General features: G+C 32.0%; 5 protein-coding genes across 6 annotated transcripts; 1 reads left to right on the forward strand and 4 right to left on the reverse strand.

The window, feature by feature from the left end:
• Positions 1-14,596: 14,596 nt before the first annotated feature.
• On the reverse strand, positions 14,597-15,719 carry LOC133297341 (uncharacterized). Its single transcript, XM_061496464.1, has 2 exons — positions 15,714-15,719; positions 14,597-15,004 (listed from the first exon to the last, which is right to left on the reverse strand). Exons 1-2 carry the CDS (start codon positions 15,717-15,719, stop codon positions 14,597-14,599), a joined length of 414 nt encoding a protein of 137 aa, XP_061352448.1.
• LOC133297353 (uncharacterized) lies at positions 15,644-18,071 on the reverse strand. Of its 2 annotated transcripts, none has more exons than XM_061496477.1 (2): positions 17,648-18,071; positions 15,644-15,746 (listed from the first exon to the last, which is right to left on the reverse strand). In XM_061496477.1, exons 1-2 carry the CDS (start codon positions 18,000-18,002, stop codon positions 15,742-15,744), a joined length of 360 nt encoding a protein of 119 aa, XP_061352461.1. In that variant the 5' UTR covers positions 18,003-18,071; the 3' UTR covers positions 15,644-15,741. The 2 variants fall into 2 exon arrangements, with proteins under 2 accessions (XP_061352461.1, XP_061352460.1); XM_061496476.1 differs by lacking the exon at positions 15,644-15,746 and adding an exon at positions 16,519-16,600.
• Positions 18,072-19,915: 1,844 nt separating this feature from the next.
• On the reverse strand, positions 19,916-23,057 carry LOC133297351 (alkaline ceramidase TOD1-like). The gene is made up of 4 exons (XM_061496474.1): positions 22,805-23,057; positions 22,494-22,697; positions 21,668-22,228; positions 19,916-20,618 (listed from the first exon to the last, which is right to left on the reverse strand). Exons 1-4 carry the CDS (start codon positions 23,055-23,057, stop codon positions 20,263-20,265), a joined length of 1,374 nt encoding a protein of 457 aa, XP_061352458.1. The 3' UTR covers positions 19,916-20,262.
• An 8,876-nt stretch (positions 23,058-31,933) lies between these two features.
• Positions 31,934-34,111, reverse strand: LOC133297342 (uncharacterized). The gene is made up of 4 exons (XM_061496465.1): positions 33,722-34,111; positions 33,285-33,431; positions 33,012-33,089; positions 31,934-32,131 (listed from the first exon to the last, which is right to left on the reverse strand). The coding sequence occupies exons 1-4, from the start codon at positions 34,109-34,111 to the stop codon at positions 31,934-31,936; spliced, it is 813 nt and encodes a 270-aa protein (XP_061352449.1).
• Positions 34,112-65,095: 30,984 nt separating this feature from the next.
• On the forward strand, positions 65,096-66,908 carry LOC133297346 (gibberellin 2-beta-dioxygenase-like). Its single transcript, XM_061496469.1, has 3 exons — positions 65,096-65,619; positions 65,703-66,051; positions 66,467-66,908. The coding sequence occupies exons 1-3, from the start codon at positions 65,219-65,221 to the stop codon at positions 66,713-66,715; spliced, it is 999 nt and encodes a 332-aa protein (XP_061352453.1). The 5' UTR covers positions 65,096-65,218; the 3' UTR covers positions 66,716-66,908.
• Positions 66,909-72,089: the final 5,181 nt, after the last annotated feature.

The raw sequence follows: 72,089 nt of genomic DNA on the forward strand, positions 1-72,089 counted from the left end.
AAACAGAATTAAAATGATTCTTATAACATCAATTCATAGAGAATATACAGCGGATCAAATTTGAAGAGAAAATAAGAGAATTTCAATGTTTATGCTCACATTTTTCAAGAATTCATGCAAGAACGAATTAAAACATAAAAGTGTAAACACTAACATTTGTCCCCTTTTTTTTATATTTCCAATTTAACTTCTTCTTTTTTTATTCAAAAAAAGCAAAAAAAAGCTGCAAGCAACATCACATAAAAGCAGAGAAGGATAACGACAAGTCCTTTCTGTTGGGTAAGAGATCAGACCAAAAGTTTTGAGAGAAGAAAACCAGAACTAAAAACAAAAGGAAGAGCGGAAGAGACCTACCCATTCTTTCCATCCTCAACTACCATTAACCACACAGTCTCCTTCACCAACAAAAAAAAAAATGAAAAAATAGAGTTGGAGGGGAAGAGGGAATATATGGACCGAAAGAAGGAAGGACTCGTGGCACCTTCTACACCCCACCATCATTTTGTCTTCATAGTGATACCTTCACACAGTCTCCAACCACCGACATCATCAGAGACAACTACCAAAGGTTCATAACCTCCATCGCACCTCCGCTGCAGGTCTCACCATCACCGCAAATAAGGAGGGCCATTATAAGCAATCATCACTGAAACCCTTTGTCACTGTCCGCCACTGTCTAGGCTTCACTGCCGCCGCACGCCATTATTCGAAGATCGTTTGTCATTTTGCTTCTTCGCTCATAAACTCACAGACCACCTTGTAGTTTCCATCGTGCTGTCTTCACGTACTTGAGGACTTGTAAGTATTGTTACTGCCTGTGCATATAGTGATGGATGAATATTGTGTTTTCTTTTTTTGTGGCTGTAAGCTTATATTTGGAGTTTAGTTTAAATCTTCAAGAAACTAGTTTTACCGCATTAATAATACTGTATCATTTCTTGACCTAAATCGTATGTATTATGGGTGCATGTTTCATTTTTATCTTTTCTAATTACTGCAATATGTGATTTGAAGATGGTATGTTGATATCGATACATGAGTTTTGTCTTGTGTTTTCTTATTGTTTTCATAATATCGTATTGAATCAATTTGTATGCTATCGAAAAATACTGAGGGCATGATTAAAATGATGAAGTTAGAAAATATCACATCACATGCAAGGTGCACTTTTGGATGATGCATATCTCGTCTAGATGTAGTCATGTTATTTATTATGAAATCTGCACATCCACTATGCAAATGTTGCCATATTTCAATGTATAATAATTTAATAATTCAATATTGCAAATGTTAGCAAACTTACGTTTATGGTCTAGGTGTTCACGATGCAACATTGTCATACTTCAATATTTTAATATTTTAAGATTACAATGCTGCCATCCTTTTTTTTTCTTATGGATAGGAATAATTTAATATAATATATTGGCAAGCATTATGTCATTTGGTTTTTGTCTCTGTGTACTCACGTGGCAACGTAGCCATTTCCTCAATTCATTTCTTTTTACGTTATAATAATAATAATAAATAAAAAAGAATTTTATCTTTTAAAAGGATTAGCTGAGTTGAGACAGCTTGTTAATCTTGTAATCTTTTGAATTATTTTAACCGTGACGACTTGGTGATTCAAAATTTATTATAAAATTTATAAATAAAAAATAATAATGTCAAATATATTTTTAAAAGGATTAGCTGAGTTGAGACAGCTTGTTAATCCAATACTCTTTTGAATCATTTTAGCCGTGACGGCTTGGTGATTATTCAAAATTTATTGTAAAATTTATACTGATAAAAATAAAAATTATTGAAATCAATACAAATTTTCAAAGCCTAAACTTTCCAATGATTTTCTTTAAAATTACTTTTAAAAATAAAATCAATCAACACACAAATATTTTCTATAGAACGACGTAGCTTTGAGTTCCCTATTGTACCGAGGGATACGTCGGAGTGGGACCCATCCCGTCAAGCACAAAAATAAATTTTTCAAAAATTAGTTTTCTTTTCTTTAATCAATTTTGTTTGATTCTTTGGGGTGAAATAAATATTTAAAATTTTATCAATAATTTGCACAATTAATATGAGGTAATCGTTTTTTAAACGAACGGTGTAGGGTGCTAACACCTTCCCTACTCGTAATCGACTCCCGAATCCATTTTCTATTCCAAAGACCAGTTTCCAAACAAAAAGGATTTTTCCAATGTTTTTCCAAATAAATCTTGGTGGCGATTCCATTGTTTTTAAACATTCATATTTTCTTTTGCCGTCACGTCGCGATCTGGTTGCGACAAAAAGTAATGATTATAATCCTTAAAACAGATTCAATATAACATATATCAGGAATCAAAATGAAATTCAATTGATAGAAATCAAAAGAGATAGAGTAAGGAAGAACCACACCGGAATTTATCTGGGTTCACTCTCTAAACCACTTGAGAGCTACGTCCAGACTGAGGTTGATCGTTTTCACTATCATCAAGCTTCCAACAGGTGCTTGAAGAAACCTTTTTGCAATTGGAATTTTACAAGTCTATGGTCACACTTAACCTAAGCCTTTAAGGTCACTCCAATTGTCTTTCCAACAATTACAACAATTCATTCTTGCTCATCAGATGTAGAGTTATCTCTACGTTCAAACAAAAAAGAAAGAACTGAAAAAGATTCAGATATGAGAGAGTAATTGAGATTTTTCTCAAGGATGTGCAAAAGCAAGCCAATATGTGTTCAATTCTGAGATTTCTTGATTCTGAGTGTTTCAATGTTAATTCTTGTGTTCAGAACTCTAAAGATGTGTATTTATAGGTGCCCAATGAGTTATTAGTCGTTTATAGCTGTTGGGCGTCAAAAAATTTGAATTTCTTCGAGTTTAAGTCACTAATAACAGAAAGTATTCGATTACTTTTCGGGGAGTATTCAAATACTTCTTCAAACCCAGAAAGTATCCGGATACTGTTCATCAAGTATTCAATTACGTTTCTGCCCAGAAAAATATTCAATTACTTTGCAAAAAGTATTCGATTACTTTTATGCATAAATCAATTTTCAACTGGTTTTTTGAAATTTAATGCATCTTTATGATTTCCAGTGACTTCTAAATGATTCTAAATGACTTCTAATATATGTATGATCATGTTTCACACTTGCATAACAACTCTTGAGGTGTGTGAACATTGTATGCTTGATCAAAGTGAATATGTGTCACCTATATAAGTTTTTGGTTTATTTTTGCTCTTTCAAGTTAAAAACTCAATAAACTCAATCATAACAAAATCTAAGACTCTTAATGTACTATATAACCAGTAAGTGCTTGAGTCTCCATTGATCTTCATAGTTTGAGTCTTCTAGTACTCCTTTTAGCTTTAAATCTTTAACTTGAGCTTTGACTTTGCATATTTGAGTCTTCTCTTCATGTTTTGCACTTTCTTATAGGCTTCTTGTAACATTTAGAACTTGTTGTCATGCCTTTCATTAAGAGCTTTCATGTTGAGCTATGTTGGTACTTATTGTTGCTTTGTTATCATCAAAACTTCACAAACATAGTCTTCTTGACCTATGGTTTAACAGAACCCAATGCCTTAAGGTTTTGGGTTGAGATATGGTGTCGGATCCACATAGTATGATGTCTAGCCTTAGCCTATTGGTGGTGCTTCCTCGCCACGGGCTCCTCCTGGACCCGCCTGACAGATACAACTCCCCCTACAAAAGTAATAAAGTATCATAGCGTAGAATTTTTTTAGTCAGTGTCACCGCCTAAACTAGGTTCACATCCGTGTATGCTTCGAACTCGAGTTTTCCTTTCCCAACACAAAGCGAGCTAATATTCTTTTCCAAGGTTTGCCTAAAACGAGCTTCCAAGACCAGAGACAAAGGCAATGTCGAGCCTAGTGCAGATCATTACATGCATGAGGCTGCGAACCACAAATGAACATGACACTTGTAACATGACACTATGCTAGTATGGGACGATACAGTTGGGGATAACGTAAGAATTAATTGGTACTACTTATACTAACAAGATGCATATATTTTTCGGTAGCCTGGAACAGAAGAATTTCATAGTTAAGCATGCTTAACTTGGAGCAATTCTAGGATGGGTAGCCTCCTAAGAAGTTTTTCTAGGAAGTATGCAAGTGAGAACAAAACACGTTGAAAAGTATCGTGTTTGTTTGTGGGGACAGTAATTGATGCTTGCAAGTTGTCAAGCATTACAATAATATTATTTATTCTTCAATTTCTCTTCCTCACTTGTTGAACCTTTTCAATTTCTCTTCATCACTTGTTGAACTTTGCTTTTTAATAATTTAAAATGTCCCTCAAGTTAAGTGTTTATTAGTTTAGCCTTGTGCATATTAAACTTCTTGAGAAATTTTTTTTATATTTTTTTTAAGGGATAGCTATAGCAACTTCTTAGAGAAATCTCAAAAAAAATTCATCCTTATTATCTACTTTATCGAGTCTAGATCTTTCATAGCGGAAGAATTGCTCAATGCTCTCTTAAGAGCAACATTTTTCTTTAAATCTTTCCTGATTATTATCATATCTTTAACATATAGAAAAAAATATGATGAAATCATCACTACCATACCCCTTGATGAACACACAATGATCACCTTAAGAGTATGTTTAGTGCTTTTTTTAAGCAAAAGTTAAAAAGAAAGGGCTTAAAAAAATAAAGCTACAAATTGTTTGGTGATTATTTAAAAATTTTAACTTGAAAGTTACATTAAAGGTCAAATTAAAAATAAGTTATTTTGCGAAAGAAAAATTTCATAAGCTCTGTTTCTAATTAAAATTATCATAAATGATATTAAAAAACCTATATTATTTAGTAAACACAAATATAATAAGAAACAAATGTCAAATATTTTAAAGATAAAGATTTCAAATGAAAAAATAGATCCAAGAATGAATATTATTTTTTTATTAAAAGTGAGTTTCATCTAAAAAGACATACTCAAAAATATTTGAACGCATCAAATCACATTAACACACATGATTACTCTTTTTCAGTGACATTTTTTTGGAGGGTAGGAGAATGAATATTTTGTTATTAGGATAAAGGATAAAATTTGTAAATATAAATTCAGAATAAGGTCATAATTGAAAAATAAATATGAGGACTCCAAAATAAGTTAAATACATCTACTCTTGTAAAAAAAAAGTTAAATACATCTTTAAAAGAGCTCTTTCTAAGAGCTTCTAACTGTGTATATGTTATGGACCCATTCTATAAGCCTATATCTCAACAATATAATAGCAACTGAGAGACTAAAGAGATAAGGAAAATCTCATTATCCTATCACCAAAGGATAAACTACTTATCATATACGCCAAAATTCACACTCCTATCAGAATTCTACACTTACAGATAGGTAACCCATTAATAAACAAAGGGTTAAGCCTCTCATGTACATACTCTGAATCCCATGCTCTTGCCTATCATTTTGTACACACCTCACGCTTTCGGTTATATATGCATGTATTATTGTGCACAATGATCCATTATCCCTTGCGGTGTCGCTTCTATAAACTCTCACTTGGTACTAATCCAAGATACAAAATACCAACCTTATGTTGGACATTCCGATTCTTTGGGATCAAACATTGCTACCATTTATGGGAATGATAAACTTTGATTCCCATCCAATCATGGTGAGCGCAAGTAGCTCAAGAAGCCACTAAACTAACGAACGCATATAACTCTCGTCCCAAGATACGCACGGTGTGAAGGAGTCAATTTAAAAAATGAAGGAGCAAGTTCAATCACAGTGTTCTGCAGGTGAACGATAAGCCCCACAGCTTCTATTAGAAGGTAAAAGAGAGAAAATGTAAAATGTTGATTTCATTGATTAGGTAATTTATTTGTACAATATGTGAGCTCTTATATAGAAGAGCATAACAGAAAAGAGAGAGATCTAGAATATCATTGAAATACTAAACTACCCTTATATCTAATATCTAATACTCCCCCTCAAGATGGAGAGTGAACAAAGAGAACTTCTATCTTGAACAAGAAAAATCAAGAAAACATAATAACCAAATAACATGATCATCAGCTAGTAAAGAAACAGTGCTGGAATGGACATCAGCTATAACGTGCTGGAATGGACACCAACAAAGGAAGGAAGGGCTGGGATGGACATCAGCAACCTAATATGAACTTCCAGGATGAACATCAGCAAAATCAACTGTTCTGAAATGAACTGCAGCAACATGATCAATGCTCACCCTGAATAGGAAGCCAAAACAATGGCAGAAATAAACCAAATACAAGCCAAATCAGACTTGAATAACACTACAAATATATGTGGGAATAAAATCTAAGTGGCCAAATACAAGCTAGAAATATAAAAGTAAAACCAAATAAACCAAGTAAAACCAAATAAAAAAACAAACAAACCAGAATCGAGAAACAGTAGTTGAATGACCAAAATAAAAAAATAAAATAAAATGACGAAGGTATGCCCAAACAGTCGTTGAATGACGAGAAGCCCGAGACACACCAGACACGAACTCTTAAAAAAAATGGAGAGGAAGGAGAGCGTAGATCGGGTTGAGACTGATAATACTCAAATCTGGAAGAAAAACATGTCCAAACCAAAAAAGACAGATCTGGACGAAAACTCGACATACCTGAAAAATACTATGACAGATCTGGAAAGGTCACCAGAGAAGATGATCGGAACAGTGACATAAAGAAAATTAGTTAAGAAAAACAGTGAAAGAAAAATGAAAAACACACAATGACAGCAGCGGAACAGAAAATCTGATGATAGACATAAACTCCTAAAAAAAAGAGTGAAGGAGTCAAGGAGAGGAAGGAGAACACAAATAGCGATTCAATCTGGAAAAAGAAAAACTGATGATACTTCAGAATGCAGATCTGGAACTAAAACATGCCTGAAAACGGAGAGGAAGATCGATGAAGAAAAAAAATAAAATGGACATAGAAAAATAAAGGAGAAAGAGTAGCTCTGATGATAAAAATAAAATTCCCAGATCGGGATCAGATCCGAAAGAAAGGAAACAAAGAGAGAAAAAAATAGTAATTGCAGCGGAATCTCCATTCATATAGGATAAAAATGCTCTGATACCATATTAGAAAGTAAAAGAGAGAAAATGTAAAATGTTGATTTCATTGATTGGGTAATTCATTTGTACAATATGTGAGCTCTTATATAGAAGAGCCTAACAGAAAAGAGAGAGATCTAGAATATCGTTGAAATACTAAACTACCTTTATACCTAATATCTAATAGCTTCCGAACCTACCTACGATAGGCGTTCGTCGACCAATCCATCACTTCTCCTTTGCGTACGGCTGCAACTGAATCCTCAATCGGGTTAACTTCCCCGATTCTGATAAGCACTGGAGTGTCATTGAAGGGTTTAATAATCGGCAGAAGCAACTCAATTTGGAAAAGGCCGACCCACACCTTCGTCGCCTTCCACTTATAATTTCCCAAGAAGGCAAGAAAGAGAACCTACCAAATTCACAGTGCTTAAGAAAGTAGGAGGACAGTGAAATGTTACGAACTTCAGTCTTATTGTCCTAATCTTCAAGGAATGAGTTCAAAGTCGCAGCGCATAAGCTTAATGAGATCAGAATGGTGATTATATGAGCCTAGTTTTGTTGACTAGCTCCGGCTCACATGGTGTTTTGGCATTATTAAGCCCGCGTCCTTGAGAACATTGCTCAAGAGCGGCATCGAATCATCACACCAACCAAGAACGTGAAGTGGTTACCTTGGCTTATATGAACAAATTCAAACATCGAAAGAAACAGGGTACTTGCACAAATCATATGATATGGACAAATCTCAAGTGCCAACATTGATGTAGCTGGCTTCAACAGCTAGACAGTCTTATTTATCTAGCCTTATCATGTTAAATGTCCATGGTCTGACATGCCAGCAACTGCCACAATATGCATGCCTTACCAAGGTTGTGGGACTCAGGTTCAATATCGAAGGGGTATGATCCATGTCATCTTACTGGCTTATTACAACCATGAAATCCCAAGCATCCCCGACGGTATCTTGTTAGGAGTTTATGCTACAATCACTACCAAAAATACGGCGCCTAACCACATTGGTTTAACCACATTTAATGAGATGATGGTAAAATTACAAAAATACCCCAAATTTGCTACATTGTTTGCAAAAGTTGCAACCCGCCTCAATATCTCGGTAGAACAAATTTGCATTTCTGCATTCGTTTTAGGAACAAGGCTCAATATAACGCACCAAAGCTTACAAGCCCTTGACTCTCTTCTACTCTCACCTTCTTCCTCTTCGGATTAACTATCTCTCTCACCTTACCAGTGGTGAGATCGTTTAGAGCGAGAATGAAGTGGTGATTTTGTTGAGGTAGCTCTTACAGTTAAGCCATTGTTGTTCTCGATAAGAACTTTCCTCACAATCTTTTTCAGGTTCGTGATTATGCATCAAACCTAATTTAATTTAAAATCTCCTACGCCACAAACCCTAACTTGATTCTGTCACTTTATTCTTTGATTTTGCATTGAACCTTGTTATTGTTTGAAATTCTCTCTGCATTGATGATGATGAAGGTAGTAAGTTGTTCTTTTCACTTCTGATTTTGTGCTCTTCAACCTAAGTAGTGGTTCTTTCCCTAATTCTCAATTCAAATATGTTTCCTTAAATTCCAATTACTTTGATTTGCATCTGCTTCACACTATAGTCGTATTGTAAAACGTCACTGTTCTTTACGAAAGAATATGGGTGAGTTTCAATTTAAAAAGGCACAATTTTGTATTCAGCTACCTAAAACAAGGGAAGATTACATAGTCAAAATATTAAGCAAGGGAAGCGATAAATATAATGATCATTCCCCAGTCCTTAGGTTGTTGGCATATATTGTTTAATGATGTGAAATTAAATGTTTCTAGCACAATATGCTTTTGATATGTCCTGTCTATAATCTATTATACATACATAGGCTTGGATATTAAATAATTTGTGATGTAATAGTCTCTTTCAACTTTCCCGATTTTCCTGTCTATCACACAACTTTTGACTCCTATAACTGGATGACAAAGTATGGAGATCCATTCTTTCTGCACCATGTTGCTGGTTAGATTTCTCGTTTACTCACTTAGTGTGCTTTTAAAATGGTTTTCTTTGAGTAAATTGTTAATCCATGTGTGCAGTCATAAGATGTATCTTTTCTGTTCTTTGTTGTATTAGTTACTGGAGTTTGGGGGCTTCTTGCCCTTCACCTGGCTGATGATTCCATTCTTCCTTTCAATTACGTTTCTTATGCAAATGAGTTGCAGGTGTGCATTTATATTAATCTTTTATTTCAATTGCCATCTTGCTAACTATCGTCTTTTGATATGAGGAGGGTTATGCAGTAAAACAAATTAGGGAATTTTATTTTAAATTTAATTACAAATTAAATTAATTGCTATAAATTGGTAACATGTATGATTTATAATGGTTGGAAGTTTCCTGAATAGTGGATGGGTAATGACGAAACATATGCTTAAGTCACTTTATTAGTTTCAATGTGACGAAATGAAAATTAGGTAAAAGAATTTAAATACAAAAGAATATGGGCCACATAGATTGGGTATGGTTGGAGTTGATTCCAACAATTTATCATGGGTCTAGACATTTTCTGTGTTTTTGTTGCTTCAGATGCACTTTTTATTACCACATTATTACTAAAGGGAAATTCTTCTGACAATAAAAAAAATATAAAAAATTCTAATAGATTTCTGGACAAGGCAACTATCATTGATGCCTCAAGAAAAATCAGAGATCCTTGGAGGCTATGTACAATGATGCAAGTTGAAGAAGCAAAGCTATAATCCCAATATGGCTAAGCTGTTTGATGTTCACTGTTGTCCAAGCTCAAGTACACACATATTTCACTAAGCAAGGTAGAACATTGATCCGTTCCATAGGACCACACTTTCGAATCCCTCCAGTATCACTTCAAGGCCTTGTTGGAATCACAATTCTTTTCGCTGTTCCAATCTATGACCGAGTTTTTGTGCCACTAGCTAGAAGATTCACAGGGCACCACACTGGTATAACAGTGTTGCAGTTGTTTTCCTTCATAATAAAATACAAATTTAAAGAATAATTGCATCCATTACTTGAGATTCCTATTGCATCTTCTCTGCTTCACTCCTCTGTTATTATGTATTGCACTTCTATATGATTTAATTGATTATATTCTTGGATTTTCTTTCTGTCCTTGGTTTCTATTTTTCTTCTTTTTGTTTCAGGCTTATGCTTCGCGAGGGTATATAGCAATTCCGTTGATTCTTGTTACCATGGTGAACGTGCCAACAACACAACCACCTATCATGATGTAAGTGATTGTCCTACTTTGCTTTAATTAGGTGTAGTCCTTATTTTAATAAATTTATTATGCTATTAAAACCTGTTTTATTTATTACTTGATTCCAATATTTTTTTTTCTTAATGTATTTCATTGGCCTTATAGTAATATACACTACAATACGTATGAAGACAAGCTTCAGCATCCTCACTATTAGTAAAGGTAGGGAAAAAGAGGACCTCTTACCCATAATAAGTGAGTTACCGTATAGATAGGCAGTAATTATTGTAGAAGTAACAATAAGATTTCTATCACGTTATCAAAGTTTTGATCGATTCCTTTAATAAATTGTGAAGGTTTTGGGCCTCTCATTCCCATGATGCGCAACTAAGCGGTGACAAAATTTGATGGTATCTATGCAGAGTGGAGGGCTAGTTTGCTGCAGATTCTGAAGCCATATCACTGAAAGGATGGGATCAGGTAATTTGAAGAAACCAACTTCAACATGTATACGACGAGCCACGAAGAAGCAAGGGTAGTCGTTGGTAAATTGTTTGAGTACTGTTTTGTCATATCTCTTCACTCTGTTCATTTAATTTAATTCTCATTTCATTGTTTTTTTTTTTATTAAATATTTTATTCCCCTCCTTTCTTCTCTTCTCTTATGTTCTCCTTACTATGGACGAATCAGATGATATCTACTCATTGAGTTCATTTGTTTTTCGTTTATTTCTTCTTTATACTTCGTTTCCAAGGCATTTTTTCCTTCCCCCTTTTGTATTCTATTATTCTATTAGGTGGTTCTTGCTCTGAAAATAAATAAAATAAAGAAAAAAACAGGTGGATCTTCTAATTTCTTCTTGTACAGATTTTAAGATGAACCGTGATCTAAGCTTATAGAGTATGAATATTCAGATAAAGCTGCTCTCTTGAATTGCGTGGGAATGAAGAAACAATTATTGTGCTTTTTGATGAACCCATTAATTGATATCACATAACATAAAAAATGAAACTTGATTTATTTGTTTTATGGCTAGTGTCTGCCTGAGTTCTTGGTTGATTATTGGACATGAATGACCTTGATTGTGTTCACTAGCTAAGCGTAGAGACTGACCTTAGGATTTTGTACCTTGGTGTTTTGAGGTTGGTTATCATAATAGCTCATTAATAGTATATTAACATAATATGGAATTGATTTGTGCAGGTGTGATCTGGTAGATGCAATTTCAAAGGACTAGGATGGCATACAAGAACAAGTCATAAATGAATAATAAGGAAAATTTGTACTACCATATTTTTTTATGGAATTGAAAAGATATTTTTTTGTATAGATGTCCCTTAAGTAAACATTTTATTAGTTTTATTTGGCGATTTTTTTCCACTATGATATTGGTAGAAAGCTTGATTAGCTTATATAAATTGGAAACATGATGACTTTGTATTCTTCAATGATAATGGAATATAATATTTAGTGTTTGGTTCATATTTTAATGTGTTCACTAAATCGTGTTTGAGCTATTTTCAACATTATTTTCTTTATTATTGTAATATTTATCGAATTCATAATAATTTTAATTTAAAAAAAAAATCGTACATTAAGCCATGGACATGAATGTGGCTAAAGAAAGTTTTAGGCACAATTAGCCACATTTTTCTACTGTGGCAAACAAAATAGTTTAACCACATTTATAAAGTGGCTAAATTAACAATAAATGTGGCCAAAAAAAGGCTACCACACTCAGTTAAAATGTGGCAAAGTGAATAAAATAATGTGGCTAAATTATTGCAACACCACTTCTAGCCACATTTAATCAAAATGTGGTAAATTATGTTAGCCACATTTTTTATCAATGGTTGCCACATTTTTAAATGTGGCTAATCAGCATTTTGTTTGTAGTGAATATCACGTTTTAGTGCTATCTTCATCCAATGGGGGCTTCCTAGGTTACTCATCTTGTTTCAAAGGCTTTTGAAGCACTCCTATCATTATTTTTATCTCTTTACAAGATCTGCAGAAAAGTTTAGTCAAAGAATGTATTGCCTTCCATCATCAACAAGATAAATTAGACAGAGGGAAACTTCAACGTATATTGTTTCATAACATCATCGATGGTGGAGCCCACCCATTCCATTTGGCAACGAAAATAAAAGTCTTGGCTATTAAACTCGTTGCGCACATAGGTAAGCGAGCATTCAATTCTGCTACAACAAGTTAACATCATCGATTGATTGACAACTTGGCCAAGCTAGTTGCCTAACAACACATGTGCTGCACAATCATCTTGATTGTTAGCCGAGTTAAGTGATCTTTGTATCCCAACTACATCATGGTTACTTAACAATGATAAGATATCACACTGAGAAATATGGAATTGAGTTAATAAATTTTTGTGGATAGACTGTTGGGTTTATGCTTTTTTACTAAAGCTCAAATGGACTAATAATATGAAAAGAGTCCAAGAAGCCTAGAGCCCAATGAGCTTAGAGCTAGAGTTTCTTGGAACACATATAAAAACCACCACTTAAGTCATCAGCCTCCTAGGTCATTTGAGATTGAGAGGTAAGCTCAGATCTGAATAGTGCTCACACACTTTCCTTCCCCCCTCGAGAGATAGTTTGGAAGGTCTGCCAGAACAATAGATATCTGTTCGAGCTGTCACGCAAAGGATTCAAGAAGTGTGGAGCATCATTTCATATTTGCTTTAACAAGAGGTAATAATAAACTATGATGATCCTATACATCCAAATCACAATGGTCTTAATGCTTCCGCAGATGCAATTGCTCTTACAATTGGTATCAGAGCCGGATTGTGTTTTTGGATGTGGATCTAGTTTTATTTTACGATGTTATTCATGTAATTTGTTTTGCTTCGTGAAATATGGCACCTAGGGTTCTATATTTGTTATTAAACATTTGCATGAATATCGTTATAATTCTTTTCATTAAATATATATTCTTTATATGATTTTGGCTTTAATCCATGGTAGAAATTTCTTTGTATTTTCTTGGGTTGTAACAAGGAGGCTAATCTCATATGATTAGGTTTCCTTCTTGATTTTTTATTTTAATTTTTGTATTTTTTTTATTTGTATTACCAAATTGTAATAAAAGAAGATCAAGAAGATGCACAAAGAAGTGTGTTTGTCACTGTTTTGACATGTTCGTGACCTTCTGGTGGCCGATCTCAGAAACCAACCACATGATGTGAAAGGGGACAGAAGCACGAGCATAACAGTGTCTGATGTCGTGAAATTCTTGCAAATGGTTAGGTTATGGAACCCACCCCCCCACCCGATCTTTAAGGGCGTTTGTTACATGGATTTTTTTTTGTATTCCCGGGAAACTAGTATTGAAAATTCTATTTATTCATATTTGGTAGAAGGTTTTTAAATTTTTTTTAGGAATTTGATTTTTTTTGGGATTATGATTTGTGAACAAATTGTATAACAAAATGATTTCCAAAAATATCACGAGCAGGTGGTATTCTTAGAATCCCGAATGTTAGGAATTGAAATTTTTAATAATATTTAACAATCAACTAAATATGAAATTAATAAACTTGAGCCAATATTCCTAGTAATATTTCTTGGTAATAATAATTCTTGGCAAAAAAAACTTTTTCCTGTACAAAAAATACAAAGCAGTTAAGTAACAAACAATTCATGTTAGCAGTACAGTGTCCACAATAATCGGAAAGAAAGTTATTTCAACAAGCTCAGAAGAACAAGTAGCTCTTTGAACATGAATAACCGTATCACTTGTTAACTATCCATAACTTTTTAATCTAACACACAGCAATATTATTAGTCACTTTTAAAAGTCATTCTTAGAAAGTAATTTTCACCTAGCAATTAGAGTATAGACAACTAATTGTCCACAAAAATCTGTTGAGTTGAGCGGGAGAGGGATTGGAGGGACAACATGACCCTGTTAAAGTCATTGAACATTTGTTTTAGATTACATTCATACTTCAAAAGAAAAAGAAGTCACCCTTCATTCTTTTTATTCTTCATGTGTGAAAAAAACTTAGAAAGTTCTATAAACCTCAATTTTGAATTTCTGGACCCATCTCACAAGATTTTCTAAATACAATTAAGAACAACTTAAGAGAGAAAAGGATTGGATCCATTGTATAGATATATAATAATAATCCGGTTACATCAATCAAACTGGCAACTTCTGGACCACAGGCAGATAACTCAAACTAACCTAAGAAGGAAATAAATTATATAAAAAAAAAAAAAACTAACAAGAACAATATTTCTTTCAGTTCACCTTTTTGTTGCTATTGCAAGTGCAAGTGCATGTTGTTATTGTTGTTGTTGTTATGGTGTTCCTCTTGTAGATCGAAGGCTAAGAGAGGAAAGGACCTAGAAATTCCAGTGGAGTTGGCGAAGGATATCTTACTTGAAGAAGGATCGTCGACGAAGATTTCAAAGATGGTGACCCATATGAATAGCTCCTTCGTCTTCACACCGGTCACGCTTCGCATTCGGTGCTCGTCAACGAACGTCGTCACAACCGTCTCGTACGACACGGTGCGGCCAATGGCGTCGAACCGGTGCACCTTCTTATTGTGCCTCTGTTTCAGCCACACGAAGCCGGTGGTTCGGTTGTAACCCATTTCGATGATGTCTTCCAATGGGAGCAACCCTCTCGGAAGGAGAATCTCGTCCAAGAGGAGCAGCGTCTTCTGCTTGCACACTTTTTTGTTTACAAACTACACTATATTCTCCCGGGAGAACATTAATTTCACTGTGTTCTTCTGGGAGAAAATAGTGTAATTTGTAAAAATTTGTCAAAAAAGTTTGTTAACGGATTATTTCCCTATATCATATGCATATTTTCATTGAATATTCTAAGAAAATTTCGAATTTGAAATTTTGGGTTTAATTACATGAAAGTTTAGAAAATTTCTCAAAAAATTTTCAATCGATACATTGAAACCTTAAATTGCTTTGGGGCTTTTGAGAAACAAGTTTTTAGTTATATATTGACACAAAAATTGTTTGAAATCATTTCATATAGTGAAGGAATTTCGTTTATGAATGTATTGTTACAAAATATAGGGTTCATATTATGAAAGTTTCAATCTTTCTTTAAATTGATATTCTTTCGTTGATGTAAATTGAAAATTGATTTGAGGGTTTTAGTTCCCCTATCATTTTTTCACTGTTTTATATTATTTTTAATACAAAAATCACACGTTTTTGTGCCAAGAAAAATCGCGACCCATAGCTTGAAAAATAACTTCTTAAACTTCCAAAATTTCTCAAAAATGGCTCAAAAATATGTTATTTTTGAGATAGATTATATTAAAATCTCGTTGGTTTGTTCTTTCTAGGTTGTTTTGTGATGAAAATCGCTCAAAAATATGCCCTTTTTTTTAGTTTTGATGAAGCTCCCATGGCGGAACCCGATTTCGAGTAGTCAACCTGCAAAGAAAGAAGAAAACACTGCAATAGAAGAATCTCAAGAAATCCTAGGGGTTAGGGTGAGATTGTGAGAGAGGCATCCTATTTATATTTTTCACTAAAAAGTCTCACAAAATTCACACCAATAGAAAATCCATTAAAATCGTCGAATTTTTGAATACCACGATATTGTGATTCCATTGTTTAAAACCCTGATTGAATACCAACGGATTCAGACGGATTCTAAAATAATCTTTTAAAATCCTAATCGAATATCATGTGACTTTTTTCAATCCATTAAAATCCTAATCGAATACCAACGAATTTTTTTGTCCAAAAATAATCCATTAAAATCCTTTGAAATCTGAATCCAATACACCCCTTTCTCTTTTCAATTTTGTGGTTAGCCCAAGTATGTTACTTGATCATATTCAATTTGAGTATTAATTTTTTTTTCATTTTTTAATCTGGTTAAACTTAATTAAATCAACTTAATTACTTTAATTTTATATTCTAAAATATTTTAACATAAAAAAATATTTAACTATCTTACATTTTTTAAAATAAAACACGTTTAATTGACAAGTTGCAATATTTGGATCACAATCAAGACATTTATCAAGCCCCAATGAACAACAATTTATGCCTTTTCTGTTATTGGCAAAGCTGTTACAGATTTTCAATTATTTCATTCATGTTCAGCAGTTAAACCGAGTGAACCTTGTAGAGGGAAATGTTGAAACGTTTCATTGGAAGTGGGTGTGGTACGTATAATGATTGTCCCTGAAACAGAGGCTTACATTACAAGTATGTGTCTGATGTCATGAAATTCTTGCAAATGGTTAGGTTATGGAACCCACCCCCACGTACCCGACCTTCAAGGCAAAGCAGGTAAGTAACAAACAATTCATGTTAGCAGCACAGTTTCCACAATAACCGGAAAGAAAGTTATTTCAACAAGTTCGGAAGACCAAGTAGCTCTTTGAACATGAATAACCGTATCACTTGTTAACTATCCATAACTTTTTAATCTAACACATAGCAATATTAATACTCACTTTTAAAAGTCATTCTTAGAAAGTAATTTTCACCTAGCAATCGGAGGAGACAACTAATTGTACATAAAAATCTGTTGAGTTGAGCACGAGAGGGATTGGAGGGACAATATCCCTAGGGGTTTAAATGGGTCAGGATGGCCTACTGTAAGCTTAGGCCATGAAGATCAAAATCTGACTGATTTACACTCTATTTACACCCCTAGATATGACCTTCTTAAATTTATTGAACCTTTGTTTTAGATTACATTCATACTTCTAAGGAAAAAGAAGTCACCCTTCATTCTTATTGTTCATCATGTGTGAAAAAAACTTAGAAAGTTCTATAAACCCATGACTAAATTAATGTGAATTTTGAATTTTTGGACCCATCTCACAAGATTTTCTAAATACAATATTTATGAACCACTCGAATTTTCGATATTCTTTTTTATTTTTCATCAAACGAATGACATCTTCTTCTGAAAATTCCAGCTATTCTTAACATGATATTGGGGAATCTCATTGCTATTATCCAAACAAACATGAAACATATGCTTGCGTATTCCTCCATAGATCAAATCGGATATGTAATTATTGGAATAATTGTTGGAGAACTTAAAAAGAGAAAAGGATTGGATTCATTGTATAGATATATAATAACAATACTTGCAACTTCTGAACCAGGCAGATAACTCAAACTAACCTAAGAAGAAAATAAATTAAAAAAAAAAAAAAAAACTAACAAGAACAATATTTCTTTTAGTTCACCTTTTTGTTGCTATTGCAACTGCAAGTGCATGTTGTTATGGTGTTCCTCTTGTAGATCGAAGGCTGAGAGAGGAAAGGACCTAGAAATCCCAGTGGAGTTGGCGAAGGATATCTTACCTGAAGAAGGATCGTCGACGAAGATTTCAGAGATGGTGACCCATATGAATAGCTCCTTCGTCTTCACACCGGTCACCCTTCGCATTCGGTGCTCGTCAACGAACGCCGTCACAACCGTCTCGTACGACACGGTGCGGCCAATGGCGTCGAACCGGTGCACCTTCTTTTGCCTCTGTTTCAGCCACACGAAGCCGGTGATTCGGTTGTAACCCATTTCGATGATGTCTTCCAATGGGAGCAACCCTCTCGGAAGGAGAATCTCGTCCAAGAGGAGCAGCGTCTTCTGCTTGCACACTTCTTCCCCTACGTAGATCTCAGCATCGTTCATGTGTTGTTCTATTTGTTCTGTTGTCATTTTTTTTTTTTGTTCCTGTGGATCAATGGAACACGAACAGAACAAGATGTCTTAAATTTTAATTAAGGTTCAAAGAGATGAGAGATGTTAGTGAAACTAGAAATCTAGAATTAGAATATTTTAAGGTGTTTTTGTTGTGGGGCCAATGACTCTTTACGTCAGTCAAAATCACATCACATTTTACTGATGAAAAACCGGTGAACTTTTGTCATGATTTTTGTGACACCATTCATTAATTATGATATGATCATGATGCAGTAGTTAGTAATCAAATGGATTCAAGCATAGGTTAGTTAGTTTCTTTTGGAATTTTATATTGGGCATGAGTTTCCACGTTGCTGCCCCCAAACAATCATCCATGCCTTTGTAAATATTCAATGATATTTTTATGGAAAAAATATTTATTCTTTTAAATGACACAACTTATATCTTTTCACTCTCACAAAGAGGTGAGATCCACACTTTATTTATTTTTTGTCAACTCTTTCTCCTCATTTATCTGTCTCTTTCTCTATTTTAAAATGACATAATTTTATATTCTTTAAAATGACACACACTTTATCATATTTTTATTCTTTGAATAATTATTTATGGTTGTTTATGAATTATTAGGTCCGGCTACTTTTTCATTTCATATAATGCTTTATCAGAATGATTTAATGTTCAGTAGTTTGCTAGATATAAAAAAAAGTGGTCCTGTAGTGGATACCTTTGCCGGAACCAAATTTTATTCAATAAAGTGATCAAATCGAATACTATACATTATGGTAGTGATGTTGCATTTTGATACCTTTGCCAAAGCTTTGATGAGCTGTAATGTAAGAACAATTATAGGCAGGGACACCGAAAATCATTTTAAATACTTTTTTTTAGTACATCATTTTAAATACATTTTATGTATAACATATCTGTCCGAATTTTTAATATAAAATAACGTATACACAAGAAACTCAAATTTTTCACAAAAGTTTTTCATTACTTTTCTTTAACGTTTTTTTTCTCCCATCTAGATGTTGTAGAACGTAGGAAAAGAGCAAAGTGTCCCTTAATTTAAGATTTTTCAGACTTTTCTCTTTCTAAGCTTTCTAGGGATCAGGGAGTCATGTATCCCTTATATAATAAAATAAAATAAAGCCTTTATTTTTTATAATACGGTAACTTTTTACTATAATCTCATCATCTTTAAGATACGTGATTTTAATGTTATTTAATAGTTTTTTATATTTTTTAAAAGCACTTAAATTATTAATTACTTTCAATTATTTTAACCCAGACTTAAGTTAAAATTTTGTTTTGTTTTCCTCAAATCTCAGTTGCTTATGCTCTTAAATTAATTAAAAGACAACCCAAAAGTGTAAAATTTTGTTACTCATTAAATTAGTTGACAAATTTTGTCCATAATGGGAAAAGAGAGAGAAAAAAACCATTAACTTCTATTTTTAATTTTGTTTTTCAAGCCTTATTACATGTATATACAACATAAAAGATATTATAATAAAGGGTTCATTTTTTATGTAGTTACTGCAGATAAATTATCTACAGTAAGCTCAATACACGTTTTGGAGCGGAAATTATGGTATTTTTATAAGTTTAATTCATTTCAGGATTATTTTAATCTTTATAATTATAATTTTTAAATTTTTCAATCCCAAAACGACGTCGTTTTGAGAGTAAATGCAGATAACTTATCTGCAGTAATTGCAGAAATATTTTTCTGTATAATAAATTGTGTATTATTATGTTAATACTTATACATAATAATAAATGAATAACACAAAATTTACAATATTATACATCAGTCATCAAGTAACTAATAATACAAATCAAACAACTAATTATACGAAAAATTGCATTATAATTTAACTGCTTGTACCTTGCTACTTTGTTTGTTTATTCCTTGAATATGCACCAAACTCACTTTATTAGTTTATATAGAAAACAAATCGTTTTGCTAACGTTTCCATTATTCTCTTCACACTTTACAACAAAGACAACCTTGGCCATTTAATAATTAAAAAAAATAAAAATTTGAGGATAGAGAATATTTGGAAACGAATAAATACAAAGGACAAGTCTGCTAACCTGTGACAGGTTGTCAGCTTTTCTCTATCAATAAAAGAATTGTTTTTCTTCTATTTTCTTTTTGCATTGTTAATATCCTTGGCACTTTGTTAAAAGACAAATCCAGCTATTAGTTTCTTTTTATCTTTCTATGATTTTTGTTTATTTATTGACTCTTTACTGCGGTTATGGGGTTTTATCAATCATTGGATTCACCCCACATAGTGGACAGATACTTCTGGCACCTGCTGCAACAGCTACCATTCACATATAACAAATCTGGGTGTGCCCTTTTGGTTCTTCCTGAACTGGACATTTTCTTGACAATGGTCCCATCACTGCTCTTGAGATTGTGCCTGTATTCCACTGTCACTTGTTCAAAAACTTCCACCTCAAACATGTTCAGCTTGAGGTTGGGCTTCATGTGATCCCTAACAAATGCAAAGGGTAATTGGTCTCTTGGGTTAAATGCTTCCAACTCATTGAACATAAGACACGAGAAGAGGTTACTCTCCACTCCATGCCTCCTCAATATGAGAGCACTGTCTGGCACATCTGCCAAAACCAATTAAAAGTGGACACCATTAATTTTGGGTGGGTGGGTGAGTTGATTTTCTATCTCATTTTCTGTATGTGCCTTGAAAAACTCATTCTTAGGGATCATAAACAGAGCAGATGCAAAACAATAAATGGCTAGCAAACACACTGAGAGCCAAAGTGGAAAAAAAGATGATTCAGTGAAGGGACAAAAGTAGGGATAAGAATAACGTACGCATGTGAATCTCACCAGTATGTTTTAAAAACTGAGCTACTATTGTTCCCAGAAAAAGAAAAAAGAAAAAATGGAATTACCGTGCCTTAGATTATGGAATCCAAAGCTTTTGGGCCACATTTGAAGGAGTAGCACTACAACTTAAGGACCATGGTTCGATGATCTACTTTTGTAAAGAGATGATTATTGAAATCTAACGCAACTTTTCTTCCTATTTCAATATGAAATCTTACGCTTGATTCCTAATAATGAAAAAGAAACCTAATGGGGTGGCAACAAAGCTTTGAATAGATTCCAAAATCCTCAGCTAAGACCTGGGATGAGAACAACTAGGCCAGCAGAAATAAACTACCCCGTACGAGAGAAACCTTCCTCGGACGTTCCTTCACCATTGAAGACTTTGCAGGGTTTACGAGCCATATTATATTTATTGTCAACATCGGTGCAGCAAAACTTTTCATGTTCCTTAAAATAATAACCTTATTGTACTCTTACAATTTGAACTTAATAAATTTAAAGTATACTTGCAAAAGTCAAAAGCTATATGTGGTGGCATAAAACCTTATCTTAAGTACATGACCTAATAGACTTACATGACTTGTAAAATTGGAATGTATTAAACTAATATAGACGGACAACTAATTTGTTCAAGCATAAGCTATCTCAATCAACTCTCAAGGTGCATTGTTTCATATCTTCATTCTTAAAGTTTAGACTTTAGTGACCAAATGTCTTAAAAGTATTTAAGTAAACAACGTTGCAGTGTTGCATAACAAATGAAAGCCTACGGTTCCACGCAAGAAATTAACATTTTAAAAAAATGACTAGTTACCTGAGGCATAGGGCTGCTTGCTGGGACTCCATGGTTGCAGTCCATTTTCACAGTATGTCTCCATTTGCATCTTCAGGGCGTTGACATCCCACCATTTCTTCCACCTTGCTGTTGCCATTGCTTCTTCCATGGTATGAACATAAAAAGGGTGTTTTGATATAGCCATGTCTACATTCTCAGATATAACAAGTGAATGAATCAGCAACAACGGATCAACCATCAATTGCAACTTTGCATCAACCCAAATGCTGAATTGGGAATTTGGGAATAGCCTATGGACTAAATATTTTGGTATAATCCCATTCATTGCTGGGTTCTGATACAAATCTTCTTTTGCAACCTTCACAATCTTCCATACACCTATCTTGTATTCTCTGGATTTTATTGAAATCAATCCATGATGTTCAAGACCTTTGAGGGTAACATCATCTATGAACATGAAGAAACACACATCTTCCAGTGTTTTGGACCCAAGGCCCTTCGGTTGCCGGATTTTGTCATGGTCATTGAACATTGCTGAAACTACAACTACACTGTCACACTTTTCCATGGCAATTCGATCTATATCAACACACAAAGCACATAACAGAAGCAAGTTACTATCTAAAATCAAACTACAAAAAAATATAAAAATGGATGTTGATTTCATTGGCATTATGTCCTCCTCAATGTAAATAATTTCCGGGAACAATGTTTTTCCATATCTATGAATCTCAGTGGCATTTTATAACCAATGGAAATTTGATGGTTGAATATTTCTTGGGTGAATTGAGATCTGAATTGGGGACACACGCACTCATAACAAGTGAATTCATGTAGAACTGACCAGAATCACTGATTGGGAACTTCTTCAGAAATCCACAGGGAACTTCTGTGCTATCATTTTGATGATCAAAATATGAAAATCTCGTAAGGGTGCTGAGATTCCCACCAAAACTATCAGCATTCCCCTGCATATACCCCAGAACCCTTGAGTAAGCTGAAGAGTTCTTGAGGGAATTCTTGATCTCCTTCACAACATCCAAGTAATCTGAATTCAAAAACCACAACCCATTAACAAAAAGTGATTATCTTTGATCACATAAACCAAAAAAAATAAAAAATAAAAAATCGTGGCACAAAAACTTGCGCAATTACCTGAAAAGTAAACAGGGGAAGAGCATGTAGAACGGGTGGTTGAGACAGCGTACTTGTGTTCTCCATAGGAAGAAGGGTAAGAGAAAAGAGAATTCTGAATGGGATCCAAAGGGGATGATCTGAAGAGGCATTTGGATTGAGATAAAATGGCGTAAAGAGCAAGGAAAAGAGTAGTGAAGAGATAGAGCAGAGAAAAACAGAGGAGCTTTGATTGGAGGATGAGTGGTTTAGAAGTGGTTATTAGCTTTCCCATAATATTGAGATTTTCTTTTTTCTGGGTATTTCTGTTTCATATATTTGGTTTCCATTCCATTCCATTTTTTATTTTTATTCTTATTTTTTTATTGAGGATTGAATTTGATGATGATGATCGTGTTGAGTGACCCACAAAAGCGGTTACCTGTCATTTTCAACAATGTAAAATGTTTTGTTCGTATCTATCTAGGTGGGGCTTATTAGAAGCTGGTGGCATAACAAAAAAAAACACTTGTACTGGTCAATTATGGATAAACAAATAATATTTACTTAATTAAAAGAAAGTAAAGCGGTTAGAATAAAACGGCAATAAATTAGAACAAAATTTATTGTTTCCTATCTTCAAATATTTATATCGACGGAATTGAGTGTAACTTAATTGACAACACATTTTGAGTACGTGGGAGGAGAATTTAAGTTTAATTTTCATCAAATATATTTTTCGTAAAGATGAAGAGTTTTAATTGTGACTAAATTCTAATTTAAAATTGGGATAAGATCTGGTTACAACTTTTTTTTGCAAATTACACTAAGTACGATCGGTCGTACACTCGTATCGTAGTTAGTAAACAAAAAAAGTTTGTAAATATAATCTGTCCCTTTAAAATTAGTCATGTAACTGATTTAAAGAATTGAAACTTTTGAAAATATTTGCCTCAAAAAGATAATTAACGTCAATATATCAAAAAGAAATATTGATATTGTTTTTTATATTTGTTATCTGGCGTATCGTATCTACGCTGTGGGAAAAAAAAGTATTCTTTTAATCATTTCAGTCACTTGAATGTATATATGAGTTTGAGTGTGTGTAATATGTTGTACAATTATACACATTTTAAGCTTTGATTATTAAGATTTTTATTTGTTTTCTTTTTTAAAATTTTAAGTATTTTTTCTTATTTGTATGGTTTTCTTACTTTTAAATTCAATTTTGAAGATTTCTTTTCGGTGACCTCAATATTCTTGATTAGAATTAGTCTCATATTCAATATAAATTAAAAAATGATTAAAAAAATATTCATAAAATATGTGTCAATTTCCATTGTAGTTCGAACCATCAAGTTATAATTTGATTCTTTTCTTTTTTTGGTAGTCTAATTTGATTCTTCAAGAGTGGAGAATATAATTTGATTAAAGAATTTACGGTTAAGATTATAAAACACATATGCATATATAACAAATTATATACAATCATTTGGTTTTATAATTAATGGTTATAATTTTGCATTTTACTCTCTAAAGTGTACCCCTGTCTTTAGAAGAGCTAAATTCATAAAACTAACACTTTTATACATTCTTGTCATCACACCATGTATAATAATAATTATAAGATAGGGCCACGGGGATTAAATAATCTTTCAACGTGTTTAGGATTGATACTTAGCCCAATTTTTTGGTCTCACAACAATCCATCCATGAACAATTATTTGTAAATTGTAATTGTTCCACAAAACCGGCATAATAACTTTTAGATGATCGGTTTGATTTGTTTAAAAGCAAAGTATTGGACACGACAAAATTTGTATCTAATTTTTAAGGGTTTGTGTTTAATCTTTTAAAAAATACAGTGTTATGTCATTTTAAATAAGAGAAAGACAAAAACAATAAAAATTATAGAAGAGAAAGTTGATATTTTTCTAAATTTAAATTTTAAATAAAAAATACTAAGTTGTATCTTTCTCTCGCTTAAAATGATATAACTATATATCTTTTAAAAAGACAAATATTTTTTCCAATTTTTAATATTAAAAATATCCTGGATCAAAAGAAAACTAAAAATGAAATACTGGACAAAATTAAAAATATTTATCCCTGCCAAATCACGGGACATTTTTTTGTCCCACAACAACCATAGAAGCACATTAATCTCAAGATGATTCCTAATATAAGTATAAGATTTTTCTCCTACCAATGTAACAAATTATTTAGGTTATTCATTCTAGCCTCATAATAACTTGAACCTTAGAAAGTATTGCTAATTTTTTTTTTAAATATTGCTTATTTAATTTATTGCTATAAAAAAATTTAAAATTCTTATTTATTTCTATTTCATATCAATTTTCTAATTTTCTTCTATTTTCAAATTTCAATACCTTATTTTTTAGTGGGAATATTACTTCAAATGAGATTCAACATAATATCTAAATTAATTAGTAAGTAATTATTGTACCCAAAAAAAATCAGTAAGTAATTCACTCATATATAGTAAATTAAGATACATTCGATTGAAACTTTTGTAATCCCTGAAACTATTACTTTTTTAGAAAATAAAGTATGACATTCTTAACTTTTATTCTTTTACATTAATTATGCATATTGTATTTATATATACACTATTATATATATATATATATATATATATATATATATATATATATATATATAATTTTAAGTTTAATAAAAACTAATTATTAATTATATATTTAAAAACTAATTATTAATTATATATTTTCCTTATAACTGTAAATATTTATAAATTTATTTTTTATTTTTTGTTTTACTTAAATTTATATATATTCGTGTAATACACGGATCGGGATAATTACTAATTGATTACGTATTTAGTGTCCCTTTTTCATACTAATATTAGGTTGCATCTATTTTATAGTGGAGATTTTAATTTCTATCATTTTTTCAGTATTTCTCCTTGTATACTTTAAAATATATAGGGGGAACACCAACCAGTATACGTGATATTTTGAAGAGATCATTCTTACCATTTTTTTATTATTATAATACATAATGTTTTAATTTAAAAATCAACACAATTACACAAAAGCTCCCTCAAACTGTAAAATCAAATTTTGTGAAACTTACATATATCTCCCTTACATTTTCTTTATTTAATCACAAAATTTACAATATTACGGGAGTTTTTTTTTATGAATTCCCAAAATAGCATAACAAAAAGATATACAATCAAAGAGAAATGATAAAAAGCAGTCTTTATTACTTACCCAAAAAAAAAATCTTTATTTATAGGAAAAATGACTCTCATATCACAAAAGATAACTTCTCTCATGTTGTGGACACAAAATACACTACTAGAAAAGTTATTATTTTCGACGGAAAAAATTTCCGTGGAAATTACTGATGGAATTTTCGACAGAATTCATTTATCGTTGAATTTTTTTACGGAAAATTGATTCCGTCAAAAACTATCGACGGAAAGTTGATTCCGTCGAAATGTTTTCGACGGAAAATGGATTCCGTCGAAAAAGGATGAATAAAATAAATGCAAAAGAAATTAATTTTGTGTAGTTTTTCGACGGACAAAGAATTCCGTCGAAGATTTATGACGAAAAACGAATTCCGTCAAAAATGGGTGAATAAAATAAATGGAAAAGAAATTTATTTTGTGAAGCTTTTCGACGGAAAATTTATTCCGTCGAAAACGGATGAATAAAATAAATGGAAAAGAAATTAATTTTGTGAAGTTTTTCGACGGAAAATTGATTCCGTCGAAGATTTTTGACGGATAACGAATTCCGTCCAAAATGGGTGAATAAAATAAATGGAAAAGAAATTGATTTTGTGAAGGTTTTCGACGGAAAATGGATTCCGTCGAAGACGGATGAATAAGATAAATAGAAAAGAAATTGATTTTGTGAATGTTTTCGACGGAAAATGGATTCCGTCGAAGATTTTTGACGGAAAACAAATTCTGTCAAAAATGGGTGAATAAAATAAATGGAAAAGAAATTGATTTTGTGAAGGTTTTCGATGGAAAATGGATTCCGTCGAAAACGGGTGAATAAAATAAATGGAAAAGAAATTAATTTTGTGAAGTTTTTCGATGGAAAATTGATTTCGTCGAAGATTTTTGACGGAAAACGAATTCCGTCAAAAATGGGTGAATAAAATAAATGGAAAAGAAATTGATTTTGTAAAGGTTTTCGATGGAAAATGGATTCCGTCGAAAACGGATGAATAAAATAAATGGAAAAGAAATTGATTTTGTGAATGTTTTCGACGGAAAATGGATTCCGTCGAAGATTTTGGACGAAAAATGAATTCCGTCGAAAACGGGTGAATAAAATAAATGGAAAAGAAATTGATTTTGTGAAGGTTTTCAACGGAAAATGGATTCCGCCAAAAACGGATGAATAAAATAAATGGAAAAGAAATTGATTTTGTGAATGTTTTCGACGGAAAATGGATTCCGTCGAAGATTTTTGACGAAAAATGAATTCCGTCAAAAATGGGTGAATAAAATAAATGGAAAAGAAATTATTTTTTGATGGTTTTCGATGGATTCCTCGTTGCTTATTCCCGACACATTTCTAACATGACTGGACATTCTCCAACTTAGAAAGACTCCAAAATCCCTTGATAACAGTTGTACAACTTGACGAAAAAATATCAACAGAGTTTCCATCCTGGTATTCAAGAACGGTATGAATATGTATACCAACACTTTTGCACACATTACTAGTTTAATATGTATCGTTAAACCAATGCACGTTATGTACTAAACCATGTAATTTTTACAACACAATGTAGGTTAAACAATCTCATAATGCGACTAAAGATGTTGTATGGAGCTTAGCTTGGGGACCAAACCAAATCGTCATTCGTTGTCCAAAGTATGTTATTAATGGATACAAGTTTGCGACTATATCATCAAATGAAAGGATGGCTACAACAAATTATGGCGTTTGCGTTAGAGGATCGCAGATGGAAAGTTTAGAAGTTGACTATTTTGGGATGATAATTGATATTGTACAAATGGGTTATCTTGGCCACGGTGAAACAAAGATAACTTTATTTAAATGTCAATGGTTTGATCCTAGCCCACAAGGCACACGAAAAGATCGATATGGCAATGTTGAAGTTAAGAAGTCTAGGAGATACAATAGATACGATCCGTTTATCTTTGCTCAACAGGCCGAGCAGGTTTATTATACATCTTATCCCGGGGATGAACAAGAATGGCTGGGGGTAATTAAAACCAAAGCTCGTAACATTATCCCAGTGACAAGAGTAAAAGAAACCGATGAAATTGACAATGCTTACCAAGATGATTATGGCTGCCAGGTTCCTATACACATTGCTGATGATGACATCCATCCGATCCTTGTTGACACTACAGCTGAATTAGAGACAATCCCTGCTCAAAGCATTGATAGTGATGACACAAACATTGAGGAACCACAATTCTTGTCATCATCTGAAGCAGAACACGACGATTATGAAACTGAGGAGACTGAAGAAGAAGAAGACCTAGTTCAAAATGAGGAATCAGAATGAAATGCCAATTATAAACAATCATTAGAGAACTGTGCAACATTCATGACATATTATGTTTGTTTGTGGTCATATTTCTTGTGATATGTCAATGTAGTTGTAATTGTTGTAATATTTGGTACTATCAAATACTTATCTTTGGATGTATTGTTAATTTTGATGACATATTATAGAGATTGTAATGGTAAACTAATATTTGTTACATTTTCATAAATGATCAATTCTTATGGAGATTGTAATGGTAAACTGATATAACAATCATGAATGTTTCTTTTTGCAGATGAAGACATTTGACAGTACACATGGTAGGGGTGGAGGTAAGGATACTACCTCTCTACGTACATATGGACGAGGGGCCATTAACCGTCGAGGGCAGGACCACACGTCATTCTCTTCACGTATGCAAACAACATCACCAGATGCACAATCACCACCATCGGCAGTCCCGGAGACGCAGGAGACGTTTGTAGCTTCTACTGAAGAAGCAAATGAGGTTATCCGACTAATTATGCACATATTCTACATTTTTTATTCCAAAAAATTTATGTTCACATTTGCTTATTGTAAAAAAAATTGTCTTTATCTCTTGTTTTTGTTAAACAGGATCACACTTCGTCCCCACCAGAGGCTCCATATTATGGACCACCTCCGCCTGTAATACAGGATCTTGTTCCACGATGGGGGGAGAAAGATCCTGTGGACAATCGTATATGGGTACGACCGACCATTGATGGGAGCAAGTAAGTACAAGAAATGTTAATGGTAGTTGTGATATTTTTTCAATACATCTTCATATAAGTGTTGACAATAATTTAAATGCATTGATGAATATAATCAAATTACAATCTATTTCAGCTTTGAACCATGGGATGTAGTGCGCAAAATATGGGGTATAATCAAGCGCAACTATGACGGTCCATACCCTACATATAAGGCAGTTCCAACCAATGTCAAGGAGAACTGGTTTAACTCATTGATGGTAATGTTGCCCTTCAAATCTGACCATATTAATATTTATGTATGATTCAACGTTTTTGAAGCTAATGTTGAACTTTTTTCTAAATTGTCTTGTTTCATCATTGTAGGAAAAATATAAATACTTGCCGGATGACGAATATCTTTTTCAGAAAGCATACAAGACCAAAGCCAATGATATAATCAGAAATCACTTGAATTTGATAAGAAAAGGAAAGGGCGATATGTCTTGGATGAGACAAGATGTTCTTGATGGTTTAAAGGTTCACTGGTCTAATGAAAAATGGAAGAAAATGGCTGAATCAAATAAGAGGAACAGGTCCAAATTTGACGGACCTACACATTCTGGAGGTTCAATTCCATTTCATGAGCATGCAAGGCGGTTGGTAAGAATACTTACAATTTTTCATATGCATGTAGATTCATAAAATGGTAAGCCATTTTTTATACTTAGCGTATTATGTTCTGATTGTTTATGTACATATATACGTAGCAGGAAGATGGGGTCACAGATCCGTCTACCGTGGGTTGGGCTGTGTTCAAGCATACACACACATCTAAAGATGATCGTGACAAATGGTGCAATGACAAGGCAAAGGCAACAGCTGTGAGTAATATCTATTGTTACACCAAATGTTTACTTTACAAAAGAAATTGATTTGTTTTATTGCACCTGACTTTAACACATGAATACTTTCTATGTAAATTTTAGGATGGCTTTACGAGACTTAGGGAAGAGAGAGACAGTCAAGTCACTCCAGGAGAGGATGCTAGCAGTGTTGCCTCGAATAATGATTTGATCGTGCAGGCATCTGGTGGGGTTAACCTTAAAGGACGGTTATACGGTTTAGGTACACTGGGAGGAGCATATAAGAAATCTAGACTCTCCAATAGGCTACCACTTGGAGTGTCCCAGCAAGAGCATGAGAGGATGCGCACATTGATTATGCAGTTGCAGGGTACAGTTGCACAGCAAGAGGAGAGGGCTGCACAACAAGAGGAGAGGGCTGCACATCAAGAGGAGAGGGTTGCACAACAACAAGAGAAGGATGCACAGCAGGAGAAAAAGGCTCAGCAACAGGATAGTCTCATGGTTATGATGCAGAGGCGAATGGACAAAATAGAGAAGCTTTTGCAAAGGCTTCCTGTGGAATTATTAGATACTGAGGATGACGACGAGACTCAGCCCCCGTCTCAGGTCGTAGGTGATGACTATGATCATGCAGGTCATCCATCAGCATGACTTTTGTATCTTTGTTGGATGTATATGACATGGACTATTGTACATAGACTCTTTTGATTAGTATATGATAGAGACTTTTGTATATGTATGTCCCTTTTGATTAGCATATGTCTTGCACATTTATAGATATATGACACTTTTGATTAGTATATGACAGGGACTTTTGTATATGTATGTCCCTTCTCATTAGTATATGTCTTGGACATTTATAGATGTAGGACTGTTTTTATTTGTATATGACAGGGACTTTTGTATATGTATGTCCCTTTTGATTAGCATATGTCTTGGACATTTATATATATATAGCACTCTTTTTATTAGTATATGATAGAGACTTTTGTATATGTATGTCTCTTTTGATTAGTATGTCTTGGACATTTATTCATATAGGAATCTTTGGATTAGTATATGACAGGGACTTTTGTTTATGTATATGTCTTGGACATTTATATATATAAGTCTCTTTTGATTTGTATATGGCAGGGACTTTTGTACACATAAATTATAGTAACATCAAATAATTTTGATATGTTATTATAATTATATTTGTTTATCAGGTGTGAAACAAATGAAAAAGCAATTTCATCGAAAATTGAGACAAGATTTTTCGACGGAATTATATTCATTTTCTGTCGAAAATTTTCGACGGAATTAGTTTTCTGTCGAAAGTCATTACAAGATTTTTTGACGGAATTTTATTCATTTCCGTCGAAAAATTTCGATGGAATTTGTTTTCCGTCGAAAGTCATTACAAGATTTTTCGACAAAATTTCAATCATTTTCCGTAGGAAATTTTCGACGGAATTTGTTTTCCCTCGAAAGTCATTACAAGATTTTTCGACGGAATTTCATTCATTTTTCGTCGAAAACTTTCGACGGAATTTGTTTTCCGTCGAAAATTGAGACAAGATATTTTGACGGAATTTCGTTCATTTTACGTCGAAAATTTTCAACGGAATTATTTTTCCGTAGAAACTTTCAACAGAAATTATTTCGTCGAAATTTCCGTCGAAATTTTTCGACGGAATCTGTAATTCTGTCAAAAAAATTGTTACCCACGAAGATATTTCCGACGGCATCATTTTCGACGGAATTTTAACCATTTTCGATGGAATTTTTCCGTCGAAAAAAAGACATTTTCTAGTAGTGATATATAAGGTCCACCTGTTTTTTTTTTTTTTTTAAGAAAAAAACTCAAGCATATCTTTTGATAAGTGTGTAGGAGATATATTTTTTTTCATGCAATGTAATATAAGAAAAATGTACTCCTTATTTACAAGGGACATGTTATTTTTATAAAAAAAAATTATAAATTCTAACAAATTATATTATATATTTCTTACAATGCATTCCTATCCGAATTTATTCCCGAAAATATACAGTTGATAGTTGAGTTTGTAAACATTTATTTAGTTCTCCCGGCAAACTCTTGTAGCACTTTGAAGTCTGCCTACAGATTCTTTAAACGCCTCAAAATTGGTCTGAGAAAGATAAACTTCCTTCAATTGTGGATCTTGTACTTCAACGAATTCTTCCCAACATTCTTTAGCTTTTTTTTCTTTTTCATTTCTTTCTTTCGTGTCCACCAGCATTTTGTATATAATTGCCTGTGAAAAATTTCAAAGGCAAGGCAACCATGAGCCAAATTTAATCTGAAAGGTACACTTCACTCTTTCTGTCCCTTTGTAATTTTTAAGAGCTAAGACCATCAGAGGAAGATGTGCATTCCGTTGTGAAAGATAATGATTTTGTCATAAACCATGGTGTTGGTTATTTCTTTATTCTATTATTATTATTATAAAGGATGTCTAAGACTTAACGTTAGAAGGGGGAAAAAAACATAGACGAAAATGTAAATAAAAAGTCTCAAATAACCAGGTTCCTGTTATTTCTGTCACTTATATACCTACAGTTACAGCTATAATCAAACAGATATTACTTGATGGGTGCACGTAAATAGAATTAAAGCATAAATTAAAGATGTGTAAAATAATCAAAAAATTTAACCGAATTGAACTGTACTTAAAATAATCGGTTTTTAAAAATTAGTTCATGAACTAAACTGGTTTTTAATGAATCAGTTCATGAACCGAACTGGTTTTTAATGAATCAGTTCATGAACCGAACTGGTTTTTAAAACCAATTCAAGAACCCAACCGTTTTCGAACTGAACTGAATTGATTTTTATTTTATTTTTTTATTTTTTTATTTTTTTCAGAATAAGGTCGACTCAAATCGAACTAAACTGTTTTCAACCGAACCGAGCCGTTTAAATCAATTCGATTTGATTTTTCAAAAAATTCGCTTCAATACCAACATTCACATCCCTAGATCATATATAGTTAGTAGAGATCCTTAAAAAAATGACCAAGGAAAACGTTTTATCTTGAATACATAATCAGCAATGCTTAACCTAAGCAGGTTTGTAATTTTGTGCATGTTAGGTAGCAAAGGGGGGCCAAAGTTGGATAAGAAAGGCACATGTACCTTGTACAGTGGGCGCCGAGCATCTTTAATTGATTCATCTTTCAAGCATTTACATTTAGAAGCTTTGTCCAATTCTCCCTGCCAATATTAGATATGAGGAATCTCTCTTTTCATAGATATAGGAATTCATGACAGAGGAACATATGAGTATGTAGTCTTCAACATTGATGTCAAATCATTTTTATTTACGGAAATTATAAGTTTAAGTTATTATGTTGAGATTTAAGCATAAATTTCAATCAAATATATTGGAAAATTAAGATTCAACAACACCTTGTAGATGAGCATTTCTACGAGTAACATTTCAATCTCGTAGGCTTCGTGTGGTTTCTTTGCATCATAGGCCTTTTTTGCCGCCTCTTCAAGTATTTTCACTGCAGAATCTTCCCTTCCACTCATTTCCAACTTCGCCACAGTTTGCTTCAATGCAGGTTTTATAAGAGTTACATTGTAGGAAGAGTGATTGTGTAATGTTATAGAGATTTGTTTTGCGTTCCGTAATTTTCTTTTTCTTTTTTCAAAAAATATGGACCCCACAAAATATTGTGTGTGTAGGAAAGTTTGTTGTGTCATGTTGACAAATGCAAACCCCATGCATTATAACATATGAACGAGGAGGATAAATGTGAAACAAAATACCACAAATTAAGAAAAATGTTGATACTTTATTAAATATGAACGAGGAGGATAAATATGTTAATGTGTCAAACCTGAAGCTTTATTAAATCAAGAAGTTCTTCTTCAAGTAAAGCCTTTAAAACATTCTCTGTATTGGCTAATGTTGCAGGATTTACTTGAGCTTTATTGAAACCCTCCACCAGTCTATCCAATACTAGCTTACCACTGTGGATTTCTCTAATGATCCAGGATCTTGTACGGTCATAACTCTTGGGCTTGGGCTTCAGCAAGCTATCAGGACTTGTGGGCTTGGGCCTTGAAACATAAACCAAAAGACAAACAAAACCGAGGATGACATAGGGTATTGCTGCCCTGGCATTTACCCCATACTCAGAACTCATAGATAAGATAAAATTTCCAATATCTTCATAATAACTTCGAGCAAGAGAAAAATAAGACCACTTTTCTACCATTTGGTTCATACTATTTAGATGAATGTTCCTCTCAAATCATGCAGCACACAAACCACAATAATCAAAGCAATATAGATGTAGCTATATAGCTTGAGAAATGTCATCAAGCATTATGATTCTAGTCTTGCCAGATAGGTAAAGAAAAGTATAGCTTTTTTCAGGAATCCTTCTCTGAATTGCTTTTTAAGAAATCTTTTGTTTCAAGTAAAGATTTATGCCCATAGATGATATATAAGTACTAAGTGGGGTTATAAGTGTTCCAAAATGGGAACCACTCTTTCTTTTTTTTCTTTTCTTTTTTTTTGAAATTTCTCCATCGATTTATTGGTTAATCAATTAATCTGGTTGAGTCAAGTAGAATCACGTGAACAACAAAACTCACCCTATTACGTTTTTAATATATGAGCATACTCAAACTGGATAGCACTAGTTAAAATAGAAGTGTCCTATACCATAAGATCCATGTGCTTGGTGGTCATGTGGAAACTACTCTAACAATCGAAATATAGCTTACAAACAATGCATTTTCGTTGGTCGCTAATTTTATTTTTAATATCATCCCATGGATTCTATAATTCAGTTCATTGATCAAATTTGCCCCAATTTTGTCCCTATCATAAACCAAAATTTACTTAAGACTTGTCCCACAGATAGACTAAATTGATGGGAATTTCAATTAGTAAGAGACTGAACTATAGTTTACCAAAAAAATAAAAGAGAGAGAGAGACTGAACTATAAAAATTAACTTGTGAAGACTAAATTGAAATAAAATAATAATAATAAGGAACCAAAATAAAAATTTGCCCTTACAAATAGATGAATATTCCCCGCCTATTAAGAAATGTCTAGCTTTTTTTTTTTAAAATGATAATGAGAAGATACCTTCCTTGCGGAGGTGTATTTCCTGCTTACTTCATAAATTTATTTTTTAATTCATATTTTTTGAAATATTTTTTTATTTCAAATTATTATATTTCATTTTTTTCTATTTTATTGAGGATATAATTATTTAAAAAAATAGATAGCATTCAAAATATTAAATAAATAGAAGAATCTTGAAATTCAAAGAGAGAAAATTATAATAGAAGAAAAAGATATAACATTTTTTTTTAATATCAAAGATATAACATTTAAATAAAGAAAGAGATATAACAAATTAACCCACATTCAAATAAATTAGCTGTACTTTTTTTTATAAAAAAAGGGAGTTACTAATCTACATCAATAAGAAATAGTATATCTCCTATCTCTCTCACAATCATATAGTGGAATCCACATAATTATAAAATAAAAACAAAAAATATAAAAATTCATGTCTCTGTAGGAAAACACACTACTCTCCTGGAGAGTAGTTTTTCCTAGGGGTGGCAAAACGGCCTCGACCCGCTCTTAACCCGCCAAAAGTGGGTTGGCCCGCCCCATCCCGCCTCTTGAATTTGGGTTGAAAACCCAAATTAAAAAATTAAAAATAAAAAATAAATTATATCTTATTTAATAATATAGTATTAATTATTTTCGTATCACAATCCCCTTAATTTTTTTTAATCTTAACTCTAAATGTATGCCAATATTTAGTCAGATATTCTTTACAAATTTGTTTTTATTTGGGGTGGCAATATGGGTTGACCCACCACCAACCCGCCAAAAACAGGACGGGGCGGGTCGGCCCGCCGTTGAATATGGGTTGGAAAATTGAATCCACCCCGTTTTATGGTGGGTTGGCGGGTCAACCCACCAACCCGCCAATTAAAAAATAATTAAAATTTAAAATAAAATTATATTTTATGAATTTTTCTAATATTATTTTATCTTATTTCACACTTCTCTTAATTTTTTTAGTCTCAATCTTAAATGTATACTAATATTAAACATTTTTTAGGAACTCATTTGTCTCCATATATAGATAACACTTGTCATAAATAAAATTGTTATTCTATATCTTTTATAGGAAGTATTAAGATAAAAAAAAATTGGATATCACAAAAATTTAATGACAAATAAAATACTACCTAATTGTAAAAAAAAAAAATATATATATATATATATATATATATATATAACCCCTGCCCCGCGGCAGGTTGAACCCATTTTGACCCACTTCTAGGCGGGGCGGGTCGAAGTGGGTTGGTGGGTTGAAAACCTCAACCCAACCCGCCCCATTTTGGCAGGTTGGCGGGTTAACCTGCCGAGCTCAACCCATATTGCCACCCTAGTTTTTATCTCCATACATAAATTACTTTTGTCATAAATAAAGTTTTTCTTCTATATTTTTTCTAGAGAGTACTAAGATAACAAAAAATTGATATCACAAAAGTTTAAAAACAAATAAAACACTACCTAATAGTAAAAAAACAAAAAAAAAAAACAAAATTGACTCAGCAGGCCAGCCTGCTGCCAACAATGGCGGAGCCAAGATTTCAATTTAGCAGGGTTCAAAAAATTTGACACATCAAATTATCAAAATATTATCGTAATTACACAAATTTATTAGGAAAAAAATTTACCATGAATTCTAGCATGCTTATCTAAATTATTTACTAAATAATGTCACATAATATCGAAAATTCAAATAAATACTAGGCAACTATTATATATCAAAGCAAACATATAAAAAAAAAAAAAAAACTAACCTTTCCTGCAAGCATTCCAAACAAAAGAATCACACTTTTTTCCCACAGCATAATAAGTAATGAACAAGCATTGTCCTAGGAATATGAATACACACAAATATAATAATTATATGTATAACAACATTTAATAAGTAATTTAAAATGTAACAAAAAAAAACATACCTAAAATTGTAAACGACGCTCTTTTAAACTGACGAAATCTTCAAGAATAGAATATACAAAACCAAATTATTTGCAAGAAAGTCGTGATCCATTTTGTTTCGAAGCCTTGTTTTCACATATATCTTTACAAGAAAGTTATTATTTATTTATTTCATATATGAGGGACCCCTACACTGGTCTTTGAGAATCATAAACCAATACCATTATACCAAGTTGCATATATCTTTACAATTTACATTTTTTACTTTTGCTTGATATTAAAATAAAGGTGTTATAAGTCACTAAGCTATCATGAATTAATTTATACAACTGCAGGCTGTATCATATAAGTATTAAGTAATTGCTTGCAATTTCGTAATTATTTATAAAATAGTTATTGTGAGAGAGAGAAAAAAAAAAGAAAAATAACATTTTGTTTTAAAGAGCAACGACATGAAATGCAATAGGCTTTGTCGCTCTGAAATAAAGCCATGGAGATGCTGTATAACTTCATAATTTGTCAAGAGAGACTCTATAAAGACGATTCTGATTCAAATATTTAAGGAAACACTAAAGAACAAAACACTCAAAGGCACTCCACTCTAACAAGCATATCTTCACAAAATAAAATCAATCACAAGAAAACTAGAAAAATTTCAGAATAAAAAAGCACTAATTTAAAAGAAAATACCATTGGGGTTTTGAACTTTGAGAACCGTGAGAACACGAAGACACCGCTGCAGGGGTTTACAACTCCACTGACAATGTATTAGGCTATTAGTTGAGAGACAAAGAGCATAGATGGGGCCAAATTTTAACTTTAGAAGGGGTTAAATAATAATTAATTATATAAATATATATAATAATAATTTTTTTAAGAAAGTCAGCAGGGGCCAAGGCCCCATCTAGACTCTAAGTGACTACGTCACTGGCCGCCAACCCGTTTTTACCCACAACCCAACGGGGCGGGTTGATGGGTTGAAATATGTAACCCAGCTCGCCCCGTTTTGGCGGGTTGACTCGTCGGGTTCAACCCATATTGCCACTTCTAGTTTTCCCATAAAAAATATCATAATAAATGATCAAAATGAATATATAGATATATACATGGGCCCCACTTTTTGGTCTAAGAGAAAAGTAACCCCCAATATATATATATATATATATATATATATATATATATATATATATATATATATATATATATATATATATATAAGGTAAGATCCTTTGACACCAGTGTCAAATTTGAAATTTGACACCTCATCTGAGAGCCATTAGATCAAAAAAGATCAATGACTTTGATTTGTAAGCATGTAGCACCATTGATCTTTTTTGATCTAATGGATCCTAGATGAGGTGTCAAAATTCAAATTTGACACTGGTGTCAAAGGATCCTATATATATATATATATATATATATATATATATATATATATATATATATATATATATATATATATAAGGAAAAATGTTTCTGCAGTTAATGCAGATAAGTTATCTGCATTTATTCCCAAAACGACGTCGTTTTGGTATTGAAATTTTAAAAAATTATAAATATAAAGACTATTATAACCCTGAAATAAATTAAAATTACAAAAACACCATGATTTCCGTCCCAAAACGACGTTGTATTGACTTACTGCATAAAAAGCGAATCCATATATATATATATATATATATGGGGAAAAAATGTTTATGTTTTCCTGCAAAAAAAATTCTGTCAACACACTCATATAAAAGTGAGTGAGTCCCATTATATATAAGTTTATTGTTTGTCCTATCACAGGATATAAGGTTTTGTTCTATCACCTTCTTATAATTATGTATTTTGGGAAGTACATAATTATAACAGAAAAATATTTCTGCAGTTAATGCAGATAAGTTATCTGCATTTACTTTCAAAACGACGTCGTTTTGGGATTGAAAGATTTGAAAATTATAATTATAAAGATTATAATAATTCCGAAATAAATTAAAATTACAAAAACACCATTATTTCTGCCCCAAAACGACGTCGTATTGGGCTTACTGCAGATAACTTATCTGCAATAACTGCAGAAAAAGTGAACCCTAATTATAATATTAAAGTTATTTTCTATCTCTCTTTTTAGAAACTTTTCATAAATTTGTTGACTATTGTGGAAAGAGAGAAAAAAAAATTTAATAATATAATTATGTACTTCTCGAAATATATAGTTTATAAGAGAAGACAGAACAATATTTTATGTCATGTGACAGGACACTCGATGAATGATATATATATATATATATATATATATATATATATATATATATATATATGAAGATGATAAAACTTTGCCTATTAAATAAAATATTCCCCTATCCATCCATCCATATGCTTGAAGGTCACATATTCTTTTTTTTTTTTTTTGGAGTTACCCAACCCTAATTATCTCTTTGAGACGAGTTGGATATGTGTTCGATTGGTAACTTGGCGCTGAGTTACCCAATGGGTGCAGCTCAGTTGGTAACTTGGCGCTGAGTTAGTGGGGTTGGATATGTGTTCGATTCCCGCTGAATGCATTCTTGGGGAGGGGGCTGAACCTTTAGCCATCACTGTTCCCCGCACTCCGGATTAGTCCCATAGCCGGCTCAAAGAGTCGAAGCTCGTGGGGAACCGGAGGGAGCCAACTCGAAAGTCACATATTCTGATTCTGAGTTAAACTTTCATTTGCTTTTAATTCCGTAGTCCATTTAATTTTGTGCATATACTAAAGAAATCCTTTTTAGTATTACTGCTATTATCTCCGATACCGAAATTTCTATTGTGCTACTGCCGCACCATTGATTGGGTGCGACAATCCAATAAAAATCTCTTGTTTCCTGCGCTATGCGTACGGAGCAAAAATTAAAAAGTCAAAAATTCCAGATGTAAATTTTTAAACGGCAGATGTATCAACGGCAGACGTACAAAAGATGTTCTCCTCCTATACATTGAATTTATCTAATTTTATATAATTTTTGAATTCCATTATGATTGTGGGCCTAAGCAAGCCCGCTTCGATGATATGGGGTTTAGAAGTCAAATTCCGTTAACAATACATGTAAGCTTACGCTATGTTTAAAAACAGGATGGCTTCCAAGTTTCAGCCCAATTACATATATTTTTTCGTACAATACATTTTTTGTCCTTAAAATTATATCCAAATCTGTTTGTAAAAAAAAGATCCAAACCAATTTTGCTGTACTAATTTTAATTTTAAAAATGCTCACTCAAACGAATGACATGCCCCTACTTGAAATGTAAGGACATTCTCTGTTTCTATGTTTTTTTTTTCTATCAAAACAAAACAATCTTATAACTTACAATCATCAAATTTCAAATTCACAAACCATAGCCCTTAATGCTATCTAAACGAACGAAATTTATCAAATTATACTAACATTTTTCACTTTATGTCAACGAAATCAATAAAAGAGTGCCATTTTCTTAGCTTTGGTGTCAGAAATCAAGACGAGAGTTTTTATTGATATAAGAATTGCAAAGATAAATAATGCAATTGAAAAAATTAAGGAAGCGTTTGGTAGAGGAAAAATATTTTTTTACTAGGTAAATACAATTAATGAGAAAATAAATTTGCTGGTAAAGTTGAAAAAAAGTTGTTTGATAGGGCGAAATATTACCAGGAAAATTGATTAAAATTTTCCAAGTCTATGTTTGGTTGAAAGTAAAATAATGATGGAAAAATTGGTTAAAATTACAGAAGTAACCCTTTAATTTTTGAAAGACATCCACTACATAAATGATCCATTTGTCATGAAAAAATAAATCGCTTCACTTCTGTGTCTAAAAAAATAAATATCTGCACTATCCAAATCCGAGCTTGAATCCCTGATGGAGTTTTCTAAGTAGTGTACAGAAGATAAGGTGCTTTGTATTGGAAATTTTTAGTGACAGAGTCAATTTTTCAAGAATTTAGACATGGATTAGGCTTGGGAGAGACGAGTAACATATCCTCGTTGCTCTGGACTACGTGCTTCTCTTATTTTTCTCTCATTTCCTTTTCTAGCATTGCTGTAATTTTCCTGAGACATCATGTACTTAAATCATTGCGCCTGATTTGGATTCCACCTTATCAATACCATTTCAATTATGGGTTTCTGGTACCTATCACATATAATTTCTCCCATTAAGCACAAGCTTGGTTAAATTTTATTGTGAAATTTTAAATGTAAATATATGCAAAACTAACAAGAGCATGAACACAAATGCAGTCCACATCTTCATTAAACCCTATCAGAATATTGTTAGAAGCATTTGTGCAATTAGGTGAATTTACACTGAATAAGCAAAATGAGTAGACTGAGAAAAGAGACTCGACAGTACATGAGAGGGTCATTTTTGTCTTCAATTCGCCTCATTTTTTCCTTTGCCCATTAAACCCAAAATACCACTTCCCATTTGGTTTTTTGGAAGAGTACTTTTCATGAAATTTTGCTAAGAAATCAAAATGGCTGGGCAAAGGATTTGCCGAGTTAAATTTTTTGAATTCTTGTACTAAACATGGTTAAGCTGAAATACCAATATAAGTTGCCTAGGCATCTACCACAAAAATCCTACCAAACACTCCGAGGGAGATAATCAAAAGAATAATTAATCGTCAAACTTATACGTCATGCAACCCTTACACCAGTGGCAGACTGACACTAGTGCCTATGTATGCACAAGCAGACACAAAACTTTGAGAATTTTTTTTTCTTTTGAAGGGGTGGGTGATTTAGGTAAGTAAAAAAAAAAGATTTAGGAAGATTGAAAAAAAAAGTAAACATAGGCTCAATCATGGTAGTTAAAATTGGGATCTTACCTAAAATCAGAAGGAGGATAAAAAATCATAAAATCGTAAAAGTGTTTGGACTTTTGATGAAATCGTTTTGATTAAAAAAAATCGTAAAATCGTAAAATCACAGATTTAAATCGGGATTTTAACTAACATAGGCTCAACTTAACCAATCTCTATAATTAAAAGCTTAAAGCTTAAACCCTACCACATTGTTTTGTCTTTTTTTTTTTGAAACATAAACCTTATTAGCTCCAAACCTTAATAGACATCGATGATTCCTAAAATTCAATCTTCATCAAGTGGAGGAGAATCGTACGAAATTTTTCACGTTTTTTTGTGAAGTAAAAGTTGCCAACTTTGGATCAAATAGACACCAAAATAAGTGAATTTTTTATCATTATTTTTTGTACGATAAGTTAAAGTTTTTTTTTCTTGTTTATATATTTTTTAATATATTTAAAATTTTCTTTAAAAAAAAATTTCGGGGACAGAATGTGCAGACATAAAAAAAAAAAAATTATGGGTCCCTCACTGCCATACACCAGCAACAACTCCATATGCTCATTGTTTTTGCGTTCCAATCAATGTCAAAATGAGATTCTGTGATACATTTGATTATTCGATGGGTTTTATATTTCTCATTCGACATGAGAATTCAAATTATATGTAAGACTCAAGTTGACACAGAAATTGAAGAGGGTGTAGAAAAATTCAAATTCTCATATTAAATGAGAATTATAAAATCCTTATTCGATTTAAGTATCCATTATCCAAATGTTAACATATTGCCCTCGGACGACGGGCCTTTGTTATTGTTCAACACTTGGACAGCGAAGACAAACGTGCATTTCTTTAAGGAAAAATACACTGTTCCTAATATATATTTGTGATTAAGTACTCCAAGTATAAAAATTATTATGTTGATGAAACCAACACGATAGTTATCCCTAGCTAGGACTCGGTTTAATTCCCCAGAAAATAAAATCCCTAATCACAATCAACTATTTTTCAAACAATTATGTCAATTAATTAGAGAAATATAATATAAATGTGACTAAATAACTTTCTACGTTTTAATGTTTGGCACAGACTAAATTCTTTTGACCCTAGCTGAATTGTATGGAGGGTGGCTCCGTCACTGTATCTTCTACGAGAAATAATCTTTTTCGAATTGAAAACATTCACATCATGGTGAGATATATTAGCTCTTCTAAAATGGACTTTTTTTTATAAAAACATATAATAAATATAATAACAAAAATATTTTATTAAGTATATGACTCTAGCTTAACGGTAGATGTTACATGCAAGTCTTGCCGGCTTAATAATGGTTAAACTCAGTTTATAGGTGGTTGGACTGGCAGATCTAATCCAATTTTAATAAAACCGGTCCTCATATACCTTAAATATATGAAATTCCTTACATTATGAGTAAAATTTGCCTCCATAAAATTCAGTTTGACATTAAAAATATACCTAGCAGATTGAAATTATCATGCTGATATGGCATGCTTTCCCCCGCCTTTACTAGCATTTGCAACATTTCAACTCACGGCATTTTTTTTTTGAGACAAAAACTATAATTGTATAGTAGTTTCCACTTAACCACACCTTTATTCTTAATATTGTTTTAATGTGTTGCTGAAAAATAACAGTTTAGGAAATCCTAGTATGTGCATCACTAGGATTAGCCTAGTGTTGGGTGTGTGTAGTGTGTATTAGGTTGCAAGTTCGATTCCTATAATATTAAAAAAAAAAAAAAAAAAATTCCTAGTACGTGTAGTAATCGATTTTCTTAGTGGGTAAATCATCTTTCAACGATATTGCGCGTGATATATCCTTGGGGTGGATGTATATATCAATGTCTGGGCACTGCCATAGTGGTCATAGACAGCACACGCGCGCAGGAAAACGAAGCTTTCGAAAGCGAAAATGGAATCCAAATCCGGTCATTAATGCGATGGTGGTCAAATGTCAAATTTCAACTTTTGACATAGAGAAAGTGAGAGGGGGGTTGCATATGTAAAGCAGTTTAAACCGTTTATTAAGGATGACATGGACACCAATGAATAAAAAAAAATGGAGGTATATATGAACATGAAATGTATTACTTTTTTTTTTAAAAAAAATTACAAGATTTCATTATATAAAAAAATTACGTTCTTTTTAATAAATTTTTATAAAATTGAATAAAATTTCACTAATTTTATATTAATAAAAAAGATAGGATATTATTACTACCAACAAGTGTTATTACCAATGTCACAATCCGTTAAATCGATTATGTGGATCTAACGATTCTGATTTAACTTTCTAAAATTCTTCTTTCTTCTCCATATATTTAATATTTTGTATTTATTTTCACCTTTGTGTAGTTATGAACTTATGATCTATGTTGCACTGACACTGACACGGGACACGACACGCCGACGTTAATTCTAAAAAATATCATATTTCGACACGCTGAGACACGTTTTGATATTAAATAATATTTTTAATATATATATATATATATAATTTAATTTAATACATATAACAGCCTATAATAAATCATATAACTAATCAAATATTCAAATTTCACAACATAAATATAAACAAAAATAATTTTTCATATCTTGTTAATTTTTCATGTCAAATTTCTTAACAGAAAAAAAAAATTATAAATTACTTTTTTATGTTTAGTTAATAAAATAAAATTTAGATTTAAAAAAAAATTCTGATGCGTGTCAGAGCGTTGACCGCGTGTCAGAAAAAATTGACTGCGCGTCGGAACGTGTTGGAGTCGGACACCTTTTTTTTTTAAATTTCACGTGTCTGTGCTTCTGAGGTTATGATTTCTCATATTTAATACTTTCACATTAAATATGGAGAATCATAACTATATAAAAGTAAAAATAAATATAATTATTGAATTAACATAATCGATTTACCAATGAAATAAACTGGTAGTGATATTGGTAGTAATACTAATTGATAATAATAATATTTTATTTCTTATAAAAATAAAATAAATAAATAACTTAAGGGAATGATCTGTTTACAATTTTTTTAAAATTTTTTTTACATATTACACTATGTTCTCTCGAAAGAACATAGTATAATTTATAAAAATTTATAAACAAAAAATTTATAAATATAGCAACTTAGTAACTTAACATAATTTTATAATGTAAAAATGTGACGGAAGATGTTAAAAAAAAAAAAAAAAAAATGTGACGGAAGAAGCTTCACCAGCTTGATAAATATGTGTCGCAGCCACAGAACACGAAGTAAGTGGGACAGGCAGGACCAAAGCATATATTTAATTTGTTAGATACGGCCCATCAGTTTTAAAGTTTAAAAATAGACCGACATATCAACATCGACGAAGATTGAAATGATGAGTGAGGTAATGAGAATGCGTGTGTGAGAGAGTAAGTGTCCCTTCATGTCGACGTGTACGCACCTCAGCAAGGGACTTTGTGAAGATAATATGCAGTTCCACCACGTGTTGAAAAGTGAAGCTCAGAGGAAAGGTCTCCATAGAGACGTTTGCTTTCTGATATTGCAACCCTTCAAGCTTTAAAAGAATAAAAGGAATCTAGTAGTGATAGAAAGGACACCCCACACAAAGAAGTGTGTGCAAGTGCAGCTGTGTGTGTATGTGTGTTGAAATGGGCATTCAATGCGTTTTAGTAACAACTGCACCTTCCTGTGTCCCTAAACAAGGGCCGTCGAATGCACAAACCTGCAAACATGTACATACCTACCTACCTGTCTTAGCTGTCGATTAAGAGGACCAACATCTTCTCATCATCTCATGGGTCAAATCATATAAGAATCTCAAGAATTATATCAACTTTTTTCTTAAACACAGACAAATATTTTGTTTATGGGAATTAGGACGTTTCGATTATAAATTGTAACTAATAATTTGCTCACTTGATCACGATTCACGAATTTGAAAACTGTGGTTCATTACATTAAGTATATATGTAAATTAATTGATAAGGGTTGTTTCTAACTTAAAGAGTAATCACAATTCGAATTTGAATTTGAATTGAATTAGTCGAGTAATTAAATGAATAATATATAAAAAATAACAATACATGGTTCATAATTTATATAATTTGAAGAATAATTAGTCTGATACTCTTTAACATATTAACATGTCCAATTAACTTTCTCATCAAGCCGAACTGAACTATCATTTTCTCTATGTTATATTGCACTAGCCAGTTTCTTAGCCATCCAAATGCACTAACTAGAACTTTATGTGCTGGTTAAGTAAGGTCTTAGGGTCAATGGAAACTCCAACTTGTTTCTTTTGTCATATCGATCCATTGGGGAAAGGATAATGATTCTCTGTACATGGGTACATTTCAGAATACATGGACCATCGACAGCTCATTAAACGAACCAGATAGGAAGCTATGACTCACTCGAACACATCTGAGACTGTAACAAAGAGAAGTCTATTTCAGCTTCAGAATCAGTCAGTGATGCAGAGACCACTCAATATGCTCATTTTACTGTCAAGGGGAATGCATGACTTGTTCAGTTAATTGATTATTACTAGACAACATTTCTTCCATGTATATAAAAATTGGGAGTAATAGGTTACTAAAAGCTGCACTTGACGTGGAAGAGGGGGGGGGGGGGGATTTCTGAATTATTGAGTTTACAGCTACTGCTCTCAATTTTGTGATTAAAATACTCCAAATTGGTGAACAGAGATGATGATACATAACAGAGATAAGATGGTAAGTGTTTTTCTGCAATTATCTCTCCTCAGAATAAAACACTTCTACAGGAAAAATAAAGAAAACACTGACTGGCTTGCATCTACTGTAAGGACATTAAATTGAGTCCCATTTTTCATTCGCGCATTTGATATACGAGATATTTTTTATAATGATAAAAAAAGATTATTAGGGATTTTATAGAAATTTTTTTTATCATGGATAAATTATAAAAAAAACGTTTGGTTAATGGTAAAATATTGATGATAATATGAATCGAAACTACCAAAATACCCATGCAGTCATATAGTTCAGCAGGCTATTTTTGTCTCAAAAGATTATATTCAGAATGAGAGAAGGGAAAAAAAAAAAAAAAAACCATATTCTAGAAGGGATAATTGTTTTAGCTTTGTGTATTTCAAAAGAAAAATGATGGGAAAAAAAATTTGTTGACATTTTATTCAGATTACTTATACCAAACATGATAAGTAAATATTTCCTACCCCACTTTTCTATCATTCCAATACCAAACACCCTCTATTGTTGTTAGTAATCTTAACAATAGATAAAACGTTTAAAGTTTTATATTTGGTAGGAGATAAAATTATTTTTTATAAATGTATAAAAATAGATGAGATTCATGTGAGAAAAAGAGTGAGAAAGAAAAAAATTATGCTCCAGATACTTTTATGTATATGTAGGAAATAAATTTTTTCTATATTTTTATATGTATGTAAAATGTAGAAAATAATTTTATTTTTTATGCACATAAAAATATATATGTAGCTCATGTGAGATATTGTATAAAATTAATTTTATTTTCTAGGTATGAAAAATATTAATTTCATCAAAGAAAGAAAATAAATTAAAGCATTAAAAAGGAAAGCAAATAAAATAAATTAAATATCTGTGAAGTGACTTAGATGTGTGTGTAAGGGTGCGTTCAAGTGTAAATTTCTCCACCTTTGTTTCTCTGGGTATTTTACAGGGAACGGTGATCATTTTGTCACATTTGTCAAAAAAATTTATCAGATTGTAACGTCAACATTAAATTTTGCCAAAATGACACGCGATATATTTCGCTACACTGTGCAACAAAATATGTTTGTAAGTAATTCGCTACACAGTATAGCAAAATATGTCATGACAGAATGCACAATCAGCAAAAATGACACGTGTCAAGTAGGTAGAAATTTGCTACACTGTGTAGCGAATTATGCTTGGATTTTGCCTGCTTGACACATGTCATTTTTTTGCTTACTGTGTATCCTGACATGACATATTTCGCTACATGTGTGTAGTGAATTACTTGCAAACATATTTCGCTACACAGTGTAGCAAAATATACCGCGTGACATTTTGACAAAATTCACTGTTGACGTGATAGTCTGGTAAATTTTTTTGTCAAACGTAACAAAATGATCACTCTTCTATTTTATAGACAACTAAAGTTACTGTTCTTCTGAGAAGATTTCGACACATATCCTCGTCCGTAATTAACTACCAAATTTAGATACTGACACTTGCCATGCCATCTTTTGTAGCCTATGTTTCCACTCCCTGATACTTGAATTCGAGGAATAACTGTCTAGAGTTATTGTTGATATTGTCGAAGCTTTTGTATCTTCTAAATTTGCGTGTCTTATAACTTTCTTAGAATGACATCTTTGATTTGTCTTATTTCGAGCTTGTACGTCTTTGGTTTCAAAGTGTTCCCTTCCCCTCCACGTTTAAGTAACAAATCTGGCCTCATCAACATGTTAGATTACTATCAAAATATTGTCCATCATTCCATTTTATTTAAAATCGAAAAGTTAATTTTGATATTAACAACGAGTAACGAATTTTTCAGGCCAGCATAGACAAGAAACAAGGGGAAATAGATTCTTTGATGTTAAATAAAATATGATATAGCCTTCTGAAAAATTTACAATCATATAAAAGTAAATCAACAATGATGATAATGTAATTATCTATTTTAATATTTCTCTCTCTCTCTCTCTTCTTTATTACATATTAGAGGTATATAAAATCATTAATATAGCATCACCTAATAGCTTATGTTGTAGGGTTAAATTAGTTCTTTATATGATATTAGAGCATCGGTATCACAAGTCAATTCGATCTTCGTCGTCCCCATTTAGTTAATGTTGTAAATAATATTGATTTAGTTATTATTTAGTTTTTATTTAGTCATTTATTGTTGTATTGGGCCAAGCCCATTAGGTTAAAAGTAGGTCAAATATTCTCTATAAATAGAGAACCCTTTGTACAGATTATTTACAATTCTATAATATATTAGAATACCCTTTTTCAAGTTGGTATCAGAGCTCTCGATCTGAGGGCTTTGCTTCCGCACATATTATCTTCTTTTTTAACAAAACCCTAATTTCTTTGCCTCTTGCCGCCATTAGCCGCCACCGGAAAAAAATTTCGGGGACCTTTTGGACCAAGGGGACCATTGTTGACCTTATTTTTCCTCCGATCTATCATTCTACACAGTGTTCCTCCGCCACAAACGACCGAAACACCTCCGACCGCCTCCAATCAGATATGTCTTCACCGTTTGGACCACTTTCCGGCGACTTTTCAACCGCGACCACCCACAGACAGGTGCGCGCTCACCGGACGACCACAGCAGAAAAATCTCAGCCGGTGAAGCCCATCCACGCGCTCTCACGCGCCACCCCTTTCCGGGCGAGTGAATCCCACGCGCAGCTCCTTTCTCCGGCGCGTGCGGCCGTGTTTTTGGACCGGACCACCACCATTCTTCTCGTCTTCTTGTCTTCTGTCTGGATCTGTAATTATTTTTCTGATCAGAGGTCATTTGATATTCTGTTTGGTTGATTTTATCGCTGGTTGTTAACTTTTTTTTGTTAAAGAATGGCCGAGCATGATAGTTCTTCGATCTTATCTGGTAAGAGCACACGTTCTATATCTCTTCTTGCTTCTAGCACTGACTTTAAAACCTTATGGATTTTGGATTCTGGTGCAACTGATCATATGGCTTGTCGTACTGAGTTGTTTTGTTCTTATCATCCTACTGTTGGTAGTCATACTATATCCGTAGCTGATGGATCCCATACAATAATCTTTCTGTGCAGCACAAAAGCTTTGTTTCAGCACTAGATTCTATTGTAATCCCAAAATCAGTACATGAAGCCTTGAAAGATAGGAATTGGGCTCAAGCCATGCAAGAGGAGATGAATGCTTTGGAGAAAAATAAAACATGGGAGGTTATTGATAGACCCAACGGAAAGAAAGCAGTAGGGTGCAGATGGGTTTATGCTCTGAAATATAATTCTGATGGCACTCTTGAGAGATATAAGGCTCGATTAGTGGCCAAAGGTTACACTCAAACCTATGGCATTGATTATGAAGAAACATTTGCTTCAGTTGCAAAGATGAATACAGTGAGAATCTTGTTATCCCTTGCTGCCCATCACAATTGGGATATAAATCAATTTGATGTGAAAAATGCTTTCCTCAATGGTGAGTTAGAAGAAGAAGTCTACATGGAAATCCCGCCAGGTTTTGATTCTGTGAAGGGGGAAAATAAAGTTTGTAGATTAAAAAAGGCCTTGTATGGATTGAAGCAGTCACCTCGTGCTTGGTTTGGAAGATTTACTAAGGTTATGATGACCTTAGGATACAGACAGAGCCAAGGAGATCACACTCTTTTCTTCAAGCACTCCCAAAATGGGAAGCTTACTGTGCTCCTTGTATATGTTGATGATATTATTATCACAGGTGATGATTTTGTGGAGAGACAGATTATGCAAACACGGCTTGCCTCTGAGTTTGAAATCAAAGACCTTGGGAAACTGAGATATTTCCTAGGGATAGAAGTAGCTCATTCAAGCAAAGGAATTTTTATCAGCCAGAGGAAATATGTTCTTGATCTTCTCAAAGAAGCAGGAAAGCTCGGGTGTAAACCCTCTAATACTCCTATTGAGCAGAATCACAAGATGAGCTATGAAGAAGAGAGTCCTCCAGTTGATAAAGGACAATATCAACGGCTAGTTGAGAAATTGATATATCTGGCCCATACTAGACCAGACCTAGCTTATGCTGTTAGTGTTGTCAGTCAGTTTATGCACGATCCAAAAGAAAAACACATGCAGGCAGTAGAGAGAATTCTTCAGTATCTTAAAGGTACTCCTGGTAAAGGATTGTTATTCCGACGTGATGGCAATCTATCTTTAGAAGTCTACACAGATGCTGATTATGCTGGATCCGTGACTGACCGTCGTTCTACCACTGGTTATTGCATGTTTCTTTGCGGTAACTTGGTGACATGGAGAAGTAAGAAACAAGATGTGGTTGCCAGATCAAGTGCAGAAGCTGAATTTCGAGCTATGGCTCAAGGCATTTGTGAGTTACTGTGGCTGAAAATTGTTCTTGATGATCTCAAAATAAAATGTGAGGGACCTATGAAGCTGTTATGTGATAATAAGTCCACTATTTGTATAGCTCATAATCCAGTTCAACATGATCGGACTAAACATATTGAGGTTGACCGCCATTTCATCAAAGAGAAACTTGATAGCGGGTTGATTACCACTCCATACATTCCCATTGGGCGTCAATTGGCTGATCTATTAACAAAGGGGCTTCCTTCAGACAGATTTCAAGAACTTACTAGCAAGCTGAGAATGATAAATATCTATTCCTCAGCTTGAGGGGGAGTGTTGTAAATAATATTGATTTAGTTATTATTTAGTTTTTATTTAGTCATTTATTGTTGTATTGGGCCAAGCCCATTAGGTTAAAAGTAGGTCAAATATTTTCTATAAATAGAGAACCCTTTGTACAGATTATTTACAATTCTATAATATATTAGAATACCCTTTTTCAAGTGTTAATAACTAATTAAGTTTTATGAAGTTTCTTAGCACATGTAAATAGACCCATGTATTGTCCACATTTCAAGTTCAATGGACTCTTATGTAAGGAAATGTGTTACATATATATTAAACTGTTAATATAATCTCACTCAACAGCTTAAGCTTTTGGTGATTCTTTACCTTATCATTAATCTATCTTTATATGGTTACTGTAAAGAATCAATTTAATCCAAAAATTTAACTTGGTAGTTGAATTTTTTTTAATAATTTATACTATTTTATAATAATTATAATTCCCTCATATGGCATGTCATATTTTATTTAATGGGAAATACTTATGTTATGTAACATGATAGGAAACTAATTTGGGGTTTGCATTCATCATTTAATATGACCACAAAAGTTTTCTACACACACGTTATTTTGTGGGACTCGCATATTTTGAAGAAAAAAAACTATGACACGTAAAACGAATATATATAACATAACACAATTATTTTTCTACAACATAACTCTTATAATCTAACTAATTTTCTACACAAACAAACTTTGGTGGACCCATTGTGGAAAAAAAAAACAAAACAAAAGAAATGTTAGCACAATAATCCATGAGTCAATAAGAATCACTTTTCCTATTATGTTACATGATAGATGTATTGCCCTTATTTAATATGAGAGAATCACAAGCTTCCTTAAGCATCAAAAGTGGAATTGTGGGCGCTAATTTGATCGTACCATATTCAAAGATTAGTTTTGGCATTGACCGAAATAGTTGAAACTTTGAAACAAGGTCTTATTAAATCCGCACGGACAAAACAACTATGCTGTTCAAACGGGGTAAGAAAAACAGCATACGATTCAACGATGTACTCAAAAGTATCATTGTCCTTGAATCAAGAAAGTGACTCCCATTTTCATTAAGTTTTTGTCCTTATACATGCCTTTGATTTTAGGCAAATGCGAGGACGTTTACTCCCAAAGGTCACCTTGGTCTTCTTTGACCAAGCAAAATTTTCGTTTATTTCCATTTGCTTGTCTTGTTTGTATATAGGTATATGTTATAGGGACAAGTACTAAAACATTACTTAAACAAATGGCTAGCATAAAGCATAGTTTCCATCTCTTGCCTATACTATATATTCAATGTTTTGGTATAGCTAGGCAACGATGTGATGATTTCCTATTATTAATGGATAATGGACAATATTAAATATCTGTAACCTCAGTCCACAGTGCAAGATCCAAGTTAATTAAACTTTGAATCAATAATGAATCACGTACCAATTATATATAACGTTTGTCAGAGTATATTTTCATCTGTCAGAACACAAGTTGAAAATAAATAATTTTTTATTTATGGCACAATATCTAAGCATAAGCGTAACTCTGAGATTTTACCCAAGTGATATTTAAGTGGGATAAATTAGTTAAACAGCGATAGTAGCTTCGGATAGTACTTGATTAGAATAAATTTTTGAGAATTCAAATATAAGCGATAAAAATCTCGCATCGGGTAGGGACGGTACATAAGTTAAATAATTCATAAATTTAATTCTCTAAAATTTGGGTTGAGATGTGATATTGAATTTTTTTTTTTTTTAATATTTCAATCGACTCATTGCTTCGCTACTAATCCGATTCGGAACAAGTCACATATTATACATAACATTGTTAGAGTTAGAGATAAATAGATTATTTTTCATCTTATATGTCGATTGTTAGAGTTAGAGATAAATAGATTATTTTTCATCTTATATGTCGACAGCTAAAAAATTTTTCAAAAATTTTTAATCCTTAACCCATAATAGTTTTTGTCAGAATCCATTTATTATTATAATCGCCTCCTACTGAATTTCTTTAAAGATCTTTGTTGCGTTATTTACAACAAATTATCTTTGTTTCAGCCCGTTTGTCTTCATGAATAAGACATGTTTTTGACTTATTCATTCGAAGTTAGCTCTTTGAAAGGTCAGCCATGGTATAGAGTACTATGAACAATATACTTAGCTGTAATAAATCCAAGAAAACTTGTCTTTCTCATATACCAAGACATCCTGATGACAAAAATGAATAAGAGCTTTTACATTCATTTACTGCGGATAGGTTCACAGGGACAAGAAGGCTCCTTTACGGTTAGGTTATATGCCTCCTATTTGTTTGAATCCTTTTAGTTTTGTCACTAATTTTGTCCCCTTCCCCATTCTCTATACTTAACACTTTTCTCCCTCTCTTGTCCCTAATATTGCACTTGTATGAACCATATATAATAGAGTATTAATTAAGCAATCATTTCACCTAAAATCTTATGTTTTGAAGTGAAGGCTCAATGATTTATACATATTTATATAATACATCCCCTCACGAGTCATTTGACTTTGAACTTGTGACATCGTGATCACTGATCATGTTAATCAATCATTTCATCTAATAGTTTAAGCTTTAAAATAAAAATTATTAATGATTTTTATATTATATCTTTCATATATAGAATATACTTAAAATTTATAGTCTTTGATACCACATTTGGGGTTAAATATTTTGTCATTTTATTGTATTTACAGCCCCCAATGTGCATGTTGGAAATAGTCTAAAATTTGAAATTTGACTGAGAAAATTACTAAACTGATGTTTTTGGGATAATAGTCTCTTCTACTGTTGCAGAGAAAATTTCTTCCCTACACATGTTCCAACAAAGTGTGGATTCACGGGGAGAGAAAAAATCAGCGCGGGACGTTTGGTTCAGGAAATTTTTTTGGAATAGTAGGAAAATGAGATAGATAGAGAAATGATTGGAAAGATAGATAAAGTGAGATAGGTAGAAAAATGTAAAAAAAAGTTGTTTGGTGGGGAAAAACTTTACTGGGAAAATTAGGTAACTTTATGAAATCAACAGTGCATTAAAAGCCAGATAACCGGTTTTCCGAAAAATCCCACCTTCAAATTGGGTTTCTAAACAGTGCGGATATCTATGTTTCTCATAAATCCAGACAAATTGGATAGATGGGTTTTTGGTGAAAAACGTTGAAACAAACATGGTGTTTCTAAAAGTCATACTTGAGAAAGATAGATATCCGCTGAAAAACTCCTAACCAAACACCACCTGATGGTTGTACAGGAGAGAAATCAGCTGGAAAGACTATTATCCCTAAATTTTAACATATTAATATAAGGGTTATATTTATTTTATCTTGAAAGAAAATAGTTATCTTATATTATAGAAATAAAATTACAAGTGGGACCCACATGTAAAAGGAGAGAGAAAAAATGGATGTGTATCCTATCTCCATTTTGTGTGTATGAAATTTGTTTATCTTAGGTAACATAAGATAAATATAACCCTTAATATAAATAAGTTCTAAATTCAAAACTTATTTTAAAAGGGTAAAGGGAGAAATTCATTATTTGATTTTTAATAGTTAAAAAAAATTGTTAATTAAATAAAATAAAACAATAATTAAGTTTATGAAACCTTTTAATTTATTCCATTATACAAATTTAATTTTTATGCGTATTTATTAATGTATCGATTGATGTTAATTTAAGTAATAAAATAATTATTAATCTATTTGAATTTGAATTTATTGTATATAAAAATAGTGTGGAATTTATATATATATATATATATATATATATATATATATATATATATAAATATAAGGTTCACTTTTTCTGCAGTCACTGCAGATAAGTTATCTGCAGTAAACTCAATACGACGTCGTTTTGGAGCAGAAATCATGGTGTTTTTATAATTTTAATTTATTTTGGGGCTATTATAGTCTTTAAATTATAATTGTTTAATCTTTCAATCCCAAAATGACGTCATTTGAGGAGTAAATGCAGATAACTTATCTTCAATAACTGTAGAAATATTTTTCTGATATATATGGAAAAGATCCATTTATAAATTTTTATATAAGTTTTTGTAAATTACACTATGTACTCCAGAAGTACATAATGTAACCTAGTGTACTTCCGGGAGTAGATAGTGTAATTTGCAAAAATTTGTAAACAGATCATTCCCATATATTATACATACATATATATATACATATATATATATATGAGAAAAATATTTATCCTTTTAAATGACACAACTTATATCATTTCACTATCACAAAAAGGTGAGACCCACACCTTTATTTTTTTTTGTCAATTCTCTCTCCTCCTTTATCTATCTCTTAATCTCTCTTAAAATGATACAACTTTACATCCTTTAAAATGACACACACTTTTCGATATATATAGGGGAAGGATATTGTAACAACCAAGTTGTGTTACTACCATGTTACTTTCAATCAATCTCACCGTCAGATCGCTTATGTTGATCTCATGGTTATATTTATTTTCATCAATGTTATTAAAAGCGGCACGGTTATTGACCCGGTCGAGGTACTGGATCACCGGATCACTGGTTGAACCGCATGACCCAGTAATTATATGTAATTTTATAATTTATATTAAAAAATTATAAACATACTCAAATATCTAAAATAAAAAATAAAAAATTTAATATAAAAATAATAAATCACATATTATTATCCAATAAAAGATCAAACAAAAATATAATGATCGTAATACGGGACTTTAGGTTCAGAAAACGATATCTCTAATTATAAATCAAATCAAAATTTTCTGCATAGTGCATAATTGAGATAATATTAGTGTTGTAGGTACATAACTTATGTAAGTCAATAAGAAAAAAAATATTCAAATATGACAATTATGATTTTTTTTTTGAAAAAAATTATTGGATTTTTTTTTGGGACAGGGCCGGGTCACCGGTTAACCGACCGGGTCACCAGTTTTTATGAAAATCGGTCGGGTCGCACCGGTTCTGATGCATGACCGGTCCGTTGCTTCAACCGGACCGGTTATATGATCAGTTTACCGGTTCCCAGGTCAACCCTGCCGTGTCGGTCCGGGTTTCTTAACACTGATTTTCATCTTTGTATAGTCATGATTTCCCAAAATTAATACTTTATATTTATTTTCACTTTTGTATGGTTATGATTTCTCATATTTAATGCTTTCACATTAAATATAAGGAATCATAACCATACAAAAATGAAAATAAATATAACTGTTGGATCAACATAAGCGATCTAATGGTCAGATTGATTGGTAGTAACATGGTAGTAACACAACTTGATTGTTACAATATCTTTCTCCATATATATATGTGTGTGTGTGTGTGTGGGTTCATTTTTTTTTTTGCAGTGAAGACATATAAGTTATCTGCATTGTACTCAAAACGATGTGTTTTAGGGCAAAAATTAAGATTTTTTTGTATTTATAATCTATTCCAATGTTATAATAATCTTTATCATTATAATTTTTTAATTTTTCAACCCAAAACAACATCAGTCTAGGAGTGAAAGTAAATAACTTATTTGTATTCACTGTAAAAACATTATATATATATATATGGATTATTATTTTATGCGAAAAAAATTAAAATATTACTATTTTAATAAATAATCACGAATACATAGCTGTTTCGAAACTATCTACAGATCTATTACACTCATTCACATCCAATTTGAGCGTGAATGAGTGCAATAGATCCGTAGATAATTTCAAAACAGCTATGTATTCGTAATTATTTATTAAAATAGTAATATTTTAAATTTTTTTGCCATTATTTGATATGTTACTGGATGGTCAAGTCATGATTAAACTACGTCATTTTGTTTATTTATTTTCTTATATTAATTGATTCATCTTTGTATGGTTATTATTTCTTTTTTCTCTCACATCATTTATTACCATTAATTTATATTTGTACGATTATAATTTAGTGACCGGACAAAAACTTATATCAACTGACTTGATACAATCTTGGGTTTTCAATTGCAATTAAAAGGAATTAAGAAATGTTGGTTTTCCTTTACCCTTGAATAAATAATGGGTTAATAGTTTTTCCTGGAGAAATTATTAACTCTTCTGTAGAGATAAGTAAATATGGAACCCACCAATGTATTTTTTTTATAAAAGAAGTCTGAAACGACTTTTAATGTTTGTTGCAGAAATTCATTCCCCATAAACGAAATATATATACAAGTTGAATAAATTACATGGACTAAAATAATGGAGTGATGACTCGGTAAGGTTAATTTATTTTTTTGGAGAACTGCTTTACCCCTACTAGAGAAAAGGAGGCAATTTATGTTTATGCACAAAGTTCAGACCCCATACCCACATAGTTCTATATAGTTTAATTTTGATGCAATATTAGGGTAAATTTTTATTATTATTATTATTATCATTTAATTTTGTATCAACACCTTATTAAATGAATTTGATTAGTTAACAATTTCATAAAATATTAACTCATAAAATAATTAAAGAGTATACTATTTTCTTACAATATGAAATAACTTTATCTGGTGCAACAACATACAAGAGTGGGAGACATTAGTTTTTTCTTTTCTTTTTCTCTTCTCTTCACAGAATATACCCACTCTCTATGTGAGTGTAATTTTTTTTTTTTACACAAAGGTGCATCAAAATTAAAGTTTTCTATAAAAGTTATTTTTGTAAGTTATATGAAAAACTTATATAATAAACATAGTAAATTATAAATAAAATATTCATTATATTGAGTTTAAATTTTAGAAAAATTTATGAGATCAATTAGACAGAGGTGCAATAAATAATTATTTTCTGATTTCTTTCATTTTAATTTTAAATTTAATTCTGATTTTACATAAAATTATTTTTCATTTAGAAGAAAACAAAATGAACAATAATATATACTTCCTGATATCAGAGTTACAACTAATTCGAATATTTTATATTACCTAAATTTAGGGGTGTAAATAGGCTAGGCTGAGCTAGACTTTATCTTAAATAGGCTAGACTTATGTAAAAAAATTAGATTTGGCCTGGCCTGTTGTTGCTACTCACAGCAAGTGCACTGATCATACGAGTAATATAATGATTGAATAAGAGACCGTTCCCACGAGGATTATATACTCAAGCACTAATTCACTATCACAAACTTAGTTGGACAATCGAAATTGTATTTGTAACGAAATTTGAATTTTAAATTTAAAAGACGAAACGAATTGATCGCAAGAAATTAAAATAAGAATTTAACTGTAATGAATATCAAGAATAAGAGCAAGAAATTAAAGATTGAATTTACTGTTTTAAAAGAACGTAGGTAGGGGTTCGATTTCCTTTAATCTCTTTATTACGTTTGAATTCATTCTTAATGTTAATCGTCCTTAGTATCAATCTAATCAATTCTTTCGCACGTAATTAGGGCTCAATCCCTTGTTACCCTAAACCTTCACGATCTTGGAAGAACCCTAGTTCCCCAGTTATTCCCCAAGAACGTGAGCATTAAGTTCAAGAATTTTAAAGATTACGCAAACTCTATGTCTATCCCTAGAATCATAGAGCGTACGATGAAATTATCAAATAAGGATCATACACCAACATTCCTATTGTCATGCATTTACCTATGATCGTTATATAAGATTCAAGCATATATAAAGCATTAAAAATAGATAATTTCATTCATGATATAAAAGAAAATTAACATAAGAATTGTTCAACGCATAATAAATCGATTAAATTCCATCTAACCATAACTACTTAAAGAACTAGCCAGACATAACAATATCAAGAAAGAAAGACAATATAAAAGCTCCCTCAAACTCCATAGATGATTGGTGAATCTTCAATATCCCCAGTGCAGACTTGATGTTGATCCGTCTCCGCCACTCACGAACATGAACTGGATGTTTCTTCGCCTTCCCTCTGCCTCCAAGCACCAAGAGCTCTCTTAGAATATGAAAAGTTGTTTAATTCTGGCCTGGAAGTCCCTTTTTAATGGCCAAGAGTCATGCCCTAAGTAAATAACTCGAATTGGGCCTAAGTTGGGTTTCTGGGGCGCTTAAGCTTGCTTCATCGCGCTTAAGCTTCCTAATTTACGAGTTTAAAAATCAACGTTCGCGCTTAAGCTTTCTGGAGCGAGCTTAAGCCTGATGGAGCACGCTTAAGCCTGCTGGAGCGAGCTTAAGCCTGCTCTTCGAGTCTGAAATTCCTCCTTGGCTCGAGCTTAAGCTTGTTGGAGCGAGCTGAAGCTTGCTAAGGCCGGACATATTTGCTTCTACAAGAGGCTTTAGCTTGCTAATTGGGGCTTAAGCTTGCTTAGGCAGAGACCATTTGCTGATTTTTGGAGGCTTTAGCTTGGAAGCTTAAGCCCCCTCTCTAACAACTTGAGAATCTTGATAAGATCTTCAAATCTTTTTGTTTTGCTCTCCATCTATCCATATCTTCATCTTTGATTCCATTTGTCATCAAATCCCTTAAAAATAGCAAATGTGGTTTAATTAATTCATAATCAGATAATGTTCATGATTTTATGTTAAAACCCTAGTTTTTGACTTATTCAACTTGATAATTTATATTAATTTAGTCTATAAAATAAGATAAACTAAAGATTTATCACCTGTTAGCCTGTGTAGGCCCAAAATTACAAGTCTGGCCTAATCTATATTTAAAAATAAATTTTTTGGCCTAGCCTGTTTAAGTCTATTAGACATTCAATAATTAAAAGAATAACTAAAATAACCTATCCTATTTTATTATTCAAAATTATTAAAATAATAATTTTATTTATTTTGTTTAAAATTAATAATATAATATAGGCCGATCTATAGGCTTATAGGTCCAATATGTACAAAAAAAAACTTATGACCTATTTTTTAAATAGGTTTTTTTAAAAGCTTAGACATGTTCTATTTTACTATTTGTAATAGGTCAAGCCTGACCTACTATAGGCTAGGCTGTAGGTCCTTGTATGCCGGCCTAGCCTATTTACACCCTATTTGAATTGATTTTTTTTAAATAATTTCTTAATTATTAAAAAGCTAATTGTTGAGCACTCATAAATTTTTTTAATACTTTCTATTTTGAGTAAGTAGAAAATTGTAGGAAAATTTAGTAGGATGATATATTATTAACTTAAAAATGTATGGAATAAAAACTTTATTATTAGTAATTTCTGAATAAAAAATATGAAACAACCCTACCTTTTTTTCCCGTTTTGAGTCTTTGACCATCCATATAGATGCAGTCAAACGTATTTTGCAGGCCACAAACTCAGATTAATATTTAAAAGAAACAGAGAGCGAGAGAGAGGGACAGAGAGAAAAGAAGTAGATCGAGAACTTGATAAATAATGGGGTAATGAAATAAAAATTTAGTTTAAGAATGTTTACATCGCAATCTATTGTTATACGTACGTACAGTTATTAGGATGCAAATAGGTAGTCATTTAGGATGCAAATACTTCAGGCTTCCTCTTTTCTCCACGTGGCTACGTTCCTGCCTTAGATTATGACACCCCAATAGGATAATTTCTAATTATTACAACAATTCCAGTTTCGGCAAGTTTTTTATTTCAAGAAAAATGTATTATTATTTTTGTCTTTCCTTTATAGTTTTTAGCCAAACGCTTAGTTTTTTCAACAGTATTTTCTTCAAACATAACAACAGCAATCACATAATCAGATTTAGTTTATTTGTGTTAAGAAATTCTTTAATATTTAATTATTTTTATTAATAGAATGGAAGTTTTGAGAATCGAATTCATGATCACTTAGTCACGTCGGTTCTGATATCATGTAAAGAATCAATTCAACCTAAAATCTAAGCTCTTAAATGAAGTTATATTAATGATTTTATATTTCTCTAACGAAGAATAAACAAGATGTTTTATTATGTAATTAAATGTGTACAAAATGTATCCAAAAACAAAAATGTGTACAGAATTTCATCAAAAATTTCAAAACAAATAAAACAACAAAATATATGGGCCTAACATACGGTTCCTCCTAATTAATTAGCTTCATAATAAAATTATTCTCATCATCTCGTATAACTGTTTTGTTTTCGCTAGAATTTCAAAAGCATGCATGTATTTGTTGAAATATTTATTTACAAGTTATCTTCATTTTGATATTGAGTTCTTATTCACCTAAAACTAAATTATGACCTTTTTCAAAAGAATCACTAAAAAAATGTTTGGTGCACAAACACTTTATACAATAAAATATATTAATTAGATGCTTAGGCATAAGATTCTGATACATAAGATAGTTAGGTATTTAGGATTCTCAATTTTTTTATCAGGGTAAAATAATGTTCGAATCAACTTATATATACTTCGCGTAATTTATCCCGATAGTCTAGATAAAATAAAATTTTCCTGACTTCAAATTATTGGCATAACTATAAGTTAAACCTGATTTATATATTTACATATTACACACTCTTTTATTTCTTTTATTATCGTTTGGTTTAGGGAATAGAGAACGAAATTGTCAAGATTTTGAGTTCAAGCCTTAAAAATGAAAAAAAAATAGAAATATGTCCATTAACACTTAAATCGAATTAGTTAAATAATTAATAAGTAAAAGTCCGAAAATTCAAAAATTAACGTAAACAATAAATTTTTTTATCTGATGATCAAATCAATCGTATATTATATCTAATGATCAAAATTTATTTTTCTCAGTGTCACTCTTCTCACTTTATATGCTCTTCATTATTTAAAAAAATAAATAATAAAACTTTAAAATTTATTAAGGATAAATTCTGTTGTTACTGTATTGAAAATTTTAATTAATTATAAAATTAATAATAACGTAAAAGATCCAGCAAAAAATGTTAGCTCGTACCAAAAGTCCATCCCAAAAATTTTAGCCCCTACCCCCTACCATCCTTTTATCTGTTTTGTATAGTTGCCAAATTTTATTCTCTACCAATATCAAATTCTAAAAAATTTGAAAACAAGTTAGAGTTAAGGAACTAACTAGCCTGTGGCTCCGCCACCGATTTATCCTCTCTGTTTATATATGTACGTGGAGGGATTCGTTTACAAATTTTTTTTAAAATCTTTTACAAATTGTACTATGTTCTTCCGAGAGAATATAGTGTAACATGAGAACATAGTGTAACAGGAGAGCATAGTAGTTTGTAAATATATATATAGATTTAGAGAGTATACAGTGACTGGATGTAAAATTCGGTTCAGTGCACTATGTTCTCCCGCGAGAACACAGTTATAGTAAAAATTATATTATGTTCTTCCGGGAGAACAATTTTGTAAGATTTATTGCACTATGTTCTCGCGGGAGAACATAGTGCACTGGACTGAATTTTACATCCAGTCACTTTATTTTCATTTTTTCATATATATATATATATATATAGGTAAAATTATTTTTGCAGTCGCTTTACGTACAGCAACGACAGGTGTATGGTTATGATTCCCCACATTTAATGCTTTCATCCTTTGTATGGTTATAATTCCAAGCATTTAATACTTTCAAGTATATATATGACAAGTATTTGATTGTTGCACATACAACAGCTGCAGAAATGTAAACCCCACACATATATATAACCACGATTGTTATTAAAATTTGGTGAAGCCTCATATCTGAACATTTAATAATATTCTTGTTGGAAAAAGTATTTGTCATTTTAAATGACATAAAGTTATGTCATTTTAAGAGAGACATAGAAACAAAAAAATATTTTTTATTTAAAATTTAAATTTAACAAAAACCACTCATTTTCTTTCCCATGATTTTTATTCCTTGTGTCTATCTCTATCTTAAAATGACATAACTTATGTCATTTAAAATAACAAACACGAAACTCATTCTTATTTATTCATTTAAGGGAAAAATAAATCTTATGTTATAGGAGAATTCAAATCTCATGTCATAGATACATCAAATGTGGGACTCACCTATTTTTAAAAAAAAAAAATAAGTGACACATATTTTTATGGTGTGTGTAGAAAAGATTTGTTTTCTCATGCAACATGAGAAAAACAAACCCCTTCATTTAAAGTCTATTACATATTATATGTCCACACAATTACGTATAAGATTCTTGTAGTCATCACAAACTCATGAATCAAACAAAAAATATTTTCTATATACATATTTTAAATCTTAGATTTTATATGTACTAATACTCTAATCATGAAAGCTGTTTATTAATCTCATGTTTATATTAAGGGGAGTATACTTCTTATGTTGTCGGAATTATTATTTTTTGCAGCAACTACATAGTTATAATTGAAAAACTATTTTTTTTTCTCTCTTTTCATGTTAGCAAATAATTTTTGAAGAAAGAAAAAATTATGTATTTTAAGAAATATATAGTTATAATAAGTTTCTACAAACATAAAAAGAAAAGGACCCTTATATTAAATCTGCAAAAGGAACAAACATATTTTATCATTAATTTCTCTGTTTGATAATATTTATTAACACCCTAATCACACATAAATTAAAGCATGCTCATGAAGTGTCATGCTCTAAAGCACAGACATGCTCTTTGTTTCAAAATATGTGTGTGGGATACGTGTCGAACAAGGACACGCTTCGACATGCGTCTGACACGCGAATAATATTTTGGGACACACGGTAAACGTTCTGACACGCAGTCAACTTTTTTCGACACGCGTAACGTTCTGACACGCATCCGACACGTTTTTTTTTTTTACTTCTTAATTTTATTTTATTAACTAAAAATAAAAATAATAATTTATAAATCAATTTTTTTCTGTTATGAAATTTACATGAAAAATTAACAAAGTATGAAAAATTATTTTTGTTTATATTTTTGTTATGAAATTTGAATATTTGATTAGTTATATGACTTATTATGGGTTGTTATATGTATTAAATATAAATTATATTATATATATTAAAAATATTATTTAATATCAAATTGTGTCCCAACTTGTCAGAATATGAGATTTTTTGAAATTTATGTGTCGGCGTATCGTGTCGTGTCGCGTGTCCCGTGTCAGTGTCGGTGCATCATAGATGTCATGTATGATAACATTTATTCTATTTAAATTTTGACATTTAAGCTTTAATAATAATGAAATCCATATATATATATTATTTAAAATAATAAAATAAAATCATAAGTAAATAGTTAAAGGAATCTATTAATCTCATGTTGCATAAGATAATTATCTCATATTGCATGCGATAACTATCATGCAACATAGACAAAATAGTAGAGTCCACCATTTGTAAAAAAAAAAACAAAAAAGAAAAAATAATGTGAACCCCACTACTTTGTCTCTGTTGTAACATGAGACAATTATTTCCCATAATTAAACTCATTATTATTTTTTGAATATATTAATGAAAATTGAACACATAACTTAATATAAAGTATCCAACCTCTCGTTATTAGACCGATTGGCTTAAGATGTTTAAATATGAATGGTGAGAACATAATCTTATGTGACACAAGGGTGCAATGACTTTTCTTAATTAACATGCATGAAGTGGAATTACGAAACATTCTCAAGTATCCCAGAACAAGAAGTTTATCCTCGTTATTATATACCATTATTTGTTTCTCATATAAATTATAATATTAAAAATGTGATTAAAATACAAAAAAACAACAATATTTCACAATTACATCACAATTACAGACATTCAATTATATAGAGTGAGTGAGAAAAATTTTCTTGCTCACATAAAAAAATTCTATTGAATTACAAGGCAGAGAGTTATCTATTACTTAGAAAAAGCGAAGTGGGAACAGATATAAGTATAACCCCCAATTCTTAGAAGTTGCTTTTTTAAAAGCAAACATATACATATATTGATTTAAAAAGAAGATGAAAACCAAATCCACCAATAAAAAAAGAAAAAGGTGAAAATTACATGTACCTCTGTTTCTCTCCGATACTATAAATGCGAATGCTAAGTAGCCAGATGGCTCATCTATATAGTTCGTAACGCCCTCTCTTGCTTTTGCTATCTCATGCATTAGCATTACCAATTCTCACCCATTCTTCCATTTACAACCTTCCCTTCTCTCTCTCTTTCTCTCTCTCTCTCTCGCTTCTTCTTCTTCTTCAACTTCTTATTTGTCCCATCTTTTTTGTTAACGGTAGCATCAACAACCATGGTTGTTCTGTCTCAGCCAGTAATAAACAAGTTCTTTTTTGTGAATGCATGCAAGCCCACCACCTTGTTCACAGGAATTCCAGAGGTTGACCTCTCGGACCCTGAGGCCAAGACCCTCATAGTCAACGCCTGCAAAGACTTCGGTTTCTTTAAGGTAGTGAACCACGGTGTTCCATTAGAGTTCATGTCCAATTTGGAAAACGAAGCCCTCAGGTTTTTCAGACAACCTCAGTCTGAAAAAGACAAGGCAGGTCCTCCTGACCCTTTTGGCTACGGAAGCAAGAGGATTGGCTCAAACGGTGACGTTGGTTGGCTCGAATACCTTCTCCTCACAACCAACCCTGATGTCATATCCCCCAAATCACTTTCCATTTTCCGGGAAAACCCAGAAAATTTCCGGTAAAGTTTTCAAAAACAGAGTCCCCTGTTTTTCTTTTTTGTTCTGTCTTTTATTACTTATCATTTTTATTTTTATTTTTCAGTTCTGCTATGGAAGATTATATTGATGCAGTGAAGAAGATGTGCTATGTGGTGTTGGAATCAATGGCTGATGGGTTGGGGATTGGAGCAAGGAATGTGTTCAGCAAGTTAGTGAAGGATGAGAGAAGCGATTCTTGTTTCAGAATTAACCATTACCCACCATGCCCAGAGGTACAAGCATTGAAGGGACGAAATTTGGTTGGGTTTGGGGAACACACAGACCCACAGATAATTTCTGTCTTAAGATCTAACAGCACATCAGGGTTGCAAATCTGTCTCCCTGATGGCACTTGGGTTTCAGTCCCACCTGATCACACTTCATTTTTCATCAATGTTGGTGACTCTCTTCAGGTACCATTCCAATACTCAAATCTTCTTCCTCTACTTTCTCGAAAAATCTAGTATAATACGGAAGTAAGTACATCGGACTAATAGAAACGTATTATGTCAGCTGCTATTGTATTGGAGAGAAAAAAAAAAAAACTTTATATTTTATATTTTATATTTTATATTTTATATTTTACACTATATATTATCAATAATATATAATAAGTACAGTCTGCCTATGATTTCATGTATTTATTTTACATTAACTGTTTTACTCTTTCACTTGATGACGTGTCATTCAAAGACTTGCTTATCCTTTGGTTAAGATAAAGACATGCCGACATAAAATTTTCTTTTGGGTGCCAAGTGGTATTTTAAATTATTTTATCTTTTTTGTTATGAAATGTTCTAATGTGGGTGTGGTGTGAAACCGATGCAGGTGATGACCAATGGGAGGTTTAAAAGTGTAAAGCATAGGGTTTTGGCTGACACAGAAGAGTCAAGGTTGTCAATGATCTACTTTGGAGGACCACCCTTGAGTGAAAAGATAGCGCCTGTACCCTCACTCATGTTAAAAGATGAGGAGAGTTTGTATAAAGAGTTCACATGGTGGGAATACAAGAAGGCTGCGTATAATTCAAGGCTTGCTGACAATAGGCTTGGGCAATTTGAAAAATATGCTGTCTAATTAGGCTATGAGAATATCAAAATTCCCCCTGCACTTTGGCTCATGTTAGGCCTTTTGTGAGTGTTTGAGTGTGTGTCTAGGTTTCAAATAGTTGACTCTACTTGACATATATAGAAAAAGAATAGGTTGTTTATGATGTTATATTCCTTTTTATCTTTTTTCTTTTTCTTGTTTGGTTGAAATGTAACTGTCACTGCCCTTCTATTGTCAATGCAATGAAACTTTTGTTAATCTTCTTAGCAACCCAATTTTGTGTTAACTTTGTTATGGTGTGTTATATGTAGGAATTAGGATAAACATGGGAAATGGCTCATCATCGTCTTTGATACTGACTATATTTAAAAGGTATTGGTGAAGTTGAAATACCTTGTAATCTTATGCTCGAATAAAGAGTGTCCTCTTGCTAACCCAATATTCGTAGCTGGGTTTTTAAGTTAAAATGAAGGCCATATCCCATACGGACTTGCCCGAATGGGAAGGGGAGGTAAAAATGTTAGGGCCATTGCGTAAGATATTTTATACATATATGAGTTTATCATCTATCATTTAACATGACCACAAAAAATTTCCTACACACACAACATTTTGTGGGGTCCGCAGCAAAAAAATAATAATAATTTTGGCACGCATAATGAATCTTTATAACATAACACAATCACTTTTCCTACGACATAACTCTTATAAAACCCTACATATATTGTGCCACTTGAGTTAAGACTCATTGATTGATTATTAAATTTTCAGTTCTTGATACAAGTACACTGTTTGAGTAAATCTCTTTTTCTTTTTCTCTTTTGGTAGAATGTAAATCAGTAAATCTCTTTCTTTACCTTTGTATTTGTAGAACTGATACATATTAACTTAGTTTTGCACGGTGCTAAGGCCAATTATTTGAGTTAACCTTAATCAATCTATTTCTTTGATCAAGTCGAAAGGTATGTCTTATTTACAAATACACACGAATTTAGATATAAACATGTTTAATTCATTTGGAGGAGATTCATATTTGCCATTAAATTTCTATTTTTCATGCACTAACCTAAGTTATGTCTTGTTTATAGTTAATGACACGGAAATATATAATTTAAATGTAGAGTCTCTTACAAACTAGGTAAAATGCTTAGCGGCTTTCATTTCAGTTATTTTAGGGCGTAATCTCCCAAATAATATATTTATATTGACGGTACAATGACAACATGAAGGTTCATTTTGTACCTAGTTAAGACAGATTCCTTAATCCGTCACCACTCTAACTGCAAAAACATTTTAACCATTACAAATCTAACTGTAATATAAATCTTTTTTTCTTTTATACACTATCTGTATAAAGGGTATACCTTTAGAAATATGAATGTAATATGTACATGCATTCAAATTAGGGGAAAATAAAAGAAAATTAGTAAGGATGTGTTGGAGTACCAACTTTTGTTGGTATATTGTTCAATTGCTCCATGAGTTTACATGTGATCATCCTCTATGCAGCTAACTTCCCTCCCTTAAAGAATAGTTGCAAATATTTTAGGAAATAAACTCGATGGCTGTAGCTCAATGAAAAACTAGTTATCCATTGGCATATATCAGACTAGAGTTTGTTGCTGGTGAACTTTTACTCACACATGGCTTCTAAGTTACTTTTTCTTTTTTTGAGTTAATCAAACATAATTACCTCTTTGAGGTGAGTTGGTTTCTCTTTGTATCCCCATAAGCTTCGATTTTTTAAGTCGGTTATACGACAAATTCAGAGTACAGACGGACCATGGATGAAAATATTTGAACTTCTCCCAAAGGTGATAAATGGGATCGAAATGAGATTCTTTCCTTTTCACTTACTCAGTTCCTTTGTTACTAACTGAATACCGTGTGGTTTGTAAGTTACTTTAAAACCAATTGATGATCGGGTTTGATTTCCGAAATAACCAAACCTTGCTCACTATTTTCTCTCCCTTTTTTGAGTCATTATATATACCTTACTTGTGCAAAAAAGAACAGACTCCAACTTTTAATGTACGTACCAGGAAGGTAAAAGCACAAAAATATGCAAATGATTTTAAGGTATGTTTACATAAGTGTAAAGAACCAAAGCTGTTAAGTGAATGTCTAATATGTTCCCTCAAACGAAAGTCTATTAAACTTAAACGGTGGACAAATTGTGAGAATCTAATTCATGAACACTTGGTCACATAGGCTTTTGATATAATGTAAAAAACTAATTTAACTTAATAGATACTATTGGATGAGGTTATATTGATGATTTTATATTTTTCTAATAATAAGATTTTGAGTCAAAGCTCTTTTATAATATAATTTTTAATAACTTTTTTCAAGGTTACACTTTTTATTATACGATGAAAATATTAAAATTGTTTTTTTAGGAATTTAGATATTTTTAAAAAAAATATTTAATTACTTTTAATTTTTTCATGTTTTAATTAAAAAAAATAAAATTTCTTTGAAACACTCACACACACTCACACAAACAAATTAGTTTGCAAAATAATTGTTTATGATTTCACTGCAAAGTAGATCGAGAATAAAGTTTGATCGCAATATGTTATGCATGCTTTAATTTGTGGCCGTGATAATGACGATGATCTCACATTTGTGGGATCTCATTGACCTTGATGGTGATAATAGTAATGATGATGAAACTGAATACATAAATAACTCATTCAATAAATGTGGTACGGAGTTGAGAGTAAATTGTGGACGTTGAGCATTATTACTTTTTATTTAAGTCAACTACATCCAATAACCATGAATACTTTCAGCATCGATCTGGATATGCATGATATCTCGTGTGATGAAATGTGACCAGACCTAATAAAAGTTAAATTTTAGTATAAGATAAGGTGAGTCTTTGTATTATTTACGCTTGAGGCTTAAAAAACTATTACATGGAAAAAGTGTTTAATATAAAATTATTCTTGTAATTTCACGATTCACTTTTATTTTTATTGGTTGTTACTCCTTATTTTCCTTTCCATCAATCCTGTTATATTCAGCCTCGATTTGATGATTTTCTTAAGTGTTTTTTTTTTTGTTATAAAGAAAACTTAAGACTTATATGGTTGTGTGTATGATTAATTATATTAATTTTTAAAAATTGGTGAATAAGGTTGGATTGTAAGATTGAAAATCAACTCAAAGATTTTAGTTCAAATTTTTTTTTTCGGAGAAAGATTTTAGTTCAATTCTTGCCTTGGAAATTGGAATGGTATATGATGTGGATAAAATATAATAGGTTCACCAAGGCCTAAAACTAAAGATTAAGATCCAAACACATAGGGTCCAAACAGTGCATGATATTTTCGTCGCGCATAAAGAATCAGGAAGCGCAATAGTTTCATCGTGTCTAAACCGCTTTTATCATGACTTCAGAGTTAAGGAAGTAATCAATAATACGAATAAAGAGCCACCGCGTCATAGAACCAATACATAAAAGACAGCTCTAACTTGCCATCACTCTACTAAGATAGCTTAACATATAGAGATAAGGCTAGAAAGACACCAGCTAAACTTGCAGCCCATAAACAGTCAATCAAAAGACATACCGCCTACCGAAGGCGGCATCAGATTCACCATATAAACAAAGGGAACATGTTCGGCTTTTTGACCACTATAGCCTTTTTTTAATAATTAATTACCAAATTGACCCTATTTATAAACTATTTCAAAAATTTAACCTCTCCAGAAAACATAACACCAATCTGCCCCTGTTTGACCGTTGACCATGAAGCCTACCCGGGTACACCCCTACCTACCCGGGTAAATTTTAAAATTTTTTACCTACCCGGGTACACCCCTCCCTACCCGGGTATATTTCTTGAATCTGGAAAATGTTTGAATTATTTACCCGGGTAAAGAGGGGTGTACCCGGGTAAATAATCATAACTCAAGCTTTTCTCTTCTTGCTTTTCTTCTTTGTTTCTGGTTTCTTTTTCAAACCTTGCAGAGTCATTTTAAGAATGGCCAATTTCTGAGCATATGAGACAACCCTCTCCAACATCTTCCTCTTGCCATCTTCAGTTGTCTCTTTTACAGTTTTCCACAACTCAAGCTTGTCAACGCCCAATTCCTTCACCTCTAATTCTGAACATTTTTTTGAATTGTCTGACTGGTGACATGTAATAGCATCCTTTGTTGGAGCAGAACCTTGATTATTTGCTTCACTAATCTCAGGCATATGATCCAGTGGAATATCTTTCATCAATAACCTGTTTTCAGATTTTGTTCTCCATGCGTTAGTCCTTCAATTTAGAGATTTTCATTTGCTGTTCACACAAAGAGGATGGGCGCACACAACCAGTTTATGATTATTTACCCGGGTACACCCCTCCCTACCCGGGTAAATAATTCAAACATTTTCCAGATTCAAGAAATATACCCGGGTAGGGAGGGGTGTACCCGGGTAGGTAAAAAATTTTAAAATTTACCCGGGTAGGTAGGGGTGTACCCGGGTAGGCTTCATGGTCATCGGTCAAACAGGGGCAGATTGGTGTTATGTTTTCTGGAGAGGTTAAATTTTTGAAATAGTTTATAAATAGGGTCAATTTGGTAATTAATTATTAAAAAAAGGCTATAGTGGTCAAAAACCCGAACATGTTCAGGTACGACAATCTAATTCAGTAGAAATACAACATAAGCTAGACTTTGATACTGACTTAAGCGTCGGAGTATCATTGAAGGTACTCACCCTAGTCAGGCTCATCAGGCCAAAGGAGAATCATATTCATCTCATTACAAACAGCCATCAACAGTCCAAGAAGTAGATAATTCAACTCAGAATCTTCTCTCATCAACTGTGTGTGATTAAGCTCTTAATACATATTCGCCAGCCCTTATTGTATTGGTCTAATCATACTTCTACTACAGACATGACGCAACATAGATTATCTATTATATTATGTTGAACTGTGTGACCACAACCCTGTGAAAAAAAAATATCTTATTGAAGTCTATTTATTCAGTTGTTTCACTTTTCTACGATATTATCAGCAGCAGTGATTGCTGAATATTTCTTTTTATTGTGTTGAGAATATCAAAATGAGCTCATGCTCTTTGCACCCGTCCCCAGTCCCCACCTTCCCCTTACAAACTAGAAAGCTTGATAGAAGCTTCTAACAAACAGAGAGATCAGCGTATATATAAAAGAATAAGAATTATCTTATATATTATGTTAGCTATGAAAATCTTATTATGATTAAATGATTAATTAAATACTATTTTTATAATTAAAAGACTAAATTTATGTCAATTTTCTTTAACTAAATTGGCGTTAGTTAGATGTCTGAGAACTAAAATAGGTATTTAATAAAAAAATCAAACACGTTCCTAAAATACGGATGTGATATATTAGTTCTTCTATATATATTTG

This window comes from Gastrolobium bilobum, unplaced genomic scaffold (genome assembly GCF_033153095.1).
Source record: "Gastrolobium bilobum isolate Gb01-03AN ecotype WA unplaced genomic scaffold, APGP_CSIRO_Gbil_v1 utg2704, whole genome shotgun sequence".
Taxonomy (NCBI): domain Eukaryota; kingdom Viridiplantae; phylum Streptophyta; class Magnoliopsida; order Fabales; family Fabaceae; genus Gastrolobium; species Gastrolobium bilobum.

Coding starts and splice junctions, on each gene's coding strand:
- LOC133297353 (XM_061496476.1), bottom strand. CDS start 18,002: ATGACAACAGAACAAATAGAACAACACATGAACGATGCTGAGATCTAC. Junction 16,601..17,647: donor CGTCGACGATCCTTCTTCAG/GTAAGATATCCT, acceptor TTTGCCTTGAAG/GTCGGGTACGTGGGGGTGGG.
- LOC133297351 (XM_061496474.1), bottom strand. CDS start 23,057: ATGGGAAAGCTAATAACCACTTCTAAACCACTCATCCTCCAATCAAAG. Junction 22,698..22,804: donor TTCCCCTGTTTACTTTTCAG/GTAATTGCGCAA, acceptor TTTTGAATTCAG/ATTACTTGGATGTTGTGAAG. Junction 22,229..22,493: donor GTTCCCAATCAGTGATTCTG/GTCAGTTCTACA, acceptor GTGTTGATATAG/ATCGAATTGCCATGGAAAAG.
- LOC133297342 (XM_061496465.1), bottom strand. CDS start 34,111: ATGAACCAAATGGTAGAAAAGTGGTCTTATTTTTCTCTTGCTCGAAGT. Junction 33,090..33,284: donor TAGAAATGCTCATCTACAAG/GTGTTGTTGAAT, acceptor TAATATTGGCAG/GGAGAATTGGACAAAGCTTC. Junction 32,132..33,011: donor CTCGGCGCCCACTGTACAAG/GTACATGTGCCT, acceptor AATTTTTCACAG/GCAATTATATACAAAATGCT.
- LOC133297346 (XM_061496469.1), top strand. CDS start 65,219: ATGGTTGTTCTGTCTCAGCCAGTAATAAACAAGTTCTTTTTTGTGAAT. Junction 65,620..65,702: donor GAAAACCCAGAAAATTTCCG/GTAAAGTTTTCA, acceptor TTTATTTTTCAG/TTCTGCTATGGAAGATTATA. Junction 66,052..66,466: donor ATGTTGGTGACTCTCTTCAG/GTACCATTCCAA, acceptor AAACCGATGCAG/GTGATGACCAATGGGAGGTT.